The following is a 69,305-nucleotide window of genomic DNA, read 5'->3' as shown; positions in this document are numbered from 1 at the left end:
TGTTTTACTAACTGTGATATGCGGAATACCAATAGGAAAATTTCAAAACCATGACATTCCACCCCTTATTCTACATCACTACATTATTCTTAGAAAACATATCTATATAGAAATAAACAATAATTAAAATGCGTTACACACACAGGTCTGTATACATATATATACATGGAATTATTGGTCGCAAAGTCCTCTGGGATATGTAGTTTTCTTCTGAGAGCTGAGTATTTGGGACGTTGTTATTCCACAGAACTGGAGTATGAAATGTTAATGATCCATACTGCACATGATGTTATGATGTGGAATACTGACAGCAACAATACATGACCATGACATTCCACCCCTTACTCGACATTATTACATCACGGTTATTATATATACATATATACACGTATATAAGACTATGATAACTAAATAGTACAATTAAATGTAATATAACTCTAATAACTAAAATACACTACACATGCAAATATATACATAGATACATGGAATTACTGACTGCACTCCCCCAGCATCAAATTCCCTTGTGGAATACACTGAACATCCCCATCCTTCTGCATCACCCACCAAGTGCACCCAGGTTTCAGGGCAAAAACAGTTCCATGGAGAGCTTTGCACTTTCCAGAGGCTGGAAGGACCCAAACAGATTTCCCCAACATGTTCTTTACATGTATAACACGGAACTTATCTCCTTCTATAGTGTGTAGGGGGCTGGATTGCGTAGGACCATCACGATTGACAGATCCTCTAGTATTGACCAACCAAGTGGCTTCTGCCAAATGCTTTTCCCAGTGATTAAATGTACCACTACCCATTGCTTTCACCATAGTTTTCAACACCCCATTGTATCGTACAATTTAACCAGAGGCTGGTGCATGGTAGGGGATATGATATCAATGACCTCTCAATGCTTTGATCTTTGGCCCAATTATGTACAAGTTAATTTTTGAAATTTGTCCCTTTGTCAGACTCTCTACTTGTGGGGTGCCATGTCCCCACAGGACTTCTTTCTCAAGACCCAGTATGGTGTTTTGGGCAGTAGCATGGGGTACTGCATGTGTTTCAAGCCACCCAGTGGCTTCCTCCGCCATGGTAAGCATATAACAATTACCACTGCGAGATCATGGCAAGGTGACATTCTCAAGCTGCCTCGCCTCCCCATATTGACACTTTTGCCTTTGCCTTTCCCCCACAGAATTTTCATCCTCTTGGCTTGTTTAATTATGGCACATGTTTCACAGTCATGAATAACCTGTACAGAGGTGTCCATAGTTAAGTCCACCCCCGGTTTCTAGCCCACTTATATGACACGTCTCTTCCTTGATGGCCCGAGGTCTCTTGGCCTGTCGAGCTAGGAATAATTCACCCTTGTTCTGCCAGTCCAAGTCGATTTGAGCCACCGCAGTTCTGGCAGCTCAATCTACCTGATGGTTGTTTTATTGTTCTTCAGTAGCGCGACTCTTGGGCACGTGTGCATCCACATGACAACTTTAAAATCATATCTTTTGATTGAGCAGCAATGTCTTTCCACAGTTCAGCAGCCCAAAGAGGTTTTCCCATCCGTTGCCAGTTATTTTCTTCCCACTGCTGTAACCACCCCCATAAGGCAATGGCCACCATCCATGAGTCAGGATAAAGAATTGGCCACCTCTCCCATTCAGGAACAGCTAAGGCCAGCTGAACAGCCTTTACCTCTGCAAACTGACTTGATTCTTCTTTACCTTCAGTGACCTCTGCAACCTGTTGTGAGGGGCTCCACACAGCAGTTTTCCATCTGCAATTCTTACCTAAAATACAACATGATCCATCAGTGAACAGGGCATATTTCTTTTCATTTTCTGGTAGTTCGTTGCATGGTGGGGCCTCTTTAGCACGTGACACTTCTTCTTCTGGTGATGTTCTAAACTTTTTACCTTCAGTCCAGTCCATCCTCTAATATTCTTTGAGATCAGTGCAAAGCAGGTGGATGACACTTGATAGCAGTTTCACACGTAAGGTTCTCCGCGGGAAACCCCCTGATAATGACGAGTCCAGACCACTCTCAGAGACACTCCTCCTGCTACACTATCAACATTTGACTTTCCCTTTGGAAAATATTCATTTAACTCCAGAACTAGAATTTAAATTCATGAGCTTCACCATCCTTTAAGGAGCAGAGGATTATGGAGCTCTTAATTTCTTCTCACTTCCTAATCATGTCCCAGCCTCATGGAGGGTGTGACAGTTAAGAAAACAAGCAATTGCCTAAAGAAGAATTTGGGAGTCTCAGAGCTGTGTTCAAATTTGACAGCCCCTTTTAGATTTCTGCTTCCAATCCTTTCCCCTTCCTTCCAAACTGACTTTACAGGGAGATTACTGGAATTAGCTCCATCTCCCAAGTCTGATGGACTCTATTGTCAACTCCTTCACTGTGATTCGATCTATACCACCCTATCACTGTCTAAACTCATTCCTTGGACAAATATTCCCTGAGATAGATAAGCCTCAATAGATGCAGCTTGGACATGGCATGCAATTGATCACTGTGTTTTACTGTTCATTCAATTGCAACACCTTTCCTGCTGTTTGTTGGCCAAAAAATAAAAATAGAATTCTTTCCTTGCCCGTGTGCAGCTGGTTCTCTGAGGAAAGTCAGTGGGAGCTGGTGCAAAGGAGGTTTAACACTGAGCGGGTGACTGCAGAGGAGAAGAGTGATGTGAGGAAAAGTGATGCAAGTCCCATGGGGCCAATGTGAGTAGAAATGAGGTGGAGAGGTTGAGGAGGACCTTTGTCCACATAGTAAAGGAATAGAACTCGTTGGGGACATCCTGGATTGATATCCACTGTACAGTGCTGCTTCAATGTCTTCTTTAAACTCAACTATAAATAGATTAAAAATGTCTGCTGGATTCTTTCTCTTAAAGCTCTCTCCAGATAACTCTCCATTTTGCTGAACAAGTTCTGAAAACCTGAAGAAGATGACAGGAAGGCACAAGGCACAGGAGGCTCTTCAGGTGATAATGGGCCCCAGGGCGCATTTGATGCCGAGTCCATCAACCTCCAGTGCAGAGAGAAGATACACAAAGTGCTTAGCAAGACAAAGTCAGAAGTAACAGTGAAGTTTCTTGGAGTATTAATGGGCCCACTGAGGGACATTACCAAGCAAGCTTCCCTAGATACTTGTTAGAGAAGATAATTGGAAGCCATGAATACAGGCAGGCAAAGGCACTGGCATGGTGTCTCTGATGCTAAGAAACCTCTCCTTTGTCTTATGAAGCAGAAAGGCCAAGCCCTGATCCCCAGACCCTTGGCAGGGAGATCCTGTCTCTCATGTTGGCTCAGAACCTTCCTGGAGCAGTGGGATGGAGGTCTGTATGATGTTGAAGGAAAGACACTGGGACAGAAGATCGCAGCCTCTGCATGTGGTGTAAGGATGCTGTGAAACTCATATCCAATGTGTGCCCTGTATCTCATCACTGGATGTGGGATGTGAGAAGGGCCCAGTCTGAACAAGCAGTCAGTCTCATTGAAACTCTGAACTTCAGATCTCTCAGTTCCAGTGCCTTCCTTTGCACACCCTCCCATAATTTGATGTCTTTTATGTTCTGCGGTGCCCAGAAGTGCCCCTACTGCTCCAGGTGAGGCTGTTGCACTGCACAGGAGCAGAGAGGGATGATCCTTTCCCTCACACAGCTGGCAATAACTTGCTTGCGCTCCAGGGGGACATTGGCCTTCCCGGCTTCCTGAGCACACTGCAGACTCACATTCAATTTGATGCTGAGCAGGACCCCCAATCCTTTTCATTCAGAATGCCCTCCAATGTTCCATATCCAGTCTGCGTGCATGTCCAGTGTTGCCCCTACCTAGGTGCACAATCAGGCACTTGTTCTTGTTATGCTTTATGCACTTGGTGCTTAGTACCAACTGGTACCCATTTCTCTCACTTGTCCAGATCTCTCTGCATGTCCTGTCCATCCTCAGTGGAGGCAACAGCACCTCCTCATCTGGTATCATCAGCAAACTTGCTCAGAACATCTTCTAGTCCTGCATGCAAGTCCTCCACAAAAACATGAAAGAGAATAGCTTTTAAATGGAGCTCCGGGGAACCCTGACAGTGACCCGATGAAACCCATTGGCTATAATCTTTTGGGCCTGACCTATTGGCCAACTCCTCACCCACCACGTTCTATTTCTGTTTAGCCATATGCAGGACATTCTGTCCAGAAGGGTGCTGTGAGAAAAAGTATCAAAAGCTCTTCTGAAATCCTCAAGGATAACATCAACTGGCTTCCCTTGGTCAGTTAAAGGGATAAACGTGTCACAATAAGACCTTAAGTTAAACAGGAACTACCCCTCGTGAACTTGTGTTGGCTGCAACCTATGACAGAATTGTTCTTCGGCTGATTTTCCATAACTCCCACCATCATGGTCTCCATAATTTTACCAGGCACTGGAGTGAGACTGACAGGCCCATAATTGCCCCTGTCATCTTTCTTGCTCTTCCTTACAATGAGACAACATTTGCCAGCTTCCTGTCAACTGGTATGACCCTAGACTAATATAGATGCAATTGAAATGAGAGCCCAGTGCATACTAAAGAGTAATCATTGATAGAACTTAGATGTGCCATAGTTTTCCAGTGCCTTGAACTTCAGAGTATGCCACTGATGGAGCAGAGAGGAAGAAATGCCTCTTCTGTTGTGAGCTCATTCATTTGGTAAGCAGAATAACACTACCTGATACATGGGGACTGTGCCTCTTCTCTGCTCTTCTCACAGAGGAGTGGTGCGGGGGGTTGCTCTCATGTCAGTGCAGATAAACTCACTTCCTCTTTATCCCTTTTTCCTCTGTAAACTATTCCACTATTTGTACCCTCATTTACACTTCCACATACCCTCAAGTGCACTTCCATATGCCATCAACAATTACACTTTCTTATACCATCAAAAGTGTTTGTCAAACAATACTGTTTTTTAGTTCCCATATACACCCTTAATACCATCTATCTTTCCATGGTCTTTCCATGATTGGTCTGTATTATTCAGTTATAAACACATCACAGCAGAACCAGCACTCATTGGCCCACCTCTCTCACACACTTCCCTGCAAACAGAGCATAGTATTACATAAATGAGTTGACACTCATTAAGAAAGGATAATAAAAAGGTTTATTTATTTATTTGTTTGTTTGTTTATTTTAAGTATGTTAAGATTAACAGGAAGACTAGTGAGATTGTGGGTCCCCTACTAAGTGAGGGGGGTGGTCTGGTAATGGGGGATGTTGTGAAGGTGGAGAAACGGAAGGCCTTCTTTGCTTCCATCTTCTGTGAGAAAGCTCTCCCTCAACCATCCCAGACCTTGGAGCATAGTATGAGGGTCTGTGGAATGGAAGACTTGCCTTTAGTCAGGGAAGAGCTGCTCCGTGAGCGCCTAGGCCACACTGATGTTTATAAAGCCATAGGGCCCAATGGTATGTATCCACGGATGCTGAGGGAGCTAGCAGTGGTGATTTCTGAACCACTCTCTATCATCTTTGAGAGGTCTTGAAGAATAGGGGTGGTGTCTGAAGACTGGAGGATAGCCAGTGTCACTCTGTTCTTCAAAAAGGGCAAGAAGGAAGAACCGGGCAATTACAGGCTAGGCAGCCTCAGCTCTGTCCCTGGAATGGTGCTGAAACAGCTTGTGCTGGAAGCCATCTCCAGACAGTTGGATGAAAAGGAGGTTGTCAGGAGTAGTCAGCATGGGTTCACCAAGGAGAGGTCATGATCAACCAACCTGACAGCCTTCTATGACATTGTCACCGGCTGTGTGGATGAGGGGAGAGTGGTGGATGTCTTCTACCTTGATTTCAGCAAGCCATTTGATACTGTCTCCTACGAAAGTTTGCTTAGAAGAAAGCTGAGGGCATGTGGGATAGATGAATGGATAGTGAGGTGAGTCGAGAACTGGTTGACTGGCAGAGCACAGAGGGTCGTCGTTGGTGGTGCAGAGCCCAGTTGGAGAACTGTTAGTAGCGGTGTTCCCCAGGTGTCAGTGCTGGGTCCAGTCTTTCTCCACTTCTTTATCAGTGTCCTTGACAAGAGGATAGTGGCCACCCTCAGCAAGTTTGCTGATGACAGGAAGTTGGGAGGATTGGCTGACATACCTGAAGTCTGCGCTGTCATTCAGCGAGGCCTGGCAGGCTGGAGAGCTGAGCAGTAATAAACCAGATGAGGTTTAACAAAAGATAGTGGAGAGTCTTGCACCTAGAGAGGTATAATTGCATGCACCAGGACAGGTTGGGGGATGAGTTGCTGCATAGGAGCTCTGCAGAGAGGGACCTGGGTATCCTGATGGACAACAGGTTGGCCATGAGCCGGCAGTGTGCCCTCGTGGCCAAAAAGGCCAATGGCATTATGGGGTGCATACAAAATACGGTGGCCAGGGGGTCGAGGGAGGTGATCCTTCGCCTCTAATCTGCCCTGGTAAGGCCTCATCTGGAGTACTGTGACCAGTTCTGGGCTCACCATTATAAAAAAAATACACTGATCTCTTGGAAAGAGTGATGCAAAGGGCTACAGAGATGGTGAAGGGCCTGGGGCATCTCCCCTATGAAGAAAAACTATGTGAACTGGGTCTGTTTAGCCTTGAGAAAAGAAGACTGAGAGGGGACGTGATCCAGGTCTATAAGTATCTGAGGTGTGGGTGGCAAAGTGGCGAGACCAAACTCTTTTCAGCAGTGTGTGGAAACAGGACAAGGGGAAATGCCAAAAACTGGAGCGTAGGAAGTTCCGCACGAATGTGTGCAAGAACTTCTTTACAGTGAGGGTGACGGAGCACTGGAACAGGCTGCCCAACGGGGTTGTGGAGTCTCCTTGTCTGGAGATATTCAAGACTCGGCTGGACGCCTACCTGTGCGCCTACTTGGTGTTCCCCAGAGGTCAGTGCTGGTGCCTTTCCTCTTCAATACCTTTATTGTTGATCTGGATGAAGGCATCAAGTGCACCCTAAGTAAGTTTACAGATGACACCAAATTGGCTGGGAGTGTGGATCAGCCTGGAGTTAGCAAGGCCCTACTGAGGGATTTGGATAGGCTGGAGAGCTGGGCTGAAGCCAATGGGAAGAAGTACACCAAGACCAAATGCCACATCCTGCACTTTGGGACATGGAATGGACTTCCCAGGGGGGTGGTGGATTCACCAGTTCAATATATTCAAGGAATGAATGGATATTGTGTTGAAGAACATGGATTAGTAAGAGCTATTGGTGATAGGTGAACAGCTGAACTGGATGATCTTGTAGGTCTTTGCCAACCTTGGTGATTCTATGATTCTATGATATCGTGTCCTTATCTGTGTGCCCTTTTAGTTTCAACAAACACTCTCTGGGAGGACTTACCACATGTCTGGTATAAGTCACTGACCACTAGAAATCTGGTGTTAAATTCAACAGATTTTAATGTACTGTCATGATGCTGTTGTCTTTCAGGAGCTGTTGACCATGAAGATGCAGGGACATCTCAGGGGATACGAGTGGGAAGGATAAAAATGACATGCTTTGCTACTGAGCCGGGCCGGGCTCCTGGGACACAGGAAGCTCATAAAATTGGATGGTGCTGCAGTGAGACAGCTGTGCCCAGAAGCACCTCTAGTGCACAGCACAGCCTGCAGATAAAGGAAGGAGAGGAGAGAAAGGGGAGAGAGCATGCAGGATGTGTACGGTGTGAGCAGGCTGTGAGCTCACTGCAGGAGCATTGCTGACAGACAATGACACGGTAAGTCTCACTTCAGGCCATACAGATGCTATTCATAGAGGGTTAACTTAATCTGGGACATCCCATAGCAGATCTGGCTGCAGGCACTGCATGTTACTTTACTGTGGAAAAAGCATTCTGCTCCAGCAGAGGGCTTGCATGCTGCAGCATCAGAGCACAGCCCTGAGGGCTGCATGTCCCAGCACGGCTGCAGGCTGTGCATATGGGGCTACAGGCGGGTGCCCAGGGCTGTCCTGCAGAGCAGGGTCCCTGCTGTGCCCCAGGGGCTGTGTGCCGGCTATGGGACTCTGCCGCCTGCCAGGCTCAGCACTCAGCCTGCCCGGGGAGCTGTCCAGGGTGCTGCGGGGAGACGTGTGGGGGGAAGGAGCCCCCCAGCAGGGCTTGTGCTGCCACAGCTGCTGCCTGGGGCAGGGGATCACAGCTCCACTGCACAGCAGTATGTCTGTAAGGGTTCTTTGAAGAGGAGAGTAAAGGCAGGGATTTTCCATTTCCTGTTCTGAGGGAAGTCAGAAAGAACTGGGGGCAGTAATCTAAAGGGGATGTCTAATTTAACATAGCTATGTTACACCCAAATATTTCTGCAGTCAGTTGGTGTTTTTGTGAACAGTCAGAGAACAAAGTGAAAACACAGAATGTGCTTTCAGCCTCTCCTTTCAAAAAGGAAACAATCACTTTAATTTATCATTGTTTTCTGCAGACATTAATAGATGATTTGTCCTGCAAAAAGGGAGATTTCTCTAAGACATTTCGAAGTGCACTGAGGCTGGGGCTGGGGTCTTAAAGAACAGCTGCAGTAAAGAGGAAAATAGCCAGGAGGCTGGGATATGATTAGTAAATGAGAAAAAAGTAAGAGCTCCCTAATCTCCTACTCCTTAAGGGATGGTGAAACTCATGAAAATAAATAAATGTTCTGGAGTTAAATGACCATTTTTCAAAGGGAAATGAGAACTTCTATACTGCTGTTTATCTTGCTCCAGAGCTGCGGCTCTGAACAGCTTTTCTTGTATTCCAATAATATACTAAAGCAGGAGGAGTGTCTCTGAGTATGGTCTGGACTTGTTATTATCTTCTGCACTCTGCACAGGACTCCAAGCCCAGGAACAGCAGATGCCCAACAGCAGCTCCATCAGCGAGTTCCTCCTGCTGCCGTTGGCAGACGCACGGCAGCTGCAGCTCCTGCACTTCTGGCTCTTGCTGGGCATCTACCTGGCTGCCCTCCTGGGCAACGGCCTCATCAGCACAGCCGTAGCCTGCGACCAGCGCCTGCACACCCCCATGTACTTCTTCCTCCTCAACCTGGCCCTCCTCGACCTGGGCTGCATCTCCACCACTCTCCCCAAAGCCATGGCCAATGCCCTCTGGGACACCAGGGCCATCTCCTATGCAGGATGTGCTGCACAGGTCTTCTTCTTCTTCTTCTTCATGTCAGCAGAGTATTCCCTTCTCACCATCATGTCGTATGACCGCTACGTTGCCATCTGCAAGCCCCTGCACTACGGGACCTTAATGGACAGCAGAGCTTGTGCCACCATGGCAGCAACTGCCTGGGGCGCTGGGCTTCTCTATTCCCTTCTGCACACTGCCAGTACGTTTTCACTGCCTCTCTGCCAAGGCAATGTTGTCAACCAGTTTTTCTGTGAAATCCCCCAGATCCTCAAGCTCTCCTGCTCAGGCTCCTACCTCAGGGAAGTTGTGCTTCTCATTTTTAGTGTCAGTTTAGCCTTTGGGTGCTTTGTTTTCATAGTTGTGTCCTATGTGCAGATCTTCCTTGCTGTGCTGAGGATGCCCTCTGAGCAGGGACGGCACAAAGCCTTCTCCACGTGCCTCCCTCACCTGGCTGTGGTCTCCCTGTTTGTCAGCACTGGCATTTTTGCCTACCTGAAGCCCCCCTCTCTCTCTTCCCCATCCATGGACCTGATGGTGGCACTTCTGTACTCTGTGGTACCTCCAGCAGTGAACCCCCTCATCTACAGCATGAGGAGCCAGGAAGTCAAGGATGCAGTGATGAAAATGATGACAAAATGTGTTTCACAAATATTGAACTGCCCTTCTTTTAGAACTCATGCTTTTGACTGATGCAAACACTTTGTTTCTTTTTGTTTTGATCAATTTTTATAACTGTAATGTATTAAAACGTATTCTTTTATATATATATATATATATAGGCATATATACTGTATATATATATATATACTGTATTGCTATTCACTATAACAACATTATTCAAATCAATTACTCTTTAGCTTGTACCTTTGTAGTGTAGACCAGACGCACTGTTCATAATGAACCAGGCTCTCTGTGAACTTTAACAGAATAAAGGATGTGCAGTGACTCTGTCTGCCCTCATTCTTGTGAGACATTTCTGGAGGTGCTGGAGATGGATGTTCTAAGAAACCCACAGTCCAGCAGGAAGCACACGGCTGTTCATCAAGCTGTGCGGTGACTTCATCCTGCAACATCTGACGGGGCATCCCTGGGCTCCTGGCTGGGGTCTGTGCTTTCAGGTTCACGTCTGTCAGTGCCTCTGTGTGGTGGTGTTGTGATTTCTATTGTTGATATTCCACAACAGAACATCACGCAGAACAGTGGAAGTTAAAGAGTTAATGTCCTCTTTCTGTGTTACCACTGTTTGGGGCATTTTGGGTTCCCGGTTGGGGGTTGTGGGGTCGGCATCCCCAGGGGATGTGGCATGAAGAGGAAGCAGGGTGGGACTCCGGTGAAGGCTTTATGGCCACTGATGACTTTACGATCTTGACTCCCTAGAAGTTCGCAGCTAGGCCAGTTACCAAAGTGACACCAAGGAGATGAGAGGTAAAATGGCGATTTATTCAAGCAAACACACACTTATATAAACTATGCCTTTCAAATACGCCTACTACCTTGTACACGTCACTGATCCTTCCAGAAATGGGGGAGGGCCTGCCACGTAACAGCCCGATATTCCCCGTATTTTGCCTAATACACAACATCTCCCCCTCCCCATGCTAAGAAAGCCTAACTTGTTACAATACTCAACACTATAAACCCACTAATACACCCAACTAATAAACCCCATTCATTCCTAATACCTAATCCCTAATTCTTACCCTAAAGCCTATCCTGCATCTTATGATATTCTATTTGTGTGAAAATCATCTTTTCAGCCATACGCTGTAAGCAACCTAGCAAGCAGTGAAATACACATGGCACACACAACACTAATGCAAAAAGCATAAGAAGCCCTACAACTAACATCTTAAGCAACTGCTTGAACCATGGTGCAATTTTATCAAACCAACTCTCCAACCAATCCCCAAAAGGATCATCCTGTATTCCAGTTTTTCCCGTATGTTCTTTTAACCACTCCAATTTCTTATGTAAAGATTCACGGTGATCACTCAGATTAAAACAACACATCCCTTCAAAATCCTTGTACCCATGGTTCTGTGCTAGAAGCAAGAAATCAATCGCCGCTCTATTTTGAAGCACAGCATGTCTAATGCTATCAACGTCCACGAGTAGTTCACTTAGCAGTGCGGAAGTTGCATTGGCCTGTCTTATGGACCAACAGGCTAGTCTTTCTATCTCCTTCAGTGCCTGCACTGTGGCAAGTCCTGGGGTTAAAATGGATGCGAAGATTCGTGCAGTTGGTCCCCAAAGGCAAACTCCGTCACCGCAGTCCGACTTCAGCGTATGGATGTTCTGCTTCTTCTGAGCTTTAGTCATGTCTCTGGCCAACTGTACCCACTCGAAGGCACGTGGGGACAGGATGGTTAGCCTTCCCAGATAACAAGGTCCCTCCACAGCATTTGCTGGTACCCCTTGCCATGTCCGGTCACCACAAATCAAAGATATACCTGGCAGTAGTGCCTTTGCGGTGAAGTTGTTCCAGATATATCTCTCCGATCCCTGTCCCTTCGCCCTGTTTGTTTGGCCCAAGTAACCCACAAATTCCCAGGTTGTTGAATCAAATGAACACCCCCCACCGGTGACCAACACAGAGACAAAAGACACAACAGCATTAACATGGTAGTTCTTGTAGGCAGCAGGGGTTGTTTCTCTGGGATCTTAGGTTTCTTTTTCTTCAGTATCCACAAGAAAGTTCTTCTGCGCTCCGTCAGTTCAGGATTCCTTGGGCGTCCGATCAAGAGGTCCTAGAAGAGGATACTCAGCTCTTGTTAATTCCCTGACAATTTCTTTTTCACCACTAACCTCTGGCTTAATTTTTCTTGATGGCACCCAACGTATATCTCCCGTGCCCTTACATTCTATCGCTGCACTCGGGACCGTATCCCCGCTGCTCTCTGACTCTGGCTGTCTCAGCTCCCCGCAGGGAAAAGCACGTGATGCCCTCACACTATCGTGGTTTGACTCCTGTTTTGGGTACTCTTCTCTCTCTTGTTTTGTTTGATTTGGTTACATTTAGTAAATTACCCTTCCTCCACAGATTGTTGCCACTGTGTTTTCTCTTTGTTAAAACTATCTGCTCACCCTCTGCCCTTTGCCCTCTCCCAGAGCTCAGGGCTAGCACATGCCAGGTCACAGCAAACCCCTTTGGTTTTTGGTTTTTGTTTGTTTGTTTGTTTTTGTTTTGTTTTGTTTTTTCAACTTTACTCCTTAATCTCTCCTTTATTCTTTTCCTGGTCCCTCCATCTTAAGAGCATCGCATAGAGGACTAAGGGCCATTACGTTCCTTGGAACTTGCTGATTTCTTTTTAAGCTCCTCATCTGACAGTGGCACTTCTCTACTCAGTGGCTCCTCCAACAGTTAACCCTATTGTCTACAGCATGAGAAACAGGGAGATCAAGCACGCTCTCAGCAGTGTTGCAATAAGCACTATTCCAGCTTTCATAAATTGCACATCATTCCATTCCTGCTCTCGTTACACTGCCACAGTGCACTGAGGACTTGAGTCCTCTCCTTTGTGCAGGCCTGAAGGTCTTGTGTGTCTGACAACAGTCCTATTGTCTCTACAGCAGCACTGCTGTGCTGCGGTCAGTAGCCGGCAATATGAAAGGCTGTGTCAGAGCTGGTCTCCTTGCAGGCACTGCCATAACAAGAGGGCCTCTTCAGAGCAGGACCAGAGAACTGGAGGCCTCTTCCAAAGCTGGTGTAAGGAATATACCTCAGGAGCTGCTCCCTGAGATGACCTTGAGATTTTCTGGTGCTCTTCACTGCATGACCTGGACAGATTCAAGAGTCCCAAGGAGATCTGTAAGGGACTCAGGGCAGTGCAGTGGTTTAGAATTTTCTCGGTTAAAGCTATTTACTAAGACAGGGAAAAAGAAAAGGATAATAATTATGACCTATGCATGTATACATATATGATACATATAGTATATTTTCACATACATACCATATAGGCAGTTACAAACGTATGCATAGATACCAATAGATATGCATATCTGTTTGCACGTCCAGGACCTTTTGCAGGGATTTTAACAGCCAAGGGGTTAACTGCAGGAGCTGGAGCAGCTGTTGGGCTGTTGCAGGAATTGGAGCAACTGCAGAGCTCACCGCCAGAGCTGGAATCACCACAGGAATCACCTTGGGGCAGATCTCTCAGGGACATTCTTGAATAACTGTTTAATCTGAGACATAACCTGAAACACATTAAGGACACATAGCAGTGGGAGCATGCTGGTTTGAGCATCCCACGGATAGTCAAAATCCTCAGGAGCTAGAGCAACTAGCTCTGGAGCTCCAGGGAAAGAAGAAGTGAGAGGGAGGCTTTGGGACTGCTGGAAAGTGGACTGGATGATCTTGTAGGTCCTTTCCAACCTTGTGATTCTAGGATTCTATGGAAGTGTCCTCCCTTCTCTCCTCCATAGCCAGGCTCCCTGAGGGCACAAAGTAAAGGGTGTCATTACTAATCATATCAACTATCATAGAATCATAGAATTACCCAGTTTGGAAGAGACCTTGAAGATCATCAAGTCCAACTACAGCCTAACCATAGTACCCTAACTCTAACAACCCTCTGCTAAGTCATATCTCTGAGCACCACATCCAAATGGCTCTTAAACACATCCAGAGACTACCACCTCCCTAGGGAGCCTATTCTAGTGTTGAACTATCCTTTCTATAAAGAACTGTTTCTTAATGCCCAACCTAAACTTACCTTGGTGCAACTTGTGGCCATTTCCCCTCATCCTGTAACTTGTCACTAGTGAGAAGAGACGTTACCCGCTCTCACTGTAAGAACCTTTCAGATACTGGAAGGGAGCGATAAGGTCTCCCCTCAGCCTCCTCTTCCCCAGACTAAACAGCCCCAGCTTCCTCAGCCTCACCACATAGGGTTGATTTTCTAAGCCCTTCACAAGCCTCTTTGCCCTTCTCTGGACCTGCTTCATTACCTCCATGTCTTTTTTGTACTGAGGTGCCCAAAACTGGACACAGTATTCGAGGTGAGGCCTCACCAATGCTGAGTACAGGGGCAGGATGACTTCCTTAGTCCTGCTCACCACACCATTCCTGACCCAAGCCAGGATGCCATTGGCCCTCTTGGCCACCTGGTCACACTGCTGGCTCATATTCAGCCCACTGTCCATCATCACACCAAGGTCCCTTTCCAGTAGGCAGCTTTCCAGCCACACCTCCCCAAGCCTGTAGGGTTGCCTGGGGTTGTTGTGCCCAAAATGCAGGACCCGACACTTGGCCCTGTTGAAACTCATGCCGTAAACCTTGGCCCATCGACTGAGTCTATGGTCCCTCTGTAGTGCCCTTCTCCCCTCAGGCAGATCAACACTCCCTCCCTAGTTGGTGTCGTCTGCGAATTTACTGAGGGTGCACACAATCCCCCCATCAAGATCACAGAATCACATAATTGTAGGGGTTGGAAGGGACCTCTAGAGATCATCAAGTCCAACCCCCCTGCCAAAGCAGGCTCCCTGCACCACGTCGCACAGGTAGGCGTCCAGGTGGGTCTTGAATATCTCCAGAGAAGGAGACTCCACCGCCTCCCTGGGCAGCCTGTTCCAGTGCTCCGTCACCCTCACCGTAAAGAAGTTCTTGCACACATTCATGTTGAACTTCCTATGCTGAAGTTTCAGCCCATTACCCCTAGTCCGGTCCCCACGCACTACTGAAAAGAGACCAGCCTCTTCACTATGGTTCCCACACTTCAGGTATTTATAAACCTGAATCAAATCCCCTCTCAGCCTTCTTTTCTCAAGGCTAAACAGACCCAGTTCCCTAAGTCTCTCTTCATAAGGGAGATGCTCCAGGCCCTTCACCATCTTTGTGGCCCTCCACTGGATTCTTTCCAAGAGATCCCTGTCTTTTTTTTGTACTGGGGAGCCCAGAACTGGACACAGTATTCCAGATGAGGCCTCACTAGAGCAGAGAAGAGGGGGAGGATCACCTCCCTTGACCTACTGGACATGCTCTTTTTCATGCATCCCAGAATGCCATTGGCCTTTTTGGCTACAAGTGCACAGGCTGCCTCATGGCCAAACTGTCATTCACCAGGACGCCCAGGTCCCTCTCTGCAGAGCTCCTCTCCAGCAGGTCTTCCCGCAGCCTGTACTGGTGCATGCAATTATTTCTTCCTAGGTGCAAGACTCTACACTTGCTTTTGTTAAACCTCATCCGGTTTCTTACTGCCCAGCTCTCCAGCCTGTCCAGGTCTCGCTGAATGGCAGCACAGCCTTCATGTGTGTCAGCCAGTCGTCCCAAATCCGTGTCATCCTCAAACTTGCTGAGGGTGGTCACTATTCCCTCGTGAAGGTCGTTGATGAAGATGTTGAACAAGACCGGACCCAGCACAGACCCCTAAGGGACGCCGCTAGTTAAAGGCCTCCAGCCAGACACCGCACCACCAACGACAACCCTCTGCTCTCTGCCAGTCAGCCAGTTCTCAACTCACCTCACAGTTCCCTCATCTATCCCACACTTCTTCAGCTTTGTTCAAAGGATGTCCTGGGAGACAGTATCAAATGTCTTGCTGAAATCAAGGTAGACAACATCCACCACTCTCCCCCCATCCACCCAGCCAGTGAAAGTGTCACAGATGGCTACCAAGTTGATTGAGCATGACCTCCCCTTTGTGAACCCATGCTGACTACTCCTGATAACCTCCTTTTCTCCCAGTTGTCTGGAGATGGCATCCAGTACCAGCTGTTCCATCACCTTTCCAGGGACAGAGATGAGGCTGCCTGGCCTGCAATTGCCCAGATCTTTCTTCTTTCTCTTTTTGAAGACCAGAGTGACATTGTCTGTTGTCCAGTCTTCAGGCACCTCCCCCATTCCCCAAGACCTCTCAAAGATGATAGCGAGTGGTTCAGCAATCACTTCTGCCAGCTCCCTCAGCACCCATGGATGCACCCCATCAGGTCCCACGGATTTATGAACATCAGTGTGGCCTAGTTGCTCACGGTCTACCTCTTTCCTGACTAAAGGCAAGTCTTCCATTCCCCAGAACCTCTCACTAAGCACCAGGGTCTGGGATTCCTGAGGGAGAGCTTTTTCACTGAAGACAGAAGCAAAGATGGACTTCAGTATCATCACAAGGTAGGGGACGGAACAGTGGGGGGGGTCCTACAACATCTCATCCCGAATCCTCGGTAACGCCTACAACATCTCCCCCTCCCCATGCTCAATATAGCTTTGCCCCTGTTCAGGCGCTGCCGAAATAGCTGCTTCAGGATTGGAATGTCCCACATGAAAAGCTCTATTGGATATGATACAGGAGAAGCTCAAAAGCCCTTTTGATTGGCAAAGTGTGGCCAGGGCAGTCCCATCGCCCACCCAAAAGGTGCTTTTGAAAGTAAATGGGAGTCATTAGGACTGGACTTAGCATCCAGCCTTTCTAGTAACTAGAACTGTGTGTCTCTTGCCTAGAGGTATTGCTTTGAAACTTGAGGTGTTATAGATAATCTTAGTAATGGTTTGACATATTGTGTGATATTCTGTGTTACCAATGCAGTCTCAAGAATTAGAATTTTAGGCATTATCCAGGTTGTTGTGTGCTTCTTCTATTTTAGTAAAAGATCAAATGCATATTAAACAGAATTTGATGTGATCAGCGCTAGAATCTATGGGAATAGCTCTTTTAGTATATTAGCTATGCTCGGTTATGATGTTATTAGTCTATTAATTAACTTCTACTGATTTGCAAAACAAAACCTGGAAAGGAATCCCAGGCAAAGAGATGACCCTGTCTCACAGAATGAATACCTCTCTTTTACCCTACTAATCAAAAGTTTTAAGATATGACCATGCATCATTTGAGGCCAAGGTGCACGCTAAGACAGCTAAATTTGATAGTTTAATTTGTTTTCCAAGCAGGTGTTCCACTTGGGCTCTGTATCACGCACTGGCCAAGAGGACATGGTGTACAACTGGAAGAAATCCTACAAGCCCTGAAAGCAGGAGAGAATCTGTGATGGGTGAGAGAGGAATGGTGCACTTTGAAGCAGGGGACGCCCTGCTGGCACTGCCTGTCGCATCCACCACCAACCCGGTTTGCTGTTTCTCAAGGGTCAGTAAGTAATAATGCCCCTAGTGACACTCTAGCACATCTGTCCTCTGATATTGGTTCTATTTGACATGCTACTTCATAAAGCTGCACAATCATTAATCATTATTATAATCATTATTAGCCCAAATACATGGTTATTAGCATCCTAAAAGCATTTGTTGCACAAATTTTAGTGGTCATTAAAAATCAATATAACAGAGTAGATGAATGTTGAAGAATTTTCCTAACTAGATACAGATTAACACAATGGGACCCTCATGGATTTATTTCCAGGTTGAAGAAACTTAGGTTGCAGAGCAAACATGTTTGTTCTTTTTAGTGGGCTTAACAGTAATGTTGTTATGCTGTGTTTGACTTGTTGCTTTTTTCACTTTTAGAGTACTGTCAGTTAAGGCCTTGACTGAGTTAAAATGGTTATGTTATTAATATAAGTAGCGTTGTTATTCTATAGGCAGTAGCTTGCTAATTAATAAAAATAAAAAATAAAAATAATAATAATAATAATAAAAAAAGGTGGTATTGTTGTAATACAAGAATAATTTTACAGAGCAGCAGCCATGGATCAAGATAAGCAGTTCAGAGAGCAGCAGCTGTGGAGCAGGATAAACAGCATGAGAACCAAGGACACCTCTAGGATGAGAATGAATGGCTTGCAGCTTTGGAGGGGGGTTTTAGGGTTGCTATTGCAGTAGCTTTCCTTCAATTACTCTGTGTGATTTTTGGAAGCCCTCGTCTGTCTGGTATAAAAGTATGGCTTTTCGGGCAATAAATGGACACAGCAATAATTAACCATATTGGTGTATGGCTGCTTTTCAGTGCCCGCTGACCTTTTATCTTCATGTTCGCCAACAGGTTGGCAAGTTGACAGACCTAGGTTGGTCTCTCCTACAGGACTGGGATAAAGTTGATATCCTGTGAAATGGTAACCTGGGTTCTCCTTGCTGTAATCATGGGGCTTATAGGTTGTATGGCCATTATTATTATCTGCTGTAAGTGTTCATAACTGTCTATCTAATCATTACAGGTCAAGCTGACTGGGAAACACCTTAAAGTTTGCAACTGGTCTAGAAGGGTATGAGCGTTATTAAGATTACAGCTAAAAGATGTTGTCAGCATTGTGTATTATGAAGAAACCACGGTTTTTGATCTAAATGTCAGAGTACCTGTGGTGTGAGTGAGACACAGCATGGCTCAGGGGTGAGTGTGGAGCCCCGATCCACAGTTTCTCCCTCTTGAGAGGGAAATGGCCGAAGACGGATGAAGTGAAAGACTCTGGTTGTCTGTCTACACATATGTACTTTCTGCTTATATGTAAGAAGACGTGAGTTTGTACTCTAGAGTTTAGGAAGAGGGTCCTGAGGAGAGGTGTATGTTCCAACCGTCAAATGAGTGTCAACCCATTTATGTAGTACTATGTACTGCTTGTGAGGAAGTGTGTGAGGGATGTGGTTCAATCACTGCTGCTTCTGTGGCAAAGTGTTTATAAGTTTATGGTTAAGGGAAAGTTGTATGGTATTAAGGGTGTTTATGGGAACTGAAGAACTGTATTGTTTCACAAACTGTTTTGATGATATAAGAACTTGTAATTGTTAGTGGCATATGGAAGTGTACTTGAGGGTATGTGGAAGTGTAAATGAAGGTACAAATAGTGGAATAGTGTACAGAGGATAAAAGGTTTAATAGAAAGTGAGTTTGTCTGCACTGACATGAGAGCAACCCTCCTCACCATTCCGCCTGCAAGCTGAGCAGAGCAGACTCTGTCCCCATGTATCAGGTACTGTTATTCTACTCACCAAATGGATGAGCTCACAGCAGAAGAGGCAGATCTTCCTCTCTGCTCCATCTGTGGCATACTCCAGAGTTCTAGGCATTGCAAAGCTATGGCACATCTATGTTCTTGCACTGATGACACCTTATTTTGCTCTGGGCTCTAATTTCAGTGGCATCTAAAAAAGCCTGGGGTCATGCCAGCTTACAAGAAGCAGGCAAATGTTGTCTCATTGAAAGGAAGAGCAAGAAAGATGACAGGGGCAATTATGGACCTGACAGTCTCACAACAGTGCTTGGTAAGATGATGGAGAAAGTGATGATGGGAGTGATGGAAAAACACCTGAAGAACAATTCTGTCATTGGTCACAGCCAACACAGCTTCCAGAGGGGAAGGTCCTGTTTAACTATCAGACTTGTTATGACAAGGTTAGCAAATTGGTTGATCAAGGGAAGCCAGCTGATATTATACTTGAGGATTTCAGTAGAGCTTTTGATACTATTTCTCACAACACCCTTCTGAGCAGAATGTCCTTCATACAGCTAGGCACAAACATAACGTGGTAGGTGAACAGTTGGTCAGTATGTCAGGCCCAAAGGACTGTAGTCACTGGGTTCCATCAGGCTGGTAGATGGTCACTATCAGGGTTCCCCAGGGCACCATTTTAGGGCCACTTCTCTTTCATGTTTTTGTGGATGACTTGCATGCAGGACTAGAAGATGTTCTGATCAAGTTTGCTGATGAGACCAGATGAGGAGGTGCTGTTGCCTCCACTGAGTGGGGAGAGATGTGGACAAGTCAGAGAAGTGGGTACCAGATGGTCCTAAGCACCAAGTGCATAAAGTATAACTAGAACAAGTGCCTGATTGTGCACCTGGGTAGGGGCAATCCTGGACATACACACTGACTGGATATGGGACACTAGAGAGGGGTCTGACTGAAAAGGATTGGGGGTCCTGGTCAGCATCAAATTGAACATGAGTCAGCAGTGTGCCCAGGCACCCAGGAAGCTCAGCGGTCAATTGGAGTGCATCAAGCAAGGCATTGCCAGCTGGGTGAGGGAAAGGATTGTCCCTGCCTGCTCTGCACTGCTGCTGCCTCACCTGGAGCACTGGGTGCACTTCTGGGCACTGAAGAGCATAAAAGACATCAAATTATGGGAGAGTGTGCAATGGATGTCACCAGAACTGAGAGATGTGAAGTTCAGAGTTTCATTGGGATTGACTGCTTGTTCAGACTGGGCCCTTCTCACATCCCACATCCTGTGATGAGACACAGGACACACATGGGACATGAACCTCACAGCATCCTTGCACCCCATGCAGAGCCTGGGATCTTCTGTCCCCATGTCTTTCTTTTAACATCATGCAGACCTCCAACCCACTATCCCAGGAAGGATCCTTAGTCAGCATGAGGTTCTCCCTGCCAAGGGCCTGGGAATCAGGGCTTGGCCTTTCTGCTTCATAAGAAAAATGCAGGGGTTTCTCAGCATCAGAGCCACTATGCCAGTGCCTTTGCCTGCCTGTAGTCATGGCTTCCAATTATCTGATCTAACAAGTCCCTTGGGAAGCTTGCTTGTTAGTGTCCCTCAGTGGGCCCATTAATACTCCAAGAAAGTTCACTGTTACTTCTGACTTTGTCTTGTTGAGCACTTTGTGCAAACTTCTCTCTGCACTGGAGGTTGATGGACTCAGCACCAAATGCACCCTGGGGCTCATTATCACCTGAAGAGCCTCCTGAGCCTTGTGCCTTCCTGTCGTCATCTTCTTCAGGTTTTCAGAACTTGTGCAGCAAAATGGAGGGGTACCTGGATAGATCTTAAAGAGGAAGAATCCAGCAGACATTTATTGTCTATTTATTTATAGTTGGGTATAAACAAGTCTTTAAAGCAGCACTGTGCCACTGGTATGAATCCAGGATGTCCACAATGAGTTCTATTTTGTTACTGTGTGGACAAATGTCCTCCTCTACCTCCCTACCCCATTTCTACTCACATTGGCCCCATGGGACTTGGTTCACTTTTCCTCACATCACTCTTCTCCTCTGATGTCACCCACTCAGTGTTAAACCTCCTTTGCTTCAACTCCCACTGGCTTTCCACAGATAACCAGCAGCACATGGAAAAGTTTTCTCTTTTATTTTGGACAACAAACAGAAGGAAAGGTGATGCAATTGAATGAACAGTAAAATACATTGAACAACTGCATGCCTTGTGCAAGCTGCGTCTGTTGAGGTTTGTCTTTCACAGGGAATATTTGTACTAGAAATGAGTTAGAGACAGATAGGATGGGATGGATAGAATCACAGTGAAGGAGTTGACAAAAGATTCCATCAGACTTTTGAGGAATGGAGAGAATTCCAGTAATCTCCCTGGGATGTATCAGCCAGGTAGTTGGGAGGTATCAACTTAAAACTGAACAGGAATCGCGAGTATTTCACCCATTCGGAAACGTTAACACATTCTTATTTATTTCTATCTTTGTCTTCAAATCTTTTTTTCACTTTTACTGACATTAATGAACATCATTTAGAATTCGTGAATTAAAAAAAGGAAAAGGAAAAGGAAAAGGAAAAGGAAAAGGAAAAGGAAAAGGAAAAGGAAAAGGAAAAGGAAAAGGAAAAGGAAAAGGAAAAGGAAAAGGAAAAGGAAAAGGAAAAGGAAAAGGAAAAGGAAAAGGAAAAGGAAAAGGAAAAGGAAAAGGAAAAGGAAAAGGAAAAGGAAAAGGAAAAAAAAGGAAAAAAGGGAAAGGGAAAGGGAAAGGGAAAGGGAAAGGGAAAGGGAAAGGGAAAGGGAAAGGGAAAGGGAAAGGGAAAGGGAAAGGGAAAGGGAAAGGGAAAGGGAAAGGGAAAGGGAAACGGAAAGAGAAAGGAAAAGAAAAAAGGAAAGGGAAGGGGAATGGGAAAGGGAAAAGGAAAGGGAAGGGGAATGGGAAAGGGAAAAGGAAAAAAATAAATAAATAAACAAATAAAAGATCCATTTGTGTCTCTCACATGGCCTGGTGCCTGTTTTGCCATCACATTCTCCACCAGCCCTCCCTTGCTGGTGAGTATGAGATTCAGTAGAGAACCTCAGAGTGCACTGGCACTGGCACCGCTGTCTGTGTCCCTGAACCTGAAGGCATCTGTGTTCTGCAAACACAATTCTGGAAAACATCGTAAAAACAGGAAAAGGAAAAAAAAGACACAAAATTCCCTCAAAGACTCATGTATGCAGCCAAAATGGAACAGGACTCATGAGATTTTCGCATCTTGAGTAGGGTTAACATATTTTCATTTTTATCTTTGTCTTCAATTCTTTGTCTCAGTTTTATTGACATTTATGATCATCTTCTAAGCTTACTGCCTCAAAATAAATCAATCAATAAATAAAAAAGATATCCAACTGCGTCTTCCACATGGCCCGATGCCCCTTTGACATTCACAGTTCCCACCAGCCCTTCCTTGCTGGTGAGTATGAGATCCAGCAGAGAACCTCTCCTCTTTGGTTCCTCCATGGCTTAGTCAACAAGCTGCCATCTGTGCTCTCCACGGATCTCCTGGATGGCACATGCCCTGCTGTGCTGTCCCTACAGCAGATACTGGAGTGAAAAAGGCCCCCAAATGGGACAAGGGCGAGAAAACATCAGGCTCCAATCTGTTTGCAGAGGGCATCTTCCACTTGCTCTCCCTGATGAGGAAGACAGGAACAGGCACTGTTGGTCTTCTCTGTTTGCCATTTCCATTAGCTCTGACCTGGCTGCTCTACCATGCCCAGGCAGAGCTCAGTGCACTCTCACAGAGGGCAGAAGCCTTTCCTTGTCTCCTCGCCCATCCATCCTAAAGACTCTGTATCTCCCTTGTGCTACACTGCAGTTGTGGAAGCCATTCAACTGTGTCCCTGTGGTCCAAACAAGAGCTCAGGCCTGCAGCTCTACCAAGATTTCTAGCTTATTGTGTGTTGGTGTTTGCATTAGTACTGAAGTAAACATCCTAATTGGAAAGCATCATTGGACATAGCCTGACTGGATTTCTCATCTATGGTATTAGTGTGCAGAAGGTGACACACAGGCATTAGACCGATCGTGGGCCTTGGAGGTGACGTAGCAGCACAGACACTCCTCAGGCATGGCTTTCCTGAAGGCTGATCTGCATTTGCAGCTGCATGTGAGTGTGATGAAAAAGAACTGACATGACACCGGGCTGTTTCTGATGCCATTCAGCTGAGAGTCCATAGAAAACCAAGGTTTTGTCTGTTGATGAATAAAGACTTAGGTTTGTATTGCCTTCAGCTCCAGATTATGAAGCAGATGGAGAAAGGAGAAAGATCTGGCTCTTCTTTTGTGAGCTCATCCATTTAGTCAGCTGAGTAACTCTGCAAGCTCCGTGGAGATGGGTGACAAAAGCACTTTCAGGTGCCCTAACTGCTGTGGTCTGTTGTCATTTAGGATGGTCAAGAATACCTCTGATCCCTCTCTGCCCAGCAGCCGATGTTCAGGAAGGAGGTGTCTATCTCAGGGATTTCCCACACAGTTTACAAGCACTGGCACACATCCAGGAGCAGCCCAGGCACGGTGGGCATCACCCAGTGTCTGTGTGAGAGCAACTGCCACCCTGCTGAAGGACCAAGGACTCAGAGCAGGAGCTCACATGCAGGCAACTCTTTGTGCACTTCTGAGCTGTACCAGAGGAATCCCAGCTGCTGTGGGTCTGTGGGGAGCTGAATCCCATTTCAGCCACAGGGTTTCCCTTTAGGGATGAGATGCCTGCAGTAACTCAGCTGGATCACTGCCCTGCAGAGGGGAAGTCCACCCATCTCTGTCCTTGCCTGTATGCCCATTTTGTTTCAGCAAAGAATCTCAGCTATCAGGTCTGGAATCAGTCACTGACCACTGGACACCTGGTATTTAATTCATCAGATTTCAAAGCACAGTAACGATACTGATGTTTTTCAGGAGCTGTTATCCAAGAAGATACAGGGACATCTCAGGGGAGACAAATGGGAAGGATAAACATGACATCCTTTGCTGCTGAGCTGGGTCAGGCTCCTGGGACACCGGGTGCTCATAAAAGTGGGAAGAGCTGCAGACAGACAGCTGTGCTCGGGAGCAGCTCTTGTGCACAGCACAGCCTGCAGGTGACAGAAGGAGAGGAGAGAAAGGGGAGAGAGCTTCCAGGATGTGTGAGCTGTGAGCAGGCTGTGAGCTCACACCTGCAGGAGCGTTGCTCCCAGACCATGACACGGTAAGTCTCACTGCAGACCTTGCAGTTGCTTCTCATGGAGGGTTAACTTAATGAGGGACATCCCACAGCAGATCTGGCTGCAGGCACTGCATGCTTCTTTACAGTGGAAAAAGCCTTAGATGAGGGCTTGCATGCTGCATTGTAAGAGCACAGCCCTGAGGGCTGCGTGTCCCAGCACGGCTGCAGGCTGTGCATGTGGGGCTGCAGGCGGGTGCCCAGGGCTGTCCTGCAGAGCAGGGTCCCTGCTGTGCCCCAGGGGCTGTGTGCCGGCTATGGGACTCTGCCGCCTGCCAGGCTCAGCACTCAGCCTGCCCGGGGAGCTGTCCAGGGTGCTGCGGGGAGACGTGTGGGGGGAAGGAGCCCCCCGGCAGGGCTTGTGCTGCCACAGCTGCTGCCTGGGGCAGGGGGATCACACCTCCACTGCACAACTGAATGTTTCTGAGTGTTCTTTTGAAGAGGAGAGCCAAGGCAGGGATTTTCATTTTCCTGTTCTCAGAGAAGGAAAGAGGATACCAGGCAGAAATCTAAAAGGGGCTGTCAAATTTAAACACAACTCTGAGAATCCCCAGTATTTCCTCAGTCCATCGGTTGTTTTGTGAACAGTGACAAAGAAAGTAGCTTCAGCCTCTCCTTTCTAAAAGGAAACAATCACTTTAATTTATCATTGCTTTCTGCAGACATTAATAGATGACTTGTCCTGCAAGCAGGAAGACTTCCCTAAGACATTTCAAAGTGCACTGAGGCTGGGGCTGGGGTCTTAAAGAACAGCTGCAGTAAAGAGGAAAATAGCCAGGAGGCTGGCATATGATTAGTAAATGAGAAAAAAGTAAGAGCTCCCTAATCTCCTACTCCTTAAGGGATGGTGGAACTCATGAAAATAAATAAAAGTTCTGGAGTTAAATGACCATTTTTCAAAGGGAAATGAGAACTTATATACTGCTGTTTATCTTGCTCCACAGCTGCTGCTCTGAACAGCTTTTCTTGTATTCCAATAATATACTAAAGCAGGAGGAGTGTCTCTGAGTATGGTCTGGACTTGTTATTATCTTCTGCACTCTGCACAGGACTCCAAGCCCAGGAACAGCAGATGCCCAACAGCAGCTCCATCAGCGAGTTCCTCCTGCTGCCGTTGGCAGACACGCGGCAGCTGCAGCTCCTGCACTTCTGGCTCTTGCTGGGCATCTACCTGGCTGCCCTCCTGGGCAACGGCCTCATCAGCACAGCCGTAGCCTGCGACCAGCGCCTGCACACCCCCATGTACTTCTTCCTGCTCAACCTGGCCCTCCTCGACCTGGGCTGCATCTCCACCACTCTCCCCAAAGCCATGGCCAACGCCCTCTGGGACACCAGGGCCATCTCCTATGCAGGATGTGCTGCACAGGTCTTCTTCTTCTTCTTCTTCATGTCAGCAGAGTATTCCCTTCTCACCATCATGTCGTATGACCGCTACGTTGCCATCTGCAAGCCCCTGCACTACGGGACCTTAATGGACAGCAGAGCTTGTGCCACCATGGCAGCAACTGCCTGGGGCGCTAGGCTTCTCTATTCCCTTCTGCACACTGCCAGTACGTTTTCACTGCCTCTCTGCCAAGGCAATGCTGTCAACCAGTTTTTCTGTGAAATCCCCCAGATCCTCAAGCTCTCCTGCTCAGGCTCCTACCTCAGGGAAGTTGTGCTTCTCATTTTTAGTGTCAGTTTAGTGTCAGTGTCCTATGTGCAGATCTTCATGGCCGTGCTGAGGATGCCCTCTGATCAGGGACGGCACAAGGCCTTCTCCACATGCCTCCCTCACCTGGCTGTGGTCTCCCTGTTTGTCATCACTGGCATTTTTGCCAACCTGAAGCCCCCCTCTCTCTCTTCCCCATCCATGGACCTGATGGTGGCACTTCTGTACTCTGTGGTACCTCCAGCAGTGAACCCCCTCATCTACAGCATGAGGAGCCAGGAAGTCAAGGATGCAGTCAGGAAAATGATGACAAAATGTGTTTCACAAATATTGAACTGCCCTTCTTTTAGAACTCATGCTTTTGACTGATGCAAACACTTTGTTTCTTTTTGTTTTGATCAATTTTTATAACTGTAATGTATTAAAACGTATTCTTTTATATATATATGTATAGGCATATATACTGTATATATATATATATACTGTATTGCTATTCACTATAACAACATTATTCAAATCAATTACTCTTTAGCTTGTACCTTTGTAGTGTAGACCAGACACACTGTTCATAATGAACCAGGCTCTCTGTGAACTTTAACAGAATAAAGGATGTGCAGTGACTCTGTCTGCCCTCATTCTTGTGAGACATTTCTGGAGGTGCTGGAGATGGATGTTCTAAGAAACCCACAGTCCAGCAGGAAGCACACGGCTGTTCATCAAGCTGTGCGGTGACTTCATCCTGCAACATCTGACGGGGCATCCCTGGGCTCCTGGCTGGGGTCTGTGCTTTCAGGTTCACGTCTGTCAGTGCCTCTGTGTGGTGGTGTTGTGATTTCTATTGTTGATATTCCACAACAGAACATCACGCAGAACAGTGGAAGTTAAAGAGTTAATGTCCTCTTTCTGTGTTACCACTGTTTGGGGCATTTTGGGTTCCCGGTTGGGGGTTGTGGGGTCGGCATCCCCAGGGGATGTGGCATGAAGAGGAAGCAGGGTGGGACTCCGGTGAAGGCTTTATGGCCACTGATGACTTTACGATCTTGACTCCCTAGAAGTTCGCAGCTAGGCCAGTTACCAAAGTGACACCAAGGAGATGAGAGGTAAAATGGCGATTTATTCAAGCAAACACACACTTATATAAACTATGCCTTTCAAATACGCCTACTACCTTGTACACGTCGCTGATCCTTCCAGAAATGGGGGAGGGCCTGCCACGTAACAGCCCGATATTCCCCGTATTTTGCCTAATACACAACATCTCCCCCTCCCCATGCTAAGAAAGCCTAACTTGTTACAATACTCAACACTATAAACCCACTAATACACCCAACTAATAAACCCCATTCATTCCTAATACCTAATCCCTAATTCTTACCCTAAAGCCTATCCTGCATCTTATGATATTCTATTTGTGTGAAAATAATCTTTTCAGCCAAACACTGTAAGCAACCTAGCAAGCAGTGAAATACACATGGCACACACAACACTAATGCAAAAAGCATAAGAAGCCCTACAACTAACATCTTAAGCAACTGCTTGAACCATGGTGCAATTTTATCAAACCAACTCTCCAACCAATCCCCAAAAGTATCATCCTGTATTCCAGTTTTTCCCATATGTTCTTTTAACCACTCCAATTTCTTATGTAAAGATTCACGGTGATCACTCAGATTAAAACAACACATCCCTTCAAAATCCTTGTACCCATGGTTCTGTGCTAGAAGCAAGAAATCAATCGCCACTCTATTTTGAAGCACGGCATGTCTAATGCTATCAACGTCCACGAGTAGTTCACTTAGCAGTGCGGAAGTCGCATTGGCCTGTCTTATGGACCAACAGGCTAGTCTTTCTATCTCCTTCAGTGCCTGCACTGCGGCAACTCCTGGGGTTAAAATGGATGCGAAGATTCGTGCAGTTGGTCCCCAAAGGCGAACTCCGTCACCGCAGTCTGGCTTCAGCGTATGGATGTTCTGCTTCTTCTGAGCTTTAGTCATGCCAACTGTACCCACTCAAAGGCACGTGGGGACAGGATGGTTAGTCTTCCCAGATAACAAGGTCCCTCCACAGCATTTGCTGGTACCCCTTGCCATGTCCGGTCACCACAAATCAAGAATATACCTGGCAGTAGTGCCTTTGCAGTGAAGTTGTTCCAGATATATCTCTCCGATCCCTGTCCCTTCGCCCTGTTTGTTTGGCCCAAGTAACCCACAAATTCCCAGGTTGTTGAATCAAATGAACACCCCCCACTGGTGACCAACACAGAGACAAAAGACACAACAGCATTAACATGGTAGTTCTTGTAGGCAGCAGGGATTGTTTCTCTGGGATCTTAGGTTTCTTTTTCTTCAGTATCCACAAGGAAGTTCTTCTGCGCTCCGTCAGTTCAGGATTCCTTGGGCGTCCGATCAAGAGGTCCTAGAAGAGGATACTCAGCTCTTGTTAATTCCCTGACAATTTCTTTTTCACCACCAACCTCTGGCTTAATTTTTCTTGATGGCACCCAACGTATATCTCCCGTGCCCTTACATTCTATCGCTGCACTCCGGACCGTACCCCAGCTGCTCTCTGACTCTGGCTGTCTCAGCTCCCCGCAGGGAAAAGCACGTGATGCCCTCACACTATCGTGGTTTGACTCCTGTTTTGGGTACTCTTCTCTCTCTTGTTTTGTTTGATTTGGTTACATTTAGTAAATTACCCTTCCTCCACAGATTGTTGCCACTGTGTTTTCTCTTTGTTAAAACTATCTGCTCACCCTCTGCCCTTTGCCCTCTCCCAGAGCTCAGGGCTAGCACATGCCAGGTCACAGCAAACCCCTTTGGTTTTTGGTTTTTGTTTGTTTGTTTGTTTTTGTTTTGTTTTGTTTTTTCAACTTTACTCCTTAATCTCTCCTTTATTCTTTTCCTGGTCCCTCCATCTTAAGAGCATCGCATAGAGGACTAAGGACCATTACGTTCCTTGAAACTTGCTGGTTTCTTTTTAAGCTCCTCATCTGACAGTGGCACTTCTCTACTCAGTGGCTCCTCCAACAGTTAACCCTATTGTCTACAGCATGAGAAACAGGGAGATCAAGCACGCTCTCAGCAGATTGTTGCAATAAGCACTATTCCAGCTTTCATAAATTGCACATCATTCCATTCCTGCTCTCGTTACACTGCCACAATGCACTGAGGACTTGAGTCCTCTCCTTTGTGCAGGCCTGAAGGTCTTGTGTGTCTGACAACAGTCCTATTGTCTCTACAGCAGCACTGCTGTGCTGCAGTCAGTAGCCGGCAATATGAACAGCTGTGTCAGAGCTGGTCTCCTTGCAGGCACTGCCATAACAAGAGGGCCTCTTCAGAGCAGGACCAGAGAACTGGAGGCCTCTTCCAAAGCTGGTGTAAGGAATATACCTCAGGAGCTGCTCCCTGAGATGACCTTGAGATTTTCTGGTGCTCTTCACTGCATGACCTGGACAGATTCAAGAGTTTCAAGGAGATCTGTAAGGGACTCAGGGCAGTGCAGTGGTTTAGAATTTTCTCGGTTAAAGCTATTTACTAAGACAGAGAAAAAGAAAAGGATAATAATTATGACCTATGCATGTATACATATATGATACATATAGTATATTTTCACATACATACCATATAGGCAGTTACAAACGTATGCATAGATACCAATAGATATGCATATCTGTTTACACATCCAGGACCTTTTGCAGGGGTTTTGACAGCCAAGGGGTTAACTGCAGGAGCTGGAGCAGCTGTTGGGCTGTTGCAGGAATTGGAGCAACTGCAGAGCTCACCGCCAGAGCTGGAATCACCACAGGAATCACCTTGGGGCAGATCTCTCAGGGACATTCTTGAATAACTGTTTAATCTGAGACATAACCTGAAACACATTAAGGACACATACCAGTGGGAGCATGCTGGTTTGAGCATCCCACAGATAGTCAAAATCCTCAGGAGCTAGAGCAACTAGCTCTGGAGCTCCAGGGAAAGAAGAAGTGAGAGGGAGGCTTTGGGACTGCTGGAAAGTGGACTGGATGATCTTGTAGGTCCTTTCCAACCTTGTGATTCTAGGATTCTATGGAAGTGTCCTCCCTTCTCACCTCCATAGCCAGGCTCCCTGAGGGCACAAAGTAAAGGGTGTCATTACTAATCATATCAACTATCATAGAATCATAGAATTACCCAGTTTGGAAGAGACCTTGAAGATCATCAAGTCCAACCACAGCCTAACCATAGTACCCTAACTCTAACAACCCTCTGCTAAGTCATATCTCTGAGCACCACATCCAAATGGCTCTTAAACACATCCAGAGACTACCACCTCCCTAGGGAGCCTATTCTAGTGTTTAACTATCCTTTCTGTAAAGAACTGTTTCTTAATGCCCAACCTAAACTTACCTTGGTGCAACTTGTGGCCATTTCCCCTCCTCCTGTAACTTGTCACTAGTGAGAAGAGACGTTACCCGCTCTCACTGTAAGAACCTTTCAGGTACTGGAAGGGAGCGATAAGGTCTCCCCTCAGCCTCCTCTTCCCCAGACTAAACAGCCCCAGCTTCCTCAGCCTCACCACATAGGGTTGATTTTCTAAGCCCTTCACAAGCCTCTTTGCCCTTCTCTGGACCTGCTTCATTACCTCTATGTCTTTTTTGTACTGAGGTGCCCAAAACTGGACACAGTACTCGAGGTGAGGCCTCACCAATGCCGAGTACAGGGGCAGGATGACTTCCTTAGTCCTGCTCACCACACCATTCCTGACCCAAGCCAGGATGCCATTGGCCCTCTTGGCCACCTGGGCACACTTCTGGCTCATATTCAGCTGACTGTCCATCATCACACCAAGGTCCCTTTCCAGCAGGCAGCTTTGCCAGACACACCTCCCCAAGCCTGTAGGGTTGCCTGGGGTTGTTGTGACCAAAATGCAGGACCCGACACTTGGCCCTGTTGAAACTCATGCCGTAAACCTTGGCCCATCGACTGAGTCTATGGTCCCTCTGTAGTGCCCTTCTCCCCTTAGGCAGATCAACACTCCCTCCCTAGTTGGTGTTGTCTGCGAACTTACTGAGGGTGCACACAATCCCCCCATCAAGATCACAGAATCACATAATTGTAGGGGTTGGAAGGGACCTCTAGAGATCATCGAGTCCAACCCCCCTGCCAAAGCAGCTCCGTACACCACGTCGCACAGGTAGGCGTCCAGGCGGGTCTTGAATATCTCCAGAGAAGGAGACTCCACTGCCTCCCTGGGCAGCCTGTTCCAGTGCTCTGTCACCCTCACCATAAAGAAGTTCTTGCACACCTTCATTTGGAACTTCCTATGCTGAAGTTTCAGCCCATTTCCCCTAGTCCGGTCCCCACGCACTACTGAAAAGAGACCAGCCTCTTCACTATGGTTCCCACACTTCAGGTATTTATAAACCTGAATCAAATCCCCTCTCAGCCTTTTTTTCTCAAGGCTAAACAGTCCCAGTTCCCTAAGTCTCTCTTCATAAGGGAGATGCCCCAGGCCCTTCACCATCTTTGTGGCCTTCCACTGGACTCTTTCCAAGAGATCCCTGTCTTTTTTGTACTGGGGAGCCCAGACCTGGACACAATATTCCAGATGAGGCCTCACCAGAGCAGAGAAGAGGGGGAGGATCACCTCCCTTGACCTACTGGCCATGCTCTTTTTCATGCATCCCAGAATGCCATTGGCCTTTTTTGGCTACAAGTGCACAGGCTGCCTCATGGCCAACCTGTCATTCACCAGGACGCCCAGATCCCTCTCATCAGAGCTCCTCTCCAGCAGGTCTTCCCGCAGCCTGTACTGGTGCATGCAATTATTTCTTCCTAGGTGCAAGACTCTACACTTGCTTTTGTTAAACCTCATCCGGTTTCTTACTGCCCATCTCTCCAGCCTGTCCAGGTCTTGCTGAATGGCAGCACAGCCTTCATGTGTGTCAGCCAATCGTCCCAAATTCGTGTCATCCTCAAACTTGCTGAGGGTGGTCACTATTCCCTCGTGAAGGTCGTTGATGAAGATGTTGAACAAGACCGGACCCAGCACAGACCCCTAAGGGACGCCGCTAGTTAAAAGCCTCCAGCCAGACACCGCACCACCAACGACAACCCTCTGCTCTCTGCCAGTCAGCCAGTTCTCAACTCACCTCACAGTTCACTCATCTATCCCACACTTCTTCAGCTTTGTTCAAAGGATGTCCTGGGAGACAGTATCAAATGTCTTGCTGAAATCAAGGTAGACAACATCCACCGCTCTCCCCCCATCCACCCAGCCAGTGAAAGTGTCACAGATGGCTACCAAGTTGATTGAGCATGACCTCCCCATTGTGAACCCATGCTGACTACTCCTGATATCCTCCTTTTCTCCCAGTTGTCTGGAGATGGCATCCAGTACCAGCTGTTCCATCACCTTTCCAGGGACAGAGGTGAGGCTGCCTGGCCTGCAATTGCCCAGATCTTTCTTCTTTCTCTTTTTGAAGACCAGAGTGACACTGGCTATCCTCCAGTCTTCAGGCACCTCCCCCATTCCCCAAGACCTCTCAAAGATGATAGCGAGTGGTTCAGCAATCACTTCTGCCAGCTCCCTCAGCACCCATGGATGCACCCCATCAGGTCCCACGGATTAATGAACATCAGTGTGGCCTAGTTGCTCACGGTCTACATTTTTCCTGACTAAAGAGAAGTCTTCCATTCCCCAGAACCTCTCACTAAGCACCAGGGACTGGGATTCCTGAGGGAGAGCTTTTTCACTGAAGACAGAATCAAAGATGGACTTCAGTATCATCACAAGGTAGGGGACGGAACAGTGGGGGGGGGTCCTACAACATCACATCCCGAATCCTCGGTAACGCCTACAACATCTCCCCCTCCCCATGCTCAATATAGTTTTGCCCCTGTTCAGGTGCCGCCGAAATAGCTGCTTCAGGCTTGGAATGTCCCACATGAAAAGCCCTATTGGATATGATACAGGAGAAGCTCAAAATCCCTTCTGATTGGCAAAGTGTGGCCAGGGCAGTCCCATCGCTCACCCAAAAGGTGCTTTTGAAAGTAAATGGGAGTCATTAGGACTGGACTTAGCATCCAGCCTTTCTAGTAACTAGAACTGTGTGTCTCTTGCCTAGAGGTATTGCTTTGAAACTTGAGGTGTTATAGATAATCTTAGTAATGGTTTGACATATTGTGTGATATTCTGTGTTACCAGTGCAGTCTCAAGAATTAGAATTTTAGGCATTATCCAGGTTGTTGTGTGCTTCTTCTATTTTAGTAAAAGATCAAATGCATATTAAACAGAATTTGATGTGATCAGCGCTAGAATCTATGGGAATAGCTCTTTTAGTATATTAGTAATGCTCGGTTATGATGTTATTAGTCTATTAATTAACTTCTACTGATTTGCAAAACAAAACCTGGAAAGGAATCCCAGGCAAAGAGATGACCCTGTCTCACAGAATGAATACCTCTCTTTTACCCTACTAATCAAAAGTTTTAAGATATGACCATGCATCATTTGAGGCCAAGGTGCACGCTAAGACAGCTAAATTTGATAGTTTAATTTGTTTTCCAAGCAGGTGTTCCACTTGGGCTCTGTATCACGCACTGGCCAAGAGGATATGGTGCACAACTGGAAGAAATCCTACAATACCTTAAAGCAGGAGAGAATCTGTGATGGGTGAGAGAGGAAAGGTGCACTTTGAAGCAGGGGACACCCTGCTGGCACTGCCTGTCGCATCCACCACCAACCCGGTTTGCTGTTTCTCAAGGGTCAATAAGTAATAATGCCCCTAGTGACACTCTAGCACATTTGTCCTCTGATATTGGTTCTATTTGACATGCTACTTCATAAAGCTGCACGATCATTAATCATTATTATAATCATTATTAGCCCAAATACATGGTTATTAGCATCCTAAAAGCATTTGTTGCACAAATTTTAGTGGTCAATAAAAATCAATATAACAGAGTAGATGAATGTTGAAGAATTTTCCTAACTAGATACAGATTAACACAATGGGACCCTCATGGATTTATTTCCAGGTTGAAGAAACTTAGGTTGCAGAGCAAACATGTTTGTTCTTTTTAGTGGGCTTAACAGTAATGTTGTTATGCTGTGTTTGACTTGTTGCTTTTTTCACTTTTAGAGTACTGTCAGTCAAGGCCTTGACTGAGTTAAAATGCTTATGTTAATAATATAAGTAGCGTTGTTATTCTATAGGCAGTAGCTTGCTAATTAATAAAAATAAATAAATAAATAAATAAATAAATAAATTAGGTGGAATTGTTGTAATACAAGAATAATTTTACAGAGCAGCAGCCATGGATCAAGATAAGCAGTTCACAGAGCAGCAGCTGTGGAGCAGGATAAACAGCATGAGAACCAAGGACGCCTCTAGGATGAGAATGAATGGCTTGCAGCTTTGAAGGGGGGTTTTAGGGTTGTTATTGCAGTAGCTTTCCTTCAATTAGTCTGTGTGATTTTTGGAAGCCCTTGTCTGTCTGGTATAAAAGTATGGCTTTTTGGTCAATAAATGGACACAGCAATAATTAACCATATTGGTGTATGGCTGCTTTTCAGTGCCCACTGACCTTTTATCTTCATGTTCGCCAACAGGTTGGCAAGTTGACAGACCTAGGTTGGTCTCTCCTACAGGACTGGGATAAAGTTGATATCTTGTGAAATGGTAACCTGGGTTCTCCTTGCTGTAATCATGGGGCTTATAGGTTGTATGGCCATTATTATTATCTGCTGTAAGTGTTCATAACTGTCTATCTAATCATTACAGGTCAAGCTGACTGGGAAACACCTTAAAGTTTGCAACTGGTCTAGAAGGGTATGAGCGTTATTAAGATTCCAGCTAAAAGATGTTGTCAGCATTGTGTATTATGAATAAACCATGGTTTTTGATCTAAATGTCAGAGTACCTGTGGTTTGAGTGAGACACAGCATGGCTCAGGGGTGAGTGTGGAGCCCCGATCCACAGTTCCTCCCTCTTGAGAGGGAAATGGCCGAAGATGGATGAAGTGAAAGACTCTGGTTGTCTGTCTACACATATGTACTTTCTGCTTATATGTAAGAAGACGTGAGTTTGTACTCTAGAGTTTAGGAAGAGGGTCCCAAGGAGAGGTGTATGTTCCAACCGTCAAATGAGTGTCAACCCATTTATGTAGTACTATGTACTGCTTGCGAGGAAGTGTGTGAGGGATGTGGTTCAATCACTGCTGCTTCTGTGGCAAAGTGTTTATAAGTTTATGGTTAAGGGAAAGTTGTATGGTATTAAGGGTGTTTATGGGAACTGAAGAGCTGTATTGTTTCACAAACTGTTTTGATGATATAAGAACGTGAAATTGTTAGTGGCATATGGAAGTGTACTTGAGGGTATGTGGAAGTGTAAATGAAGGTACAAATAGTGGAATAGTGTACAGAGGATAAAAGGTTTAATAGAAAGTGAGTTTGTCTGCACTGACATGAGAGCAACCCTCCTCACCATTCCGCCTGCAAGCTGAGCAGAGCAGAGACACTGTCCCCATGTATCAGGTACTGTTATTCTACTCACCAAATGGATGAGCTCACAGCAGAAGAGGCAGATCATAGTATCATAGTATTGTGCGAGTTGGAAGGGACCGCACCGCGCGCCCGCCGCCCCCCTGGCTCTGTGCAGGTGGTGCCACGATTGCACTCCACGCCTCCCAAGGCGGTATCACGCCGGTACCCTCCATCCCATAGGACGGTGCCATGGTTCCACTCCACGCCCTCCGGCGATCTCGATGGCGGCGGGCTATCCCGTCGCTGCCCACAGCCGCGCCGCCGCCCCCCCTGACCCAAAGCCGGCCCACCGGCCAAAACTTGCTGGACCGGGCTACTCTGCGGGCGGCACACTGAAAATGGCACCATACTTCCATCTACTTCCATTCCCCCCCCCAGACGGCGCCATGTTTGCGTCCCCCCCGGGTCTGGAACACGCCTACTTCCCCCCCCCGGGTCTGGAACACGCCTACTTCCCCAACCGCTCAAATTAGCCGCGCGCCCGCACTCCCCCCCCCAATGACAAAGGATATGGGGCTGAAGTGTCCACTTGGCGGTTGAGAGGGGGTGTGGCCGATTGGAATTCGCCATCTTTTAACTTTTTCTTCTCCGCTTCTCCCGGACCCCGTCCCATCTCTCCGCCGCCTCCCCAGACGGCTCTCCTGGGTCCTACCGTCCTCAGCCGCTTTTCCCGGCCGCCCTCCCGGCTGCTCCGGGTCAAACACAAGCCCAACTAACAAACACGATTCAACAAGTGCTCCAAGAGCACCCAGGATCACGGCCCAGGTCACAAGCTCGGCAGCTGCCTGACTCACTGCCTTAATACTCTGCTCCACGATTCCCGCTCCCGTTGCTCACTCAGGTTTCCTACCGCGGAATATCGCCGCCGCTCGCCACGCCCCCGCTCGCCACGCAGCGGATTCTTGCTCTGAAAAAGAAAGAAGAAAAAGGAAACAGGTCCCCCGTCGTCCCCCCGTTGAACCTGATAAGCTAAAAGCACCTCGTCGTCCCCCCGAGCTGGTTTTAGGGGTGCACAGCCGTCCCCTCTGTACACCCTATAGAGTAATGAAGAAGAAGTAAGAATAGAAGTAAAAATAGAAAAATGCCTAGGAATTTAGGGGTTCCTCACACGAGGCACCATATGTTGCCGTGACTCGGAAACCCCCAATTTCCCAGCTTCTTGCAAAACCTCTGCCAGAGCCAAAAGACCACCGTGACTCATCAAGAAACGTGGCAAAATGGCGTTTATTAGGAGTAATCAATACCTTATATACCTTACTACTTCGTCTATGCCCCCTAGGGCACATGTTTGAAATGCGCGCCAATGTAATTCACAGGGCTTGAGACGGAAGAGGCTGGATTACTATCACCGTCACATCCCGAAAAAGCCCCGCTACCGCCTATATGCTTGTACTACAAGGTTCAGCCTCGTTAGCATCTACAACAGTTAGCAAATTGGATGATCAAGGGAAGCCAGTTGAAAATGGATGAAATCCTTGAGGAATTCAGTAGAGCTTTTGATACTATTTCTCACCGCATCCTTCTAGACAGAATGTCCTGCATGCAGCTAGACAGAAACAGAACGTAGTGGGTGATCAGTTGGCCAACAGGTCAGGCCCAAAGGTTTACAGTCAATGGGATCCATCGGGCAGGTAGATGGTCACTATCTGGGTTCCCCAGGGCTCCATTTTAGGGCCACTTCTCTTTCATGTATTGGTGGATGACCTGCATGCAGGACTTGGAGATGTTCTGAGCAAATTTGCTGATTGGAGGTGCTGTTGTGTCCAGTGAGGGTGGAGAGGACTTGCAGAGAGATGTGGACAAGTCAGAGAAGTGGGTACCAGTTGTTCCTAAGCACCAAGTGCATAAAGCATAACAAGAACAAGTGCCTGATTGTGCACCTGGGTAGGAGCAACCCTGGACATACACACTGACTAGATATGGGACACTAGAGAGTGGTCTGACTGAAAAGGATTGGGGGTCCTGGTCAGCATCAAATTGAACGTGAGTCAGCAGTGTGCCCAGGCAGCCAGGAAGCTCAGCGGTCCATTGGAGTGCATCAAGCAAGGTATTACCAGGTGAGTGAGGGAAAGGATTGTCCCTGTCTGCTCTGCACTGCTGCAGCCTCACCTGGAGCACTGGGTGCTCTTCTGGGCACCACAGAACATAAAGGACATTAAACCAAGGTAGGGTGTGCAAAGGAAGGCACTGGAACTGAGAGAGCTGAAGTTCAGAGTTTCATTGGGATTGACTGCTTGTTCAGACTGGGCCCTTCTCACATCCCACAGCCTGCCATGAGACACAGGACAAACATAAGACATGAACCTCACAGTGTCCCTGCAGCCCATGCAGAGCCTGGGATCTTCTGTCCCATGTCTTTCATTTAAAATCATACTGACCTCCAACCCCCTGCCCCAGGAAGGATCTTTAGTCAGCATGAGGTTCTCTCTACCAAGGGTCTGGGGATCAGGGCTTGGCCTTTCTGCTTCATAAGAAAAAGCAGGGGTTTCTCAGCATCAGAGCCACCATGCCAGTGCCTTTGCCTGCCTGTAGTCATGGCTTCCAATTATCTGCTCTAACAAGTCCCTGGGGAAGCTTGCTTGTTAGTGTCCTCCTCAGTGGCCCATTAATACTCCAAGAAAGTTCACTGTTACTTCTGCCTTTGTCTTGTTGAGCACTCTGTGCAAACTTCTCTCTGCACTGGCGATTGACGGACTTGTCATCAAGTATCGCCTGGGGCCCATTATCACCTGAAGAGCCTCCTGAGCCCTGTGCCTTCCTGTCATCATCTTAAGGTATTCAGAACCTGTACAGCAAAATAGAGAGCAATATGGAGAGAGCTTAAAGTGGCCGAAGCCAGCAGTCGTTTATTGTTTATTTATTTATATTTGAGTTTAAACAAGTCATTAAAGCAGCACTGTGCAACTGGTATCAATCTGGAATGTTCCCAATGAGTTCTATTCTGTTACTGTGTGGGTAAATGTCCTCCTCAACCTCCCCACCCTATTTCTACTCACATTGGCCCCATGGGACTTGCATCTCTTTTTTTTCACATCAATCTTCTCCTCTGCATTCACCCGCTCAGTGTTAAAATTCATATGCACCAGCTCCAACTAGCTTTCCACAGAGAACCAGAGGCACATGGTCCATGAAAGAATTCCTTTTGGTTTTGGCCAACAAAAGCAGGAAAAGTGTTTCAATTGAATGAACACTAAAACACAGTGGTCAACTGCATGCCATGTCCAAGCTGCATCTATTGAGGTTTGTCTGTCACAGGGAATATTTGTACAAGAAATGAGTTAGACACAGTCATGATGCTGTTGACTTTCAGGAGCTGTTGGCCATCAGGACCCAGGGATATCTCAGGGGAGACGAGTGGGAAGGATGAAAATGTCATCCTATTCTGCTGGGCTGGGCTTCTGGGACTCAGGGAGATCATAAAAGTGGGCAGAGCTGCAGAGAGACAGCTGTGCCCAGGAGCAGCTCTTGTGCACAGCACAGCCTGCAGGTGACAGAAAGAGAGGAGAGAAAGGGGAGAGAGCTTGCAGGATGTGATCGGTCAGAGCGGGATGTGAGCTCAGTGCAGGAGCATTGCTCACAGATCACGACATGGTAAGTCTCACTGCAGACCTTGTAGATGCTATTCATAGAGGGTTAACTAAAATCGGGACTAAATGCGGATAGTTCTGAAGCAGAACTGGCTTCATGCACTGCATGTTTCTTTTCAGGGGAAAAAGACTTCTGTTTTAGCTGAGGGTTTCCATTCTGCAGTATGAAAGCACAGCCCTGAGGGCTGCGTGTCCCAGCACGGCTGCAGACTGTGCAGACGGGGCTGCATGCAGGTGCCCAGGGCTGTCCTGCAGCGAAGGGTCCCTGCTGTTCAGGGGATGATGTGTGGGTGGAAGGAGTTCCCCATCAGGGCTTCTGCTGCCACAGCTGCTGCCTAGGGCAGGGAGATCACAGCTCCACTGCACAACTGAATGTTTCTGAGTGTATTTTCCCGTCCTTGGAGTTGTTCAAGACCAGGTTGGATGGGGCTCTGGGCAACCTGATCTAGTAAAGGCGTATGTTTGGTGGCCCTGCTAGGCAGGGGGGTTGGAACTACATGATCCTTGAGGTCCCTTCCAACCCGGGTCATTCTGTGATTCTGTATTTTGCCAGAGGAGAGCCAAGGCATGGTTTTTACATTTCCTGTTCTGAGGGAAGTCAGAAAGGACTGGGGCAAAAATCTAAAGGGGATGTCTAATTTAACAAAGCTACGTTACTGCCAAATATTTCTGCAGTCAGTTGGTGTTTTTGTGGACAGTCAGAGAACAAGGTGAAAACACAGAATGTGCTTTCAGCCTCTCCTTTCTAAAAGGAAACAATCACTTTAATGTATCATTGCTTTCTGCAGACATTAATAGATGACTTCTCCTGCAAGGAGGGAGACATCCCTAAGACATTTCGAAGTGCACTGAGGCTGGGGCTGGGGTTATAAAGAACAGCTGCAGTAAAGAGGAAAATAGCCAGGAGGCTGGGATATGATTAGAATATGAGAAGTCAGAGCTCCGTAATATTCTACTCCTTAAGAGATGGTGAAACTCATGAAAATAAATAAAAGTTCTGGAGTTAAATGACCATTTTTCAAAGGGAAATGAGAACTTATATACTGCTGTTTATCTTGCTCCACAGCTGCTGCTCTGAACAGCTTTTCTTGTAATCCAATAATATACTAAAGCAGGAGGAGTGTCTCTGAGAATGGTCTGGACTTGTCATTATCTTCTGCACTCTGAACAGGACTCCAAGCCCAGGAACAGCAGATGCCCAACAGCAGCTCCATCAGCGAGTTCCTCCTGCTGCCGTTGGCAGACACGCGGCAGCTGCAGCTCCTGCACTTCTGGCTCTTGCTGGGCATCTACCTGGCTGCCCTCCTGGGCAACGGCCTCATCAGCACAGCCGTAGCCTGCGACCGCCGCCTGCACACCCCCATGTACTTCTTCCTGCTCAACCTGGCCCTCCTCGACCTGGGCTGCATCTCCACCACTCTCCCCAAAGCCATGGCCAATGCCCTCTGGGACACCAGGGCCATCTCCTACGCAGGATGTGCTGCACAGATTTTTTTCTTTGTCTTCTTCCTCTCAGCAGAGTTTTCCCTTCTCACCATCATGTCCTATGACCGCTACGTTGCCATCTGCAAGCCCCTGCACTACGGGACCTTGATGGACAGCAGAGCTTGTGCCACCATGGCAGCAGCTGCCTGGGGCGCTGGGCTTCTCTATTCCCTGCTGCACACTGCCAGTACGTTTTCACTGCCTCTCTGCCACGGCAATGTTGTCAACCAGTTTTTCTGTGAAATCCCCCAGATCCTCAAGCTCTCCTGCTCAGAATCAAATCTCAGGGAAGTTGTGCTTATCATCTTTAGTGTCAGTTTAGTCTTTGGCTGCTTTGTTTTCATAGTTGTGTCCTATGGGCAGATCTTCATGGCCGTGCTGAAGATGCCCTCTGAGCAGGGACGGCACAAAGCCTTCTCCACGTGCCTCCCTCACCTGGCGGTGGTCTCCCTATTTCTCATCACTGCCTTTTTTGCCTACCTTAAGCCCCCCTCCATTTCCTCCCCACTCCTGGATCTGACAGTGGCACTTCTGTACTCAGTGGTTCCTCCAACGCTGAACCCTATTATCTACAGCATGAGGAACAGGGAGATCAAGCACGCTCTCAGGAAGGTGTTGCAGTAAGCACTCCTCCAGCTTACATAAAGTGCACATCTTCCTCACATGATTCCCAGTGCTGGTTCTTTATGTTTTATGCATCTTTGATTGCTTGTGTGTGCTATAGCTATCCGCGAAAAAAAATGGTATCGAACATATAAATAAAAAGTTATTTCACTTCTTTCCTACCTGATTTCCATTTTCTCACTCCAAGAGCTCATGTAAACATTGAATCAGGTTCCCTGAATAGGTTAAAATATTCCTAAAAAGCTTTCAAAATAGACTTTTCCTTAGCTCTTCTCTCTTCCTACTTTGTCTGGGTCTGGGTGAGGTACAGCCACTGACAGCAGCACAACGTGCTCTTTTCATTCCTGCTCTCTTTACACTGCCACAGTGCTCTTAATAAGTCCTCTCATTTGTGCAGGCCTGAAGGTCTTGTGTGTTTCATGACAGTCCTGTTGTCTCTACAGCAGCACTCCAGGGCTGCAGTCAGTAGCCGCCAATATGAAAGGCTGTGTCAGAGCTGGTCTCCTTGCTGGCTCTGCCATAACAAGAGGACCCCTTCAGAGCAGGAGCAGAGAACTGGAGGCCTCTTCCAGAGCTGGTGTAAGGAATGTACCTCAGGAGCTGCTCCACGAGAAGACCTGGAGATCCTCTGGTACTCTTCCCTGAGTGACTGGGTCAGTTTCAGGAGTCCCAAGGAGATCTGTAAGCGACTCGGGGCATTGCTGCGCTTTAGAATGTGTGGGCTGAAGTAAAGCTATATACTGAGACAGAGAATAAAAAAAGCGTAATCATTATGACAAGTACATATATATATGTATTTGCACACACACACGTTATATATATGGTATATTTTCACATATACACAATATATGCTGTTGCAAACATATATGCATAGATACTAAACTATATGCATATAAGTTTGCAACTGCAGGACCTGTTGCAGGGGTTTTAACAGCCACAGGGTTCAATGTAGGAGCTGGAGCAGCTGTTGGGCTGTTGCAGAAGCGCATCTCATTGTCATATCTGGAATCACCACAGAACCTGTGACAGAATTTGGAGCAGCCACAAGGCTGATTTGAGGGGTTGGAGCGAACACAGGGCTGTACCTGCTGGCACAGCGCACCTCCTCTGGGAGGAATTTGTTTCATTTTGCTATAGCAGTACTTGGAACAGCTACAGGACCTGTAGCAGGACTGACTGCAGAGCTCTTTATGAGGGGTGGAGTGACAGTGGAACCATTCCAGAGCTTGGAGCAACCGCAGGACATGCAGCAAAAACTTGGAGCTGCTGCAGGGTTTGTGCCAGGAGTTGCAGAGGCTCCAGCACTGTCAGCAGATCCAACTCTCTTTCACTTGAGGATGCTGAAGAGTGTCGAAAACAGCTCAATAGGTGTGGGCCAGGCCCTGGCACACTGCAGTCATTTGTGCCTCTTTGGGATTACCAGGGCCACAGCAGACCTTCTCCCAATATTCTACCAGTTTCTCAGGATCCTGCAGTTACTTGGAGATGAAGTTCCAAAGCCCTGGGTGTGCCCACTGCTCCAGGCTGCTGCCAAGACCATCCCACCCAGACCATCTGCTGCCCACACCCCCTGCCATGCTGAGCCGTCTCACCTTGAGGTAGATCTCTCAGTGATCTTCTTGAATAATTATTTAATCTGAAACATAACCTGGAACAGATTAACAACACATAGCAATAGGAGTGTGCTGGTTTGGGAATCCCACGGATAGTCAAAATCCTCAGGAGCTATTGGAAATAGATCTGGAGCTTCAGGGCAAGAAGCAAGAGGGAGGCTGAGTGACTGCTGGAAAGTGTCCGCCCTTCTTACCTCTATTGCTGGGCTCCCTGAGGGGACAACAAAAGGGGTGTAATTCCTAATCATATCGACAGTATTGCTTCCAAAACTCAAAGATGATCGCAGAGCTGGATGTCCTCAAAACTTCACTTTGTCAGCTGCCTATTTTATCATGATATAAACCAAGGTCAAACAGCATACCCAAATCCAGCCCCCAGAGTTGACAAACAGTGCAGCAGGGAAAACAAGCAGCAAGCAAGGAATTGTACAATGCAGCTTCATGAGAAGACTCAACAAGCTTCACAAATAAGGAAACAATCAGCATCATGGCCAGCAAATTCTCCAGCTCCTACAAAGCTCTGTGTTAACTAGCTCTGGACAGATGTCCCTTGGAGCCCCACATCGGGCACCAAAATGATGGTGGTTGTTGAACCCAACATGTGGCTCAGTAGCACACAGTGCTTTGTGCACTGCCCACTTCCCAGTGGGATGGGGAAGGGAACTGGGGGAAAAAAAGTACAACTTGTGAGTTGACATGAAGCTATTTACTAAGAGAGATGAAAGGAGAGATGTAATCGTCATGACTATATATCCAGATATATGGTATAGTACATTACAACTGATTCACATGCACATGCTCAGCATCACCAGACTGATGGCCAGCTGGCTCCTGAGCAGCAGAAGAGAGAGTGAAATTATCTCACACCCCTTTCAGTACGCCTTCTGCTTGTTGACAGATGGAGAGGAACGTCCCTTTGGTCGCTTTAAGACAGCTGTCCTCAGTCTGTTCCCCTCAGTTCCTTGGGCACTCCACTGAACATGGCACTGGCTCTGTACAACACTGCTTAGCAGCAGCTGTAAACATCAGAGTGTTATCAATGCTTTTCTCCTAGAACCAAAACACTGCACCAGAGCAGACAGTCTGAAGAAAACAATGCCATCCCAGCTGTAACTGAGCTACCTGCCTGTCTCCCTCCTCTTGTTCTTCCTGATCAGGAAGCAAGGAACAGAATCTGCTGCTCTCTCTGAGCCCTTTCCATCAGTTCTCAGCTGGCTCCTCTGCCATCCCCAGGCAGAGCTCAGTGCACTCTCACAGAGGGCAGCAGCCTTTCCTCATCTTCCTTGGCCACCCGTCATAAAGAGTCCGTACCCCATTTGCTACAGTTCAGAGGTGGGAACCATCCCACAGTGTCTCCGTGAGCCAAACCAGACCCTAGGCCAGCAAATGCACAGAAATTTTGAGTGCACTGAGTGAATGCCTGTGGTCTTCTCATTGGTGTAAAGACTCTTCAGAAAGCATCCCATTCCAGAAGCATATAGCCTGGCTGGGCCTCGCATCTACACCATGGTACTGGTGTTCAGAAGGTGGCACACAGGTATGAGACACACTGTGGGGCTCACAGTTGTTCAGTGAGCACTGACACTACCAAGGCTTGGCTTTCCTGAAGGTCCTCAACTGCATTTGTCAGCTGGCTGGGAGTGTGTTGGAGGCCCCATGGAAATGCCATTCAAACGTGAGCCCAGAACAAAGAAAGGTGTCACCAGTGAGAGAATGAAGGTGTGTCACAGCTTTGAAATGCTTTAAGCTCTGGAATTTGCAATAGATGGGGAACAGAGAAAGATCTGTCTCTTCTTCTGGTGAGCTCATCCATTTGGTCAGCTGAATAACGCTGTACTCTCAGGTGCCCATTACTCGAAGAGATGTAGTCATTTAGGATGGCCAAGAATACTCCCATGCCTCGTCTGGCTTCCAGCTGATGCTCAGGAAGGTGGTGACTCTCTTAGATGTCATCTACCACAGCTTGCTGGCACTGCTAAACACATCTATGAGCACCACAGGCACCTTCTGCCCATCGAGTGTCTGTATGTGAGCAAGTAACTTCCAGCTGTAGAAAGACCAAGGATTCAGACCAGGGGCTCATGCATACAGGCAACCCCTTGTTATCATCTGCTCCAAAGCAAGAGGAGTCCCATTTCCCATGGGTCTGTGGGGAAGTGAATCTGCTTTCAACCCCAGTGTTTTACATCTGCACATGAGACACCTGCACTGATTGCCTCATCTGAATGACAGCCCTGCAAAGGGGGAGTCAGAGATTCCCTGTCCTTGTCTGTGTGTCTTTTTTATTAAGGGCCAGGAGCAGAGCTTTCCAGGTGAGGCATTTACACTCCTGCTAGGCAAACACAATCTGTTAGGACAACCTGATACAGTAAAAGAGTTAGCCTCAAAGGTAGAAGACAGGTATATGGGCCCATAAACAGGTAGGATGAGCAGTTACATTAAAGGAATAGCATCCTGCACCCTAAATTGAAAAAGCAAGACAGAACCAGACTACTTCTATCAAACATGATGGGGTAAAAGGGACCGAATGAGGAAGACATTGAGTGTTTGCAAGGAAGATGTCTGATTTCATCCCCACGACCACTGCAGGAAGAACCCAGCTACAAACAGCGCATGTGCCAGAGGGAGGAACAGAACGTAAATGAGTTCCTGGAAAATAATGAATATGTAGATGAGTTCCAGGAGATCTGCTGAATGTGGATCATCCTGACATTAAAATAAGTAACACTTCTGCTTGCTGGTGTGCAAGGAAGAACTGATCCCCTTTGCATCCTGTGCCGAATACATGCATTCCTGCATTAAAACCTAACTCCAGGTTAGAGAGGTTGTTTCCTCAACTCCAAACCATGCTTCTGGAATCAGTCTGTCCAGTTTATCTGACATCCAAGAGCCTTTTTCAGAGATGACCCTGCTGTCTATCAGGAACATTCATCTCAGGAGCCCCAGGGAAATCTCCAGAGGAAGCACTGAGGAAGAGAAACTCAAATCCTCAGGTGTGCTGAGCTGGGCTGGGCTCCTGGGACACAGGGAGCTCATAAAAGAGGATGGTGCTGCAGAGACAGCTGTGCCCAGGAGCAGATCTCGTGCACAGCACAGCCTTCAGGTGTCAGAAGGAGAGGAGAGAAAGGGGAGAGAGCTTCCAGGATGTGTATGCAGTGAGCAGGCTCGGAACATGCTGCAGGAGCATTGCTGACAGACAATGACACGGTAAGTCTCACTTCAGGCCATACAGACGCTATTCATAGAGGGTTAACTATAACTGTGACATCCCATAGCAGATCTGGCTGCAGGCACTGCATGATTCTTTATTGTGGAAAAAGCCTTCTGCTCAAGCTGAGGGCTTCCGTGCTTCAGCATCAGAGCACAGCCCTGAGGGCTGCATGTCCCAGCACGGCTGCAGGCTGTGCATGTGGGGCTGCAGGCGGGTGCCCAGGGCTGTCCTGCAGAGCAGGGTCCCTGCTGTGCCCCAGGGGCTGTGTGCCGGCTATGGGACTCTGCCGCCTGCCAGGCTCAGCACTCAGCCTGCCCGGGGATCTGTCCAGGGTGCTTCGGGGTCACGTGTGGGGTGAAGGAGCCCCCCGGCAGGGCTTGTGCTGCCACAGCTGCTGCCTGGGGCAGGGGGATCACAGCTCCACTGCACAACTGAATGTTTCTAAGAGTTCTTTGCAAGAGGACAGCCTAGCCTAGACAGGGACTTTCCATCTCCTGTTCTTAGGGAAGGCAAGAAGGATTATAGGTAGAAATCTAAAATGGGCTGCCTAATCTGGACACAGCTCTGAGATTCCTGAAATTCTCTTCAGTCTATTGTTTGTTTTGAGAGCAGTCACATGTGCTGTGCTTCAGCTTCTTCTCTCTCAAAGGGTGGAACTAGTTGAAATTATTATCATTTCCTCTTGACAAGAATAATGCACTTATCTTGCAAACAGGCATGTTTATCTTATAAATATTGGAAGGAACAGAGGTTGGGTTTGGGGGCTCTAAGAGCTGTGTGGGAAAAGATATGAGACAAGAAACAGATGAGAATAACCACAGAGATAGGATAAGATTAGAAGATGATAGGAAGGCTACAACTCCATATGCTTCTTCTGCTTATGGAATGTTGAACTTCATGAAATTAAATTAAAGTTGTGGTGCTAAATGAACAATGTCATAGGAGAATTAAAAGATTTCATAATACAGCAGAAAGAGTGTCTCTGATAATGGTTTGAACTTTTCCTTATATTCTGCACTCTGAACAGGAATTCAAGCCAAGGAAGAAAAGCAGATGCCCAACAGCAGCTCCAACAGTGAGTTCCTCCTGCTGCCGTTGGCAGACACGCGGCAGCTGCAGCTCCTGCACTTCTGGCTCTTGCTGGGCATCTACCTGGCTGCCCTCCTGGGCAACGGCCTCATCAGCACAGCCGTAGCCTGCGACCGCCGCCTGCACACCCCCATGAACTTCTTCCTCCTCAACCTGGCCCTCCTCGACCTGGGCTGCATCTCCACCACTCTCCCCAAAGCCATGGCCAACGCCCTCTGGGACACCAGGGCTATCTCCTACGCAGGATGTGCTGCACAGATCTTTTTCTTTGTCTTCTTCTTCTCAGCAGAGCTTTCCCTTCTCACCATCATGTCCTATGACCGCTACATTGCCATCTGCAAGCCCCTGCACTACGGGACCTTGATGGACAGCAGAGCTTGTGCCACCATGGCAGCAGCTGCCTGGGGCGCTGGGGTTCTCAGTTCCCTTCTGCACACTGCCAGTACGTTTTCACTGCCTCTCTGCCACGGCAATGTTGTCAACCAGTTTTTCTGTGAAATCCCCCAGATCCTCAAGCTGTCCTGCTCAGACTCCTACTTCAGGGAAGTTGTGCTTATCATTTTTATTGGCAGTTTAGGCTTTGGGTGCTTTGTCTACATAGTTGTGTCCTATGTGCAGATCTTCAAGACTGTGCTGCGGATGCCCTCTGAGCAGGGACGGCACAAAGCCTTCTCCACGTGCCTCCCTCACCTGGCCGTGGTCTCCCTGTTTCTCAGCACTGCCTTTTTTGCCTACCTTAAGCCCCCCTCCATTTCCTCCCCACTCCTGGATCTGACAGTGGCACTTCTGTACTCAGTGGTTCCTCCAACGCTGAATCCTATTATCTACAGCATGAGGAACAGGGAGATCAAGCACTCTCTCAGGAAGGTGTTGCAGTACACAGTATTCTAGCTTCAATAAAGTTCACATCTTCCTCACGCAATTCCCAGTGATGGTTCTTTATGTTACACTTCTGTTACACTTCCGCATACCCTCTGTTACACTTCTGTATGCCATTAACAACTACACTTTCTTATACCACCAAACCCGTTTGCCATTATTTGTACCCTCAGTTAGTGATTCATACTGCACATGATGTCGTGATGTAGAATATTGACAGCAACAGCACAAAACCATGACATTTCTGCTTCTTTGATAGTATGATTTTGCGTGATATAGTAACCCGCAAAAAAATGTTATTGAACTTTTAAATAAAATATTTTTTTTTCACTTCTTTCCTACCTAATCTCCATTTTCTCACTCCAAGAGCTCATGTAAACATGGAACCAGTTTCCCTGAATAGGTTAAGAGATAAATAAAAAGCTTTCAAAGCAGACTTTTCCTTAGCTCTTCTCTCTTCCTACTTTGTCTGGGTCTGGTGGAGGTACAGCCACTGACAGCAGCACAACGTGCTCTTTTCATTCCTGCTCTCTTTACACTGCCACAATGCTCTCAAGTCCTTTCATTTCTTCTGTCCTGAAGGTTTTGTGTTTCTCACGACAGTCCTTTTCTCTCTACAGCAGCACTCTGGGGCTGCAGTCAGTAGCCGGCAATATGAACGGCTGTGTCAGAGCTGGTCTCCGTGCTGGCACTGCCGTAATAAAAGGGCCCCTTCAGAGCAGGACCAGAGAACTGGAGGCCTCTTCCAAAGCTGGTGTAAGGAATATACCTCAGGAGCAGCTCCCTGAGAAGGCCACAAGATCTTTTGTTGCTTTTACTGAGTGACGGGGTCAGCTTCAAGAGTCCCAAGCAGATCTGTAGGCAACTCAGGCCATTGCTGCAGTGTAGATTTTTTTGGGTTAAAGCTATTTACTGTGACTGAGAAATAGAAAAAGTTAACACTTATGACATATATATATATCTATACACAAATATATAAACATGTTTATATAAAGCATATTTTCACATATATTTAATATATTTATTTGCAAACTGTTATGCATAGATACTAGAATCATAGAATCATAGAATAACAAAGTTGGAAAGGACCTATAAGATCATCTAATCCAACCGTCCTCCCTTTACCATACCTAAAAAAAGCCCTAAACCTTATCTCCTAGCTCCCTATCCAGACTCTCCTTGAAAACTTTCAGGGATAGCGACTCCACCACTTCCCTGGGCAGGCTATTGAATTGCTTGACCACTCTCTGAGAAAAAAAAGTTCCTTCATATGTCCAGTCTAATACTAATATGTATGCATATCTGTTTGCAAGTCCCGGACTTGTTTCAGGGGTTTTAACAGCTGCATGGTTCATTGTAGGCGCTTAAGTGACTGTTGGGCTGTTGAAGGAGCTGGAGCAACTGCAGAGCTCATTGCCAGAGCTGGAATCACCACAGGACCTGTGTCTGAAGTTGGAGCAGCCACTGGGCTCATTGAAGTGTTTGGACTGACCAAAGGGCTGTACCTCTTGGCACAGTGCACCTCCCTTGGGAGGAATTTGTTTCATTTTATTATCGCAATACTTGGAACAGCTTCAGGACCTGTACGAGGAGTGACTGCGGAGCTCATTATGAGGGATGGAGTGACAGCAGGATCTGTCCAGAGCCTGGAGCAACTGCAGGATGTGTAGTAAAAACTTGGAGCTGCTGCAGGGTCTATGCCAGGAGTTGCAGAAGCTGCAGCACTGTCAGCAGATCCAACTCTCTTCCCCTTGAGTATGCTGAATAATGTTGAACACAGCTCACTAGGTGTGGGCCAGGCCCTGGCTCACTGCAGTCACTTGTGCCTCTTGTGGATTACCAGGGCCACAGCAGACCTTCCCCCAATATTCTACCAGTTTCTCAGGATCCTGCAGTTGCTCGGAGATGAAGTTCCAAAGCCCTGGTGGTGCCCACTGTTCCAAGTAGCTGCCCAGACCATCCAACAACCCCTGCCATGCACAGCCATCTCACACTGGGGCAGATCTCTCAGTGACATTCTCAAATAATTGTTTAATCTGAGACATAACCTGAAACACATTAATGACATGTAGCAATGGGGGCATGATGGTTTGAGCATCCCACAGATAGTCAAAATCCTCAGGTGCTGTTGTAACTACCTTTGGAGCTCTAGGAAACAAAGAAGTGAGAGGGAGGCTGAGGGACAGATGGAAATTGTTCTCCCTTCTCTCCTTCATAGCCAGGCTCAATGAGGAGACAAAGTAAAGGGTGTAATTACTAATCATATCAACAATATTGCTTCCAAAACACAAAGATGACCACAGAGCTGAATGTGCACAAAACTTCAGTTTGTCAGCTGCCAATTTTATCACGACATTAGGTTTCTATGTCAAAAAGTATAGCAAAATAAATACCCCAATCCAGCCCCAGAGTTGACAAACCATACAGCAAGGAAAACAAGCACCAAGCAAGGAGCTGTGCAGTGAATCTTCACGAGAAGGCTCAACGAGCTCCACAGATATAGATACAATCAGCATCATGGCCAGCAATTCTCCAACTCCCACAAAGCCCTGTGCTAACTCGCTCTGGACAGATGTGCTGTCATCTCAGTCCTTGGAGCCCCACATCGGGCACCAAAATGACGATGGTGCTTGAACCGAGCAGGTGGATCAGCTGCACACAGTGCTTTGTGCACTGCCCCTTCCCAGTTGGATGGGAAAGAGAATTGGGAAAAAAAGTAGAACTCGTTTGTTGAAATGAAGCAATTTACTAAGAGAGATAAAAGGGTAGGAGTAATAGTTATCACAATATATCCATGTATATGGAATAGTACGTAACAGCTGATGCACAAGCATTAGCTCAGCACCACCAGACTGATGCTCAGATGGGCCCTGTGCAGTCAAGAGAGTTGGATGAACACCCACACCTTTCAGTACTCCTGCTTGCTGTCAGGTACCTTTGGCCACTTTCAGTCAGCTGTTCTCACTCTGTTCCCTCCCAGCTCTTTGAACCCTCCACTGACCATGGCCTTGGCTCTGTACAACACTGCTTAGCAGCAGCTGTAAACACCAGAGTGTCATCAATGTTGCTTTTCTACTAGAAACAAAACACTGCACTATGGCAGACAGTCTGAAGAAAACAATTCCATCCCCGCTGTAACTCAGATACTTGCCTGTCCCCCTCCTCTTGTTCTTCCTGGTCAGGAAGCAAGGAACAGAATCTGCTGCTCTTCTTTTTGAGACCTTTCCATCAGTTCTCAGTTGGCTCCTCTGCCATCCCCAGGCTGAGCTCAGTGCACTCCCACAGAGGTCAGCAGCCTTTCCCCATCTTCATTGGCCATTTATCATAAAGAGTCAGTGCCCCATTTGCTACAGTTCAGAGATGGGAACCATCCCACCATGTCTCTGTGAGCCCAACAAGACCCTAGGCCTGCAAAGGCACAGAGATTTCGAGCTCAGTGAGTGACTGTTTCTGGTGCAGAAGATCCTATGCTCCAGTTTCTGGCCATTACCCCTTGTCCTGTTTCCACACACTGCTGAAAAGAACCTAGTCTCTCCACTTTGACCCCACACCTCAGATATTTATAGGCCAGGATCAGGTCCCCTCTCAGTCTTCTTTTCTCAAGGCTAAACAGACCCATCTCACTTAGCCTTTTTTCATAAGAGAGATGCTCCCGACCCTTCACCATCTTTGTACTCTTTGCTGCACTCTTTCCAAGAGATCCATGTATTTCTTTTTATTTTTTTAATTTTTTTAATGGTGAGCCCAGAACTGGACACGGTACTCCAGATGAGGCCTTACCAGGGCAGAGTAGAGGGGAGGATGTCCTCCCTTGACCTGCTGGACACAGTTTTTTCATGCACCCCATAATGCCATTGTCCTTTTTTGCCCATGAGGGCACTCTGCTGCCTCTTAGCCAACCTGTTGTCCATCAGGATACCCAGGTCCCTCTCTGCAGAGCTCCTATACAGCAGCTCATCCCCCAACCTGTCCTGGTGCATGCAATTATTCCTCCCTAGGTGCAAGACTCTCCACTATCTTTTGTTAAACCTCATCTGGTTTATTACTGCTCAGCTCTCCAGCCTGCCAGGCCACGCTGAATGACAGCACAGACTTCAGGTATGTCAGCCAATCCTCCCAACTTCCTGTCATCAGCAAACTTGCTGAGGGTGGCCACTATCCTCTTGTTAAGGACACTGATAAAGATGTTGAGAAAGACTGGACCCAGCACTGACACCTGGGGAACACCGCTACTAACAGTTCTCCAACTGGGCTCTGCACCACCAACGACGACCCTCTGTGCTCTGCCCATCAACCAGTTCTCGACTCACCTCACTATCCATTCATCTATCCCACATGCCCTCAGCTTTCTTCTAAGCAAACTTTCGTAGGAGACAGTACCAAATGCCTTGCTGAAATCAAGGTAGAAGACATCCACCACTCTCCCCTCATCCACACAGCTGGTGACAATGTCATAGAAGGCTGTCAGGTTGATTGAGCATGACCTCTCCTTGGTGAACCCATGCTGACTACTCCTGACAACCTCCTTTTCATCCAACTGTCTGGAGATGGCTTCCAGCACAAGCTGTTTCAGCACATTTCCAGGGACAGAGCTGAGGCTGCCTAGCCTGTAATTGCCCGGTTCTTCCTTCTTGCCCTTTTTGAAGAACAGAGTGACACTGGCTATCCTCCAGTCTTCAGACACCTCCCCTATTCTTCAAGACCTCTCAAAGATGATAGAGAGTGGTGCAGAAATCACCACTGCTAGCTCCCTCAGTATCCGTGGATGCACCCCATTGGGCCCTATGTCTTTATGAACATCAGTGTGGCCTAGGCGCTCACGGAGCAGCTCTTCCCTGACTAAAGGCAAGTCTTCCATTCCACAGACCCTCATACTAAGCTCCAAGGTCTGGGATTATTGAGGGAGAGCTTTTTCACAGAAGATGGAAGCAAAGAAGGCCTTCAGTATCTCCACCTACACAACATCCCCCATTACCAGAACACCCCCCTCACTTAGTAGGGAACCCACAATCTCACTAGTCTTCCTGTTAATCTTAACATACTTAAAATAAACAAACAAACAAATACATAAATAAATACATCTTTTTTATTTTCTTTTTCGATGAGTGTCAACCCATTTATATAATACTATGCTCTGTTTGCAGGGAAGTGTGTGAGAGAGGTGGGCCAATGAGTGCTGGTTCTGCTGTGATGTGTTTATAACTGAATAATACAGACTGTTCATGGAAAGATAGATGGTATTAAGGGTGTATATGGGAACTAAAAAAACAGTATTGTTTGACAAACACTTTTGATGGTATAAGAAAGTGCATATGGAAGTGCATATGGAAGTGCACTTGAGGGGATGTGGAAGTGTAAATGAGGGTACAAATAGTGGAATAGTTTACAGAGGAAAAGGAGTTAAAGGGAAAGTGAGTTAATCTGCACTGACATGAGAGCAACCCTCTGCACCGCTCCTCTGTGAGTGGAGCAGAGCAAAGAAGAGACAGCGTCCCCATGTATCATGTAGTGTTATTCTGCTTACCAAATGGATGAGCTCACAACAGAAGAGGCATTTCTTCCTCCCTGCTCCATCAGTGGCATACTCTGGAATTCAAGGCACTGGAAAACTATGGCACATCTAAGTTCTATCAATGATTACTCCTTAGTATGCACTGGGCTCTCATTTCAATTGCATCTAATTCAGTCTAGGGTCACACCAGTTGACAGGAAGCTGGCAAATGTTGTCTCATTGTAAGGAAGAGCAAGAAAGATGACACGGGTAATTATGGACCTGTCAGTCTCACTCCAGTGCCTGGTAAAATTATGGAGAAAAAGATGATGGGAGTTATGGAAAAACAGCTGAAGGACAATTCTGTCATAGGTTGCAGCCAACACAAGTTCACGAGGGGTAGGTCCTCTTTAACTTAAGGTCTTATTGTGACATGTTTATCCCTTTAGCTGAACAAGAGAAGCCAGTTGATGTTATCCCTGAGGATTTCAGAAGAGCTTTTGATACTTTTTCTCACAGCACCCTTCTGGACAGAATGTCCTGCATATGGCTAGACAGAAATAGAACGTGGTGGGTGACGTGTTGGCCAATAGGTCAGGCCCAAAAGATTATAGCCAATGGGTTTCATCGGGTCACTGTCAGGGATCCCCGGGGCTCCATTTAAAAGCTATTCTCTTCCATGTTTTTGTGTATGACTTGCATGCAGGACTAGAAGATGTTCTGAGCAAGTTTGCTGATGATACCAGATGAGGAGGTGCTGTTGCCTCCACTGAGGATGGACAGGACATGCAGAGAGATGTGGATAAGTTAGAGAAATGGGTACCAGTTGTTAGTAAGCACCAATTGCATAAAGCATAACAAGAACAAGTGCCTGATTGTGAACCTGGGTAGGGGCAATCCTGGACATACACACTGACTGGATATGGAACACTGGAGGGCATTCTGAATGAAAAGGATTGGGGGTCCTGCTCAGCATCAAACTGAATGTGAGTCTGCAGTGTGCTCACGAAGCCGGGAAGGCCAACTGTCCCGTGGAGCACATCAAGCAAGTTATTGCCAGCTGGGTGATGGAAAGGATCATCCCTCTCTGCTCTGCAGTGCAACAGCCTCACCTGGAGCAGTAGGGGCACTTCTGGGCACCGCAGAACATAAAAGACATCAAATTATGGGAGAGTGTGCATTGGATGTCACCAGAACTGAGAGATGTGAAGTTCAGAGTTTCAATGAGACTGACTGCTTGTTCAGACTGGGCCCTTCTCACATCCCACATCCTGCCATGAGACACAGGGCACACATTGGATCTGAGTTTCACAGCATCCTTACACCACATGCAGAGGCTGCGATCTTCTGTCCCAGTGTCTTTCCTTCAACATCATACAGACCTCCATCCCACCACCCCAGGAAGGTTCTGAGCCAACATGAGAGACAGGATCTCCCTGCCAAGGATATGGGAATCAGGGCTTGGCCTTTCTGCTTCATAAGACAAAGGAGAGGTTTCTTAGCATCAGAGACACCATGCCAGTGCCTTTGCCTGCCTGTACTCATGGCTTCCAATTATCTGCTCTAACAATTACCTAGGGAAGCTTGCTTGGTAATGGCCCTCAGTGTGCCCATTAATACTCCAAGAAACTTCACTGTTACTTTTGACTTTGTCTTGCTGAGTACTTTGTGCAGTCTTCTCTCTGCACTGGAGGTGATGGACTCGGAACCAAAAGCACCCTGGGGCCAATAATAACCCAAAGAGCCTCCTGTGTCTTGTGCCTTCCTGTCATCTTCTTCAGGTTTTCAGAACTTGTTCAGCAAAATGGAGAGGTAACTGACGAGAGCTCAAAGAGCAGGAATCCAGCAGGCATTTATTATCTATTTATAGATGAGTTTAAAGAAGATATTGAAGCAGCACTGTACAGTGGATATCAATCCAGGATGTCCTGAACGAGTTCTATTCCGTTACTATGTGGACAATGGTCCTCCTCAACCTCCCCACCCCAATTCTACTCACATTGGCCCCATGGGACTTGCATCACTTTTCCTCACATCACTCTTCTCCTCTGCAGTCACCCGCTCAGTGTTAAACCTCCTTTGCACCAGCTCCCACTGGCTTTCCTCAGAGAACCAGCTGCACATGGGCAAGGAAAGTATTCTATTTTATTTATTTATTTATTTTGGCCAACAAACAGAAGGAAAGGTGATGCAATTGAATGAACAGTGAAACACAGTGATCAACTGCATGCCATGTCCAAGCTGCATCTATTGATGCTTATCTATCTCAGGGAATATTTGTACAAGAAATGAGTTAGACAGTGATAGGATGGGATAGATAGAATCACAGTGAAGGAGTTGACAACGGAGTCCATCAGCCTATTGGGAGATGGAGCTAATTCCAGTAATCTCCCTGTAAAGTCAGTTTGGAAGGAAGGGGAAATGGTTGGAAGCAGAAATCATAAAGGGCTGTCTAATTTGAACACAGCTCTGAGAGTCCCAAATTCTTCTTCAGTCAATTGCTGGTTTTGTGAACTGTCACACCCTCCAGGAGACTGAGACATGATTAGGAAATGAGAAGAAATTAAGAGCTCCATAATATTCTGCTCCTTAACAGATGGTGAAGCTCATGAATTTAAATTCTAGTTCTGGAGTTAAATGAATATTTTCCAAAGGGAAAGTCAAACGTTGATAGTGTAGCAGGAGGAGTGTCTCTGAGAGTGGTCTGGACTTGTCATTATCAGGGGGTTTCCCACGGAGAACCTTATATGTGAAACTGCTATCAAGTGTCATCCACCTGCTTTGCACTGATCTCAAGGAATATTAGAGGATGGACTGGCCTGAAGGTAAAAAGTTTGGAACATCACCAGCAGAAGAAGTGTCACGTGCTAAAGAGGCCCCACCATGCAATGAACTACCAGAAAATGAAAAGAAATATGCCCTATTCACTGATGGATCATGTCGTATTGTAGGGAAGCATTGCAGATGGAAAACTGCTGTGTGGAGCCCCTCACAACAGGTTGCAGAGGTCACTGAAGGTAAAGGAGAATCAAGTCAGTTTGCAGAGGTAAAGGCTGTTCAGCTGGCCTTAGCTGTTCCTGAATGGGAGAGGTGGCCAGTGCTTTATCCTGACTTATGGATGGTGGCCATTGCCTTATGGGGATGGTTACAGCAGTGGGAAGAAAATAACTGGCAACGGATGGGAAAAACTATTTGGGCTGCTGAACTGTGGAAAGACATTGCTGCTCAATCTAAAGATATGATTTTAAAGTTGTCGTGTGGATGCACACATGACCCTGAGTCACGCTACTGAAGAACAATAAAACAACCATCAGGTAGATCGAGCTGCCAGAACTGAGGTAGCTCAAATCGACTTGGACTGGCAGAACAAGGGTGAATTATTCCTAGCTCGACAGGCCCATGAGACCTTGGGCCATCAAGGAAGAGACGTGTCATATAAGCGGGCTAGAAACCGGGGGTGGACTTAACTATGGACACCTCTGTACAGGTTATTCATGACTGTGAAACATGTGCCATAATTAAGCAAGACAAGAGGATGAAAATTCTGTGGGGGAAAGGCAAAGGCAAAAGTGTCAATATGGGGAGGTGAGGCAGCTTGAGAATGTCACCTTGCCATGATCTCGCAGTGGTAATTGTTATATGCTTACCATGGCGGAGGCAACCACTGGGTGGCTTGAAACACATGCAGTACCCCATGCTACTGCCCAAAACACCATACTGGGTCTTGAGAAAGAAGTCCTGTGGGGACATGGCATCCCAGAAAGTAGAGAGTCTGATAAAGGGACAAATTTCAAAAATTCACTTATACATAATTGGGCCAAAGATCAAAGCATTGAGAGGTCATTGATATCATATCCCCTACCACGCACCAGCCTCTGGTTAAATTGTACGATACAATGGGGTGTTGAAAACTGTGGTGAAAGCAATGGGTAGTGGTACATTTAATCACTGGGAAAAGCATTTGGCAGAAGCCACTTGGTTGGTCAATACTAGAGGATCTGTCAATCGTGATGGTCCTACGCAATCCAGCCCCCTACACACTATAGAAGGAGATAAGTTCCGTGTTATACATGTAAAGAACATGTTGGAGAAATCTGTTTGGGTCCTTCCAGCCTCTGGAAAGTGCAAAGCTCTCCGTGGAACTGTTTTTGCCCTGGGACCTGGGTGCACTTGGTGGGTGATGCAGAAGGATGGGGATGTTCAGTGTGTTCCACAAGGGAATTTGATGCTGGGGGAGTGCAGTCAGTAATTCCATGTATCTATGTATATATTTGCATGTGTAGTGTATTTTAGTTATTAGAGTTATATTACATTTAATTGTACTATTTAGTTATCATAGTTTTATATACGTGTATATATGTATATATAATAACCTTGATGTAATAATGTAGAGTAAGGGGTGGAATGTCATGGTCTTGTATTGTTGCTGTCAGTATTCCACATCATAACATCATGTGCAGTATGGATCATTAACATTTCATACTCCAGTTCTGTGGAATGACAACGTCCCAAATACTCAGCTCTCAGAAGAAAACTACATATCCCAGAGGACTTTGCGACCAATAATTCCATGTATATATATGTATACAGACCTGTGTGTGTAACGCATTTTAATTATTGTTTATTTCTATATAGATATGTTTTCTAAGAATAATGTAGTGATGTAGAATAAGGGGTGGAATGTCATGGTTTTGAAATTTTCCTATTGGTATTCCGCATATCACAGTTAGTAAAACAAGTTTTCTTCCTTAGGTAGTTACCACTGCTCTGTGTGTTTCCTTAAGTCCAGCTCCCATCTCCCAGCCCTGTTCCCTTAACCTTCCCACTTGCTGGGGGCCAGGCATCCCACGGGCCTACTGCCCCCCTGTCATGGATAGAGACAGATCCGTTCATATTGCTGGCTACTGACTGCTCTCCTGGAGTGCTGCTGTAGAGAAAACAGGACTGTTGTGAGGCACACAAGACCTTCAGGCCTGCACAAATATGAGGACTTGAGAGCACTGTGGAAATGTAAATAGAGCAGGAATGAAAAGAGGACACTGGCCAGCTGTCCATGTCTGTACCTCCCCCAGATCCAGACAAGGCAGGAAGAGAGAAGAGCCAAGGAAAACTACCCTGAAAGCTTTTTATTTATCTCTTCACCTATTCAGAGAACCTGGTTCAATGTTTACACGAGCTCTTGGAGTGAGAAAATGGAAAGTAGTTTAGAAAAAAAGTGAATAATTTGCAACATTTTTCTGCAGATTGCTGTATCACACGAAATAAAACAAGCAAATAAGCATAAAATATAAAGAACCATCACAGGGAATTGTGTGAGGAAAACGTGCCCTTTATGCAAGTTGGAATAGTGCATACTGCAACACCTTCCTGAGAGCGTGCTTGATCTCCCTGTTCCTCATGCTGTAGATGAGGGGGTTCAGTGTAGGAGGCACCACTGCATACAGAAGTGCCACTGTCAGATCCAAGAGTGGGGAGGAAACAGAGGGGGGCTTCAGGTAGGCAAAAAAGGCAGTGCTAAAAAACAGGGAGACCACGGCTAGGTGAGGGAGGCACGTGGAGAAGGATTTTTGCCGTCCCTGCTCAGAGAGCACCCTCAGAACGGCCTTGAAGATCTGCACATAGGACACCACTATGAAAACAAAGCACCCAAAGCCTAAACTGGCACTAAAAATGAGAAGCACAACTTCCCTGAGGTAGGAGCCTGAGCAGGAGAGCTTGAGGATCTGGGGGATTTCACAGAAAAACTGGTTGACAACATTGCCTTGGCAGAGAGGCAGTGAAAACGTACTGGCAGTGTGCAGCAGGGAATAGAGAACCCCAGTGCCCCAGGCAGCTGCTGCCATGGTGGCACAAGCTCTGCTGTCCATCAAGGTCCCATAGTGCAGGGGCTTGCAGATGGCAACGTAGCGGTCATAGGACATGATGGTGAGAACGGAAAACTCTGATGAGACAAAGTAGAAATAGAAAAAGACCTGTGCAGCACATCCTGCGTAGGAGATGGCCCTGGTGTCCCAGAGGGCGTTGGCCATGGCTTTGGGGAGAGTGGTGGAGATGCAGCCCAGGTCGAGGAGGGCCAGGTTGAGGAGGAAGAAGTACATGGGGGTGTGCAGGCGCTGGTCGCAGGCTACGGCTGTGCTGATGAGGCCGTTGCCCAGGAGGGCAGCCAGGTAGATGCCCAGCAAGAGCCAGAAGTGCAAGAGCTGCAGCTGCCGCGTGTCTCCCAGTGGCAGCAGAAGGAACTCGCTGATGGAGCTGCTGTTGGGCATCTGATGATCCTGGGCTTGGAGTCCTGCTTAGAGAGCAGTAGATGATGACAAATTCAAAACACTCTCAGAGACACTCCTTCAGCTGTACTATAATTTTCCTCATTTCTGCTTTCTGCTGTAGTGCAAAATATTTCCTTTCCCTTTGGAAAATGTACATTTAGCTCCAGAACTTAAATTTAATTTCATGAGATTCACCATCCCTTAGGGAGTAGAAGATTAGGCAGCTCTTTATTTCTTCTCATTTCCTAATCATATCCCAGCCTCCTGGATATTTTTCTCTTTACTCCAACTGCTCTTCAACATCCCAACCCCAGTCTCTATGCACTTCAACATCTCTTAGAGAAGTAAGACTGTTTGCAGGATAGGTGAACAATTAAAGTCTGCAGAAAACCACGAGAGCTGGAACTGATTTTATCCTTTGAGGAAGGAAAGGCTGAAACTACGTTCTGTGTGACTGTTCAGAAAACAACCAAAGGATTGAAGAAATACTGGGAAGTCTCAGAGCTGTTTTCAAAGTTTACACCACCTTTTAAATTTCTGCCTCAAATCCTCTTTCCTTCCCTAAGAACAGGACATGGAAAATCCCCGCCTTGACTGTCCATTTGCCAAGAACCCTTACAAACATTCAGTTGTGCAGTGGAGCTGTGATCTCCCTGCCCCAGGCAGCAGCTGTGGCAGCACAAGCCCTGCCGGGCTGCTCCTTCCCCCCACACATCTCCCCGCAGCACCCTGGGCAGCTCCCCGGGCAGGCTGAGTGCTGAGCCTGGCAGGCGGCAGAGTCCCATAGCCGGCACACAGCCCCTGGGGCACAGCAGGGACCCTGCTCTGCAGGACAGCCCTGGGCACCCGCCTGCAGCCCCACATGCACAGCCTGCAGCCGTGCTGGGACACGCAGCCCTCAGGGCTGTGCTCTGACGCTGCAGCAAGCAAGCCCTCAGCTGGAGCAGAAGTCTTTTCCTACAGCAAAGAAACATGCAGTGCCTTCAGCCAGATTTGCTATGGGATGTCCCAGATTAAGTTAACCCTCTATGAACAGCAGCTGCATGGCCTGAAGTTAGACTTACCGTGTCATGGTCTGTGAGCAATGCTGCTGCAGTGAGCTCAGAAGGCTGCTCACACCTTATGCATCCTGGAAGCTCTCTCCCCTTTCTCTCCTCTCCTTCTGTCACCTGCAGGCTGTGCTGTGCACTAGAGCTGCTCCTGGGCACAGCTGTCTCACTGCAGCACCATCCACTTTTATGAGCTTCCTGTGTCCCAGGAGCCCAGCCCAGCTCAGCAGAAGAATATGTCATGTTTATCCTTCCCACTCGTATCCCCTGAGATTTCTCTGCATCTTCATGGTCAACAGCTCCTGAAAGACAACAGCATCATGACAGTACATTAAAATCTGTTGAATTTAACACCAGATTTCTAGTGGTCAGTGACTTATTCCAGACATGTGGTAAGTCCTCCCAGAGAGTGTTTGTTGAAACTAAAAGGGCACACAGATAAGGACACAATATCATAGAATCATAGAATCACCAAGGTTGGCAAAGACCTACACGATCATCCAGTTCAGCTGTTCACCTATCACCAATAGCTCCCACTAATCCATGTCCTTCAACACAATATCCATTCATTCCTTGAATACCATCAACTGGTGAATCCACCACCCCCCTGGGCAGTCCATTCCATGTCCCAAATTGCAGGACGTGGCATTTGGTCTTGGTGAACTTCATCCCATTGGCTTCAGCCCAGCTCTACAGCCTATCCAAATCCCTCAGTAGGGCCTTGCTAACTCATGGCTGATCCACACTCCCAGCCAATTTGGTGTCATCTGTAAACTTACTTAGGGTTCACTTGATGCCTTCATCCAGATCAACAATAAAGGTATTGAAGAGGAAAGGCACCAGCACTGACCTCTGGGGAACACCAAGTAGGCGCACAGGTAGGCGTCCAGCCGAGTCTTGAATATCTCCAGACAAGGAGACTCCACAACCCCGTTGGGCAGCCTGTTCCAGTGCTCCGTCACCCTCACTGTAAAGAAGTTCTTGCACACATTTGTGCGGAACTTCCTACGCTCCAGTTTCTGGACATTTCCCCTTGTCCTGTCTCCACACACTGCTGAAAAGAGTTTGGTCTCGCCACTTTGCCACCCACACCTCAGATATTTATAGACCTGGATCACGTCCCCTCTCAGTCTTCTTTTCTCAAGGCTAAACAGACCCAGTTCACATAGTTTTTCTTCATAGGGGAGATGCTCCAGACCCTTCACCATCTCTGTAGCCCTTTGCATCACTCTTTCCAAGAGATCTGTGTATTTTTTTTTATAATGGTGAGCTCAGAACTGGACACAGTACTCCAGATGAGGCTTTACAAGGGCAGATTAGAGGCGAAGGATCATCTCCCTTGACACCCTGGCCACCGTATTTTGTATGCACCCCAGAATGCCATTGGCTTTTTTGGCCATGAGAACACACTGCCGGCTCATGGCCAACCTGTTGTCCATCGGGATACCCAGGTCCCTCTCTGCAGAGCTCCTCTCCAGCAACTCATCCCCCAACCTGTCCTGGTGCATGCAATTATTCCTCCCTAGGTGCAAGACTCTCCACTATCTTTTGTTAAACCTCATCTGGTTTATTACTGCTCAGCTCTCCAGCCTGCCAGGCCTCGCTGAATGACAGCACAGCCTTCAGGTATGTCAGCCAATCCTCCCAACTTCCTGTCATCAGCTGTCAAGGACACTGAACTAACAGTTCTCCAACTGGGCTCTGCACCACCAACGACGACCCTTTGTGCTCTGCCAGTCAACCAGTTCTCGACTCACCTCACTATCCATTCATCTATCCCACATGCCCTCAGCTTTCTTCTAAGCAAACTTTCGTAGGAGACAGTATCAAATGGCTTGCTGAAATCAAGGTAGAAGACATCCACCACTCTCCCCTCATCCACACAGCCGGTGACAATGTCATATCAGGCTGTCAGGTTGATTGAGCATGACCTCTCCTTGGTGAACCCATGCTGACTGCTCCTGACAACCTCCTTTTCATCCAACTGTCTGGAGATGGCTTCCAGCACAAGCTGTTTCAGCACCTTTCCAGGGACAGAGCTGAGGCTGCCTAGCCTGTAATTGCCCTGATCTTCCTTCTTGCCCTTTTTGAAGAACAGAGTGACACTGGCTATCCTCCAGTCTTCAGACACCTCCCCTATTCTTCAAGACCTCTCAAAGATGATAGAGAGTGGTGCAGAAATCACCACTACTAGCTCCCTCAGCATCCGTGGATACACCCCATTGAGCCCTATGTCTTTATGAACATTAGTGTGGCCTAGGCGCTCACGGACCAGCTCTTCCCTGACTAAAGGCAAGTCTTCCATTCCCCAGACCCTCATACTAAGCTCCAAGGTCTGGGATGGTTGAGGGAGAGCTTTCTCACAGAAGATGGAAGCAAAGAAGGCCTTCCGTATCTCCACCTTCACAGCATCCCCCATTACCAGAACACCCCCCTCACTTAGTAGGGGACCCACAATCTCACTAGTCTTCCTGTTAATCTTAACATACTTAAAATAAACAAATAAATAAATAAATAAACCTTTTTTATTATCCTTTTTTAATGAGCGTCAACCCATTTATATAATACTATGCTCTGTTTGCAGGGAAGTGTGTGAGAGAGGTGGGCCAATGAGTGCTGGTTCTGCTGTGATGTGTTTATAACTGAATAATACAGGCTGTTCATGGAAAGATAGATGGTATTAAGGGTGTATATGGGAACTAAAAAACAGTATTGTTTGACAAACACTTTTGATGGTATAAGAAAGTGTAATTGTTGATGGCATATGGAAGTGCATGTGAGGGTATGTGGAAGTGTAAGTGAGGGTACAAATGGTGGAATAGTTTACAGAGGAAAAGGAGTTAAAGGGAAAGTGATTTTATCTGCACTGACATGAGAGCAACCCCCCGCACCACTCCTCTGTGAGCAGAGCAGGACAGAGAAGAGCAGAAAAGAGGCACTGTCCCCATGTATCATGTAGTGTTATTCTGCTTACCAAATGGATGAGCTTACAACAGAAGAGGCAGTTCTTCCTCTCTGCTCCATCTGTGGCATACTCCAGAGTTCAAGGCATTGCAAAGCTACGGCACGTCTACGTTCTTGCACTGATGATACCTTAGTGAGCCTGGTCTTGCCACTTTGACCCCACACCTCAGATATTTATAGACCTGGATCATGTCCCCTCTCAGTCTTCTTTTCTCAAGGCTAAGCAGACCCAGCTCACTTAGCCTTTCTTTATAGGGGAGATGCTTCCGACCCTTCACCGTATTTGTGGACCTCTGTTGAACTCTTTCCAAGAGATCCCTGTCTTTTTTTGTACTGGAGAGCTCAGGACTGGACACAGTATTCCAGATGAGGCCTTACCAGGGCAGTTTAGAGGCGAAGGATCAACTCCCTCAACCTGCTGGCCATGCTCTTTTTCATGCACCCCAGAATCATAGAATCATAGAATTACTCAGGTTGGAAAAGACCTTGAAGATCATCAAGTCCAACTGCAGCCCAACCAGTAGCCGATCTCTTAAAAAGCAACCACAAAACAATACCACAACAAAAAACCTCTGCTAAATCATATCCCTGAGTACCACATCCAAACGGCTCTTAAACACATCAGGGATGGCGATTCAACCACCCCCTTGGGGAGCCCATTACAGTCCCTAACCATGTGTATCCCATTCCAGTCCCTAACCATTTGTATCCCATTCCAGTACCTAACCACCCTTTCTGTAAAGAAGTTCTTTCTAATATCCAACCTAAACTTGCCCTGGCGCAACTTGAGGCCATTTCCCTTCGTCCTGTCACAAGTCGGTAGTGAGAAGAGACCTGCCCCACTCTCACTGTAAGAAGAGACCTGCCCCACTCTTACTGTAAGACCTGCCCCACTCTCACTGTAAATGAATGCCATTGGAATGCCATTGGAATGCCATTGGAATGCCATTGGACTTTTTGTCTGGCTTTAGTTAAACCTCATCTGGTTTCTTAACGCCCAGCTTTCCTGCCTGTCCAGGTCATGCTGAATGGCAGCACAGCCTACAGGCGTGTCAGCCAATCCGTCCAATTTCATATCATCAGCAAACTTGCTGAGGGTGGCCATTATCCCCTTGTCAAGGTCACTGATAAAGATGTTGAACAAGACCAGACCCAGTACCGACCCCTGGGGAACACCACTACTTACAGGTCGCTAACCGGACTCTGCACCACCAGTGACGACCCTCAGTGTTCTGCCAGTCAGCCAGTTCTCAACCCACCTCACTGTCCACTCATCTATCCCACACTTCTTAGGCTTTGTTATAAGGATGTCATGGGAGACAGTATCAAAAGCCTTACTGAAATCAAGAAAGATGATGTCCACCTCTCTCCCCCCATCCACCAAGCAAGTGAAAAAGTCATAGAAGGCCACCAGGTTGGTTGAGCATGACCTCCTCTTGGTGGACACATGCTGACTACTCCTGATATCCTCCTTTTCTTCCAACTGTCTGGAGATGGCTTCCAGCACAAGCTGTTCCATCACCTTTCCAGGGACTGAGGTGAGGCGGCCTAGCCTGTAATAACCCAGATCTTCCTTCTTGCCCTTTTTGAAGACCAGAGTGACACTGGCTATCCTCCAGTCCTCTGGCACCTCCCCCATTCTCCAAGACCTCTCAAAAATGATAGAGAGCGGTTCAGCAATCACCTCTGCCAGCTCCCTCAGCACTCATGGATTCATCCCATCAGGTCCCATGGCTTTATGAACATTGGTGTGGCCTAGGCGCTCACGGACCACCTCTTCCCTGACTAAAGGCAAGCCTTCCATTCCCCAGACCCTCTCACTGGGTCTGGGATTCCTAAGGGAGAGCTTTTTCACTGAAGACAGAAGCAAAGAATGCCTTCAGTATCTCCAGCGTCTCAGCATCCCTCATTACCAGAATACCGCCCTCACTTAGTAGGGGACCCACAGTCTCCCTAGTCTTCCTTCTATTCATAACATACTTTATAAATAAATAAATAAATAAATAAATAAATAAATAAATAAATAAATAAATCTTTTTTATTTTTCTTTTTTAATGAGTGTCAACCAATTTATGTAATACTATGTTCTGTTTGCAAGGAACTGTGTGAGAGAGGTGGGCCAATCTGTGCTGTTTCTGGTGTTTATAACTGAATAATACAGACCCTTAATGGAAAAGTTATATGGTAGTAAGGGTGTATATGGATCTAAAAAACAGTATTGTTTGACAAACTGTTTTGATGGTATAAGAAAGTGTAATTGTTGATGGCATATGGAAATGTACTTGAGGGTGTGTGGAAGTGTAAATGAGGGTACAAATAGTGGAATAGTTTACAGAGGAAAAAAGGGATAAAGAGGAAGTGATTTTATCTGCACTGACATGAGAGCAACTCCCGTCACCTTTCCCCTGCGAGCAGATCAGAGCAGAGTCACAGTGCCCATGTATCATGTAGTGTTATTCTGCTCACCAAATGGAGGAGGTCACAACAGAAGAGGCAGGCCTTCCTCTCTGCTCCATCTGTGGCATACTCTGGAGTTCAAGGCATTGCAAAGCTATGGCACATGTATGTTCTTTCACTGATGACACCTTAATTTGCTCTGGACTCTCATTTCAATTGCAACTAAATAACTCTGGGGTCATGCCCATTGACAGGAAGCTGGCAAATGTTGTCTCATTGTAAGGAAGAGCAAGAAAGATGACATGGGCAATTATGGACCTGTCAGTCTCACTCCAGTGCCTGGTAAAATTATGGAGAAAATGATGGTGGGAGTTATGGAAAAACAGCTGAAGGACAATTCTGTCATTGGTCGCAGCCAACACAAGTTCACGAGGGGTAGGTTCTGTTTCACTTCAGGTCCTTTTATGACACGGTTATCCATTTAGCTGACCAAGGTAAGCCAGTTGAAAATGGATGAAATCCTTGAGGAATTCAGTAGAGCTTTTGATACTATTTCTCACCGCATCCTTCTAGACAGAATGTCCTGCATGCAGCTAGACAGAAACAGAACGTAGTGGGTGAGCAGTTGGCCAGCAGGTCAGGCCCAAAGGATTACAGTCAATGGGATCCATCGGGCAGGTAGATGGTCACTATCAAGGTTCCTTAGGGCTCCATTTTCGGGCCACTTCTCTTTCATGTATTTGCAGATGACCTGCATGCAGGACTTGGAGTTGTTCTGAGCAAATTTGCTGATTAGAGGTGCTGTTGCGTCCAGTGAGGGTGGAGAGGACTTGCAGAGAGATGTGGACAAGTCAGAGAAGTGGGTACCAGTTGGTCCTAAGCACCAAGTGCATAAAGCAGAACAAGAACAAGTGCCTGATTGTGCACCTGGGTAGGAGCAACCCTGGACATACACACTGACTGGATATGGGACACTAGAGAGTGGTCTGACTGAAAAGATTGGAGGTCATGGTCAGCATCAAATTGAATGTGAGTCAGCGATTTGCCCAGGCAGCCAGGAAGGCCAGTGGTCCCCTGGAGTGCATCAAGCAAGGTATTGCCAGCTGGGTGAGGGAAAGTATCGCCCCTCTCTGCTCTGCATTGCTACAGCCACATCTGGAGCACTGGGTGCAATTCTGGGCAGCGCAGAGCATAAAGGACATCAAACTATGGGAGGGTGTGCAAAGGTGGGCACTGGAACTGAGAGATCTGAAGTTCAGAGTTTCACTGGGATTGACTGCTTGTTCAGACTTGGCCATTCTCACATCCCAAAGCCTGCAAGGACACACAGGGCACACATGGGACATGAACCTCACAGCATCCTTGCACTCCATGCTGAGCCTGGGATCTCTTGTCCCCATGTCTTTCATTTAACATCATACAGACCTTCATCCATTGCTTCAGGATAGATCTTTAGTCAGCATGAGGTTCTCCCTCAAGTGCCAAGTGGCCTTTCTGCTTCATAAGAAAAAGCAGGGATTTCTCAGCATCAGAGCCACCATGCCAGTGCCTTTGCCTGCCTGTAGTCATGGCTTCCAATTATCTGCTCTAACAAGTCCCTGGGGAAGCTTGCTTGTTAGTGTCCCTCAGTGGGCCCATTAATACTCCAAGAAAGTTCACTGTTACTTCTGCCTTTGTCTTGTTGAGCACTCTGTGCAAACTTCTCTCTGCACTGCAGGTTGACGGACTCGGCATCAAGTGCTGCCTGGGGCCCATTATCACCTGAAGAGCCTCCTGTGCCTTGTGCCTTCCTGTCATCCTCTTCAAATTTTCATAGCGTGTACAGCAAAATGGGGAGATATCTAGAAAGAGCTTAAAGTGGCCGAAGCCGGCAGGCGTTTACTGTTTATTTATTTATATGTGAGTTTAAACAAAACATTAAATCAGCACTGTGCAACTGGTATCAATCCTGAATGTTCCCAATGAGTTCTGTTGTGTTACTGTGTGGACAAATTTCCTCCTCAACCTCCCCACCCCATTTCTGCTTACATAGGCCCCATGGGACTTGCATCAATTTTCCTCACATCACTCTTCTCTGCTGCCACCCGCTCAGTGTTAAAACTCCTCTGCACCAACTCCAATTAGCTTTCCACAGAGAACCAGCGGCACATGGGCCAAGAAAGAATTCCCTTTGTTTTTGGCCAACAAACAGAAGGAAAGGTGTTGCAATTGAATGAACAGGAAAACACAGTGATCAACTGCATGCCATGACCAAGCTGCATCTATTGAGGTTTGTCTGTCACAGGGAATATTTGTACAAGAAATGAGTTAGACACAGTCATGATGCTGTTGACTTTCAGGAGCTGTTGGCCATGAGGACCCAGGGATACCTCAGGGGAGAGGAGTGGGAAGGATGAAAATGTCATGCTATTCTGTTGTGCTGGGCTGGGCTCCTGGGACTCAGGGAGCTCATACAAATGGGCAGTGCTGCAGAGAGACAGCTGTGTCCAGGAGCAGCTCTTGTGCACAGCACAGCCTGCAGGTGACAGAAAGAGAGGAGAGAAAGGGGAGAGAGCTTGCAGGATGTGAACGGTCAGAGCGGGCTGTGATCTCAGTGCAGGAGCACTGCTCACAGATCATGACACGGTAAGTCTCACTGTAGACCATGTAGATGCTATTCAAAGAGGGTTAACTAAATGCGGGACATCCCATAGCAGAACTGGCTTCAGGCACTGCATGTTTCTTTTCAGGGGAAAAAGACTTGTGCTCCAGCTGAGGGTTTCCATGCTGCAGTATGAAAGCACAGCCTTGATGGCTGCGTGTCCCAGCACAGCTGCAGGTGGGTGCCCAGGGCTGTCCTGCAGAGCAGGGTCCCTGCTGTGCAGGGGGAGATGTGTGGGTGGAAGGAGTCCCCTGGCAGGGCTTCTGCTGCCACAGCTGCTTCCTGGGGCAGGGGGATCACAGCTCCACTGCACAACTGAATGTTTGTGAGGGTATTTTGCCAGAGGAGAGCAAAGGCATGGATTTTCCATTTCCTGTTCTGAGGGAAGTCAGAAAGGACTGGGGCAAAAATCTAAAGGGGATGTCTAATTTAACATAGCTATGTTACACCCAAATATTTCTGCAGTCAGTTGGTGTTTTTGTGGACAGTCAGAGAACAAGGTGAAAACACAGAATGTGCTTTCAGCCTCTCCTTTCTAAAAGGAAACAATCACTTTAATTTATCACTGCTTTCTGCAGACATTAATAGATGATTTGTCCTGCAAGCAGGAATGTCTTCCCTAAGACATTTCAAAGTGCAC

The 69,305-nt window shown here is 47.1% G+C and overlaps 3 protein-coding genes across 3 annotated transcripts; 2 read left to right on the top strand and 1 right to left on the bottom strand.

Annotated features, from left to right (window-relative positions):
- The first annotated feature begins 9,004 nt into the window (after nt 1–9,004).
- LOC140265415 (olfactory receptor 14J1-like) lies at nt 9,005–9,805 on the top strand. Its single transcript, XM_072361337.1, has one exon. The coding sequence runs from the start codon at nt 9,005–9,007 to the stop codon at nt 9,803–9,805; it is 801 nt and encodes a 266-aa protein (XP_072217438.1).
- Nucleotides 9,806–16,197: 6,392 nt separating this feature from the next.
- LOC140265414 (olfactory receptor 14J1-like) lies at nt 16,198–47,869 on the top strand. Its single transcript, XM_072361336.1, has 2 exons — nt 16,198–16,220; nt 47,074–47,869. The coding sequence occupies exons 1-2, from the start codon at nt 16,198–16,200 to the stop codon at nt 47,867–47,869; spliced, it is 819 nt and encodes a 272-aa protein (XP_072217437.1).
- Nucleotides 47,870–58,678: 10,809 nt separating this feature from the next.
- Nucleotides 58,679–59,446, bottom strand: LOC140265413 (olfactory receptor 14J1-like). Its single transcript, XM_072361335.1, has one exon. It carries the CDS (start codon nt 59,444–59,446, stop codon nt 58,679–58,681), a length of 768 nt encoding a protein of 255 aa, XP_072217436.1.
- Between the last annotated feature and the right edge of the window lie 9,859 nt (nt 59,447–69,305).

The sequence above is a fragment of the Excalfactoria chinensis genome, unplaced genomic scaffold (assembly GCF_039878825.1).
Source record: "Excalfactoria chinensis isolate bCotChi1 unplaced genomic scaffold, bCotChi1.hap2 Scaffold_85, whole genome shotgun sequence".
NCBI classification, from domain to species: Eukaryota; Metazoa; Chordata; class Aves; order Galliformes; family Phasianidae; genus Excalfactoria; species Excalfactoria chinensis.
Note: the sequence above shows the minus strand (reverse complement) of the source record. Positions and strands in the feature narration are given on the sequence as shown.

What these genes read in the sequence shown, in the direction of transcription:
- LOC140265414 (XM_072361336.1), top strand. Translation starts at nt 16,198, where the DNA reads ATGGACTTCAGTATCATCACAAG. An exon ending in GACTTCAGTATCATCACAAG is followed by an intron (nt 16,221 to 47,073) that starts GTAGGGGACGGA and finishes CGGCCTCATCAG; the next exon opens with CACAGCCGTAGCCTGCGACC.
- LOC140265415 (XM_072361337.1), top strand. Translation starts at nt 9,005, where the DNA reads ATGTACTTCTTCCTCCTCAACCTGGCCCTCCTCGACCTGGGCTGCATC.
- LOC140265413 (XM_072361335.1), bottom strand. Translation starts at nt 59,446, where the DNA reads ATGTACTTCTTCCTCCTCAACCTGGCCCTCCTCGACCTGGGCTGCATC.